Below are 60,948 nucleotides of genomic sequence, written 5' to 3' on the forward strand. Positions count from 1 at the left end.
GGGTTTCTGTGACATCAGCTGATGTAAGAAGGGCTTTATAAATACATTTGATTGATTGATTTCAAAGTTAAATTTCCAAAATTGCAATATAAGCCTTTTGGCTAATAGAGCACAAAGAGAAACAGCCTTCCCTTCCTGGTTATTCCCATCAACTGTACCAAACAACGATCAATTGGTCTGGGGCTATAACTCTATCAAAGGCTTTAGATAAGTTATCAAAAATGAGAGCCCAGTAAGCATGTAACTTAAGACATGTCCAAAATAAGTGTGTCAAAGTCTCCTCATCCTGCTTGCACCTCTCACACAGTAGTGAGTAATGTAACCTGTGTATCACCTTAAACTGTACAAGGTTGTGTCTGGTATTCACTGAACTGTGGTTTATATTCCTGAGAGCTTCTACCCAGTCCTCATCTGAGAGCTTCTACCCAGTCCTCATCTGAGAGCTTCTACCCAGTCCTCATCTGAGAGCTTCTACCCAGTCCTCATCTGAGATTTCTGAACTAAGTTCTTGTTCCAAAGCCCTTTTAATAGTGTCTGTGGATACCCTTATGTGGGCCTGTAGCACATCATACAGTCTAGAGACCGACCCTTTTGAATGGGGTTTGGATCAGGCTATCTAATGTAGGATTATTTGGCTAAATGCCATACTGTGGGATATGTGTCCTTAAGAAATTCCTGATTTGGATGTATCTGAAAAAATGTGTTGTTGGCATGTTGAACTTACCCTTAATTGTTGAAATGAAGCTAACTGACCATCATTGTATAAGTTACCAATTGTTGTGAGCCCCTTCTCCCTCCACTGTGAAAACACCACATCAATCCAATGCAGCATGAAAAGCAATATTTCAGGCAAATTGAGCTGTCAATGTATGCATTGGGTATGTTAAGAAAAGACGTAATCTGTTTCCAGATCCTAAGAGTGTGACAAATGACTGGGTTAGAGACATAAATGGCTTTTTTCACACACCTGGGCTATTAACAAGTGCAGGGAGTGAGGAGCATCGACAGGAGGCCTGCTCAATCATAAGCCATGAAGGCATATCATTCTGACGGAAACCAGGTAAACTTTCCCTCCAGAAACGCACAATGTTCAGATTGGCAGCCCAATAATACAGTTTAAAGTGAGGAAGGCCAAAACCCCCCTCTATCTTGTACTTGCATGAAAGCTTCTTTGGAATTCTGGCTGCCTTATCCCATAAAAATGAAATTACTATTCAATCTAGTTTCTTAAAATAGCTTTGTGGTATTGGAAGAGGTAATGAAACCTGGGTAGGACAACCATTTTAATAGCATTTATACGACCAACCAAGGAAATAGGCAGAGTATTCCAAAAATCGATACTTTGTTTAAGCTGATCAATTTTCATGTCCCAATTCGTTTTCAATAGCTGATCAACGCCAAGGCTTGTGAACTTGTCCATCACAGTTCTAAATGGGTAGATTGCAGAAATTGCATATCCACAGGCCGTGATATCGGCATCAGTTCGCTTTTTTGCGAGTTTATCTTGTAACCAAAGAAGGAGCCAAATGTATTTATCAAGTTAAGTAAGGGGGAAATAGAAGTTTTAGGCTTGGATGAAAACAAAAGAACATTGTCTGTATAGAGGGAGATTTTGTCTTTTATCTTAACGGGAGCTATATCAGCACGTACACAAATGAGAGTGGCTATAGCGAAGAGAGCAGGCCAAATAGGGCACCCCTGTCGACAGCCTTTGAACAGGCGGAATGACTGCGACTTCTCCTGATTGGTTACCACGGATGCCATTGGGTGTGCATAAATAATTCTTATCCAATTAATAGATTCCTTTCCAAACCCGAAATGCTTCAGAACCAACGTCATATACTTCCACTCAATCTGCCTTCTCTGCATCAAGAGCACTGCTTCAACTTTATGATCATGATACTGTGGTATCCCGGGAGGTCTACCCCGGGGGTTGGTGATAGAGGGGAGGTACGTACCGTATTTGGCCACTTAGCCGGCTGACACAACAGTTCTGTATCCTCAGCCAGTCCTGATCCCTCGACTGTAATCTTAAATCGAGCTGGGAAGAAGATTCCATATCGGGTGTTGGCCGCCCTGCATTTCTTGCGCAACTCATCATACTCTTTCCGTTGGTTCCTCACCTCCAAAGAAAGATCTGGGTAGAAAGACACCCTGGCTCCGTTGTAGTTAAGGGGGAACTTTTAACCAGCCAGCTTGAGGATGAGGTCCCTGGTCTGGGGATTGTGCAGCCGTGCAATGAATGGCCTTGGTGGCGCGCCTGTGATCTGTGTGCGCCATCGATCAGGATGGGCCGTTTTGAAGTGTTCACTCCCCAGAAAGATCGGTATCAGCTCCGATACAAATTCAGTGGGTTTCCCTTTCTCAGTGTCCTCCTGGATCCCAAATATTCGGATGTTCGGGCGTCTTGAATGCGATTCGAGCGTTTCCAGTCGGGCTTTCAGTGTTTTGTTGTCATTTTTGAACGTTGTGCACTGTTTCTCAATGTCCTGTAGCCTGGCCTCGTGATCAATTGTCGTCTGCTCGACCTCATGCACCCGTGGTTGCCTTCACAGTTTCAGACAAAGTCCCAATACTCTTTGAGATATCAGCCAACCTTGTGTCCACCTCTTTGCTTAGTGAGTTTATAGCAGCCAGTAGGTCACTTTGAGTAGGTTCTGTGGGGAGCTAGTATCTTCAGCTAACTCCTCGTGGGTCGGTGATGTTGACATTGGTTTGTTTTCTGCCTCATCCAAATTATCTTGTTTAGCGCCTCCTTTTTTGATGCCTTTTCCTTTTGCCAGACAATGTTTGAAGTTATATGTGGTGAAAGATTAAAATAAATATGATTTTGTTTCAAAATTGAGCAGATCTCTAACAAAACACATCTATTCCATAGCACGCTCTCTAGCGCCCCTCCGCGTTGCAGTTCTTGACATAAACCGGTGCGCCTGGCACCTAATACCATACTCCATTCAAAGGCACTTAAATGTTTTGTTTTGCCCATTCGCCCTCTGAATGGCACACACACACAATCCATGTCTCAATTGTCTCAAGGCTTAAAAATCATTCATTAACCCGTCTCCTCCCCTTCATCTACACTGATTGAAGTGGATTTAACAAGTGACATCAATAAACGATCATAGGTTTCACCTGGATTCACCTGGTCAGTCTATGTAAGGGAAAGTGCAGGTGTTCTTAATCTTTTGTACACTCAGTGTATCTTATCACGTGCCTTTGCATATAGAGAAGATACTTTATTGTCAGTTTTGTGGACAACACACACTCAATTTCACTGTTCTCTCGCCGCCCATCTCTCCTCGCGCACACACTCTCTCTCCCTCTCCTTTCATTTTGCTCCATTCACCCTCTAACTCTTATAACCTGCTGACGAAGTGAAGCAGTAGGATGCCCGAGAAATTGTTCGGAATCAGATGGCAACAGAATGCCGTGTAGTCAGTGATAATAATAGCTTGTGTGACTGGCAGACCACCCTGAAGTTCAAAGTATCCAGTGTTTACTTATTTCCATTTTGTTCTTTTTTAATGCCTTCCAAAAGGCATCATTGGCAGAGTTTAGTGAGAGGACATGAAAACATTATACCTCCTTTACCCCAGAGGCAGTACACAACCACTGGCATGGAGCCTCCATTCGGGCACTTCTCCATGGGTACGCACCCCAACATTACACCCCTACCCCCCTGCCCCTCTCTATCTCCGGGGCACTTTTCCAACAAGAGATCATTAAGAGGCTTGTTTTAAGCTCATCAGAATTGTTTTAATTAAATTTGTCTGTTCATGTTGCTAAAGAAGGGGGTGTATGACCATTAACACAACATTAACAAGCCCTTAAAAACCAACTCAATACATTATGCATAAAGCTCTAGCCACATAAACAAGCTAACATTACTGTTTGGCAACATTAATTTAACATGCAGTTCCAGCAACAGCAAAATACTCCCAAATCGCAGAATGTTTACCACAGGGCCTTGGCGTTTGCACTGTTGCCATCCATTCATGTATTTTGTACAATAATATGATGTTATATTTGATTGAATGATCGGTTAAATGATTTTTCTGTATTGGACTACTGAAATATTATGTGATAATCAGATGAATCAGATATATCTGTCCATAAAGAACATGCAGAGTTTGTAAAAATGGTACTAATAACAACAGAATAAGTGAGATCATTTTGACTTGTCAGCAGACCGTTCCCTTACAGGGTTTGACTCCCTTTCAAAGCTATGCTTCCCTACAAGACTATTCTTTGAAAGTATTAAAATGTAATGTTGGTGGTGTCACCCTTCAATTACCCAATTTATATGCTCTCTAAGAAGGCTTGAATCTTTGTTTGATACACATGGCACACGATAAAATATTCCAAGATGGCGTAGCAGTCGGATGTGTGTTTGTCTTTGTCTTATCCCGTGTCTTATCCTGTGTAAATAGTTGTTTTTTTTCGTATATATTTTAATCTCACTTTCTATCTACGAACTAAATATGCTTTCCTGCAACCCGCCTCACCCAATGTGGTACGGATCTGCTATTTTTATTCCTTATAACTGGAACCTTCATCAGGAGCTAGCCAGCTAACTAGCTACTAGCTATCAGTCTTTGTTAGCCACGGCTAGCGGTCTTCACCTTTAGCTCGGACACCAGCCAGCTTTAGCTCGACAATACCTGCCGGTCTGCACAGCGCGATATCAACCCAGCGCATATCGGACTACTTCTCTCTACCACATTATCGGATTCCTGACGCAAGCTCTGGACCATTACACCAGATCATCGCAATCGAGTGGCTACTGTTAACTAATGCCTCTGTCCCGAAGCAAGCACAAGTTAGCCTTGAGCTAGCCTCGAGCTAGGCCCATACACCAGCTAACTACTTGGGCTACAATACCTCTTTTGCCAATTGGCCTGGACCCTTTATTGTCGACACGGAGCCCCGCCAATCCATCACGAGTGGTCTGCCGACGTAATCGTCCGATGTGGTTTCAACAGGCTTTTCCGTTGCGATGTCGCCGAAGACCCATACGCTTGCCTCGGCCCACTAGCTTTCTGAACGCCGTTGTCTCCCGCTCGCCTAGCGTAGTAGCGACTACCGAACGGCTCCCTGACTCACCTATTGCTGCTCTTTCGACCCTATGATCACTCGGCTACACAGCTGGTGCCTGCTGGATTGTTCACTAACGCGATACTTCTTTTTGTTTATCTGTCGGCCCCAGCCTCGAACTCAGGTCATGTGCGTACCTAACTGACCCTCTCTGCCCATTCATCGCCATTTACCCATTGTTGTCTTAGCTCTCCCGACCAACCCCCCACACATGCGGAGACCTCACCTGGCTTAACTGGTGCCTCCAGAGATCACAATCTCTCTCATTGTCACTCAATGCCTAGATTTACCTCCACTGTACTCACATCCTACCATACCCTTGTCTGTACATTATGCCCTGAATCTATTCTACCACGCCCAGAAATCTGCTCCTTTTATTCTCTATTTCCAGCGCACTAGACGACCAGTTCTTATAGCCTTTAGCCGTACCCTTATCTTACTCCTCCTCTGTTCCACTGGTGATGTAGAGGTTAACCCAGGCCCTGTAGCCCCCAGTAACACACCTATTCCCCAGGCGCTCTCATTTGTTGACTTCTGTCACCGTAAAAGCCTTGGTTTCATGCATGTTAACATTAGAAGCCTCCTCCCTAAGTTTGTTTTATTCACTGCTTTAGCACACTCTGCCAACCCTGATGTCCTTGCCATGTCTGAATCCTGGCTTAGAAAGGGCACCAAAAATTCTGAAATTTCCATCCCCAACTACAACATTTTCCGTGAAGATAGAACTGCCAAAGGGGGCGGAGTTGTAATCTACTGCAGAGAGAGCCTGCAGAGTTCTGTCATGCTATCCAGGTCTGTGCCCAAACAGTTCGAGCTTCTACTTTTAAAAATCCACCTTTCCAGAAATAAGTCTCTCACTGTTGCCACTTGTTATAGAACCCCCTCAGCCCTCAGCTGTGCCCTGGACACCATTTGTGAATTGATTGCCCCTCGTTAACTTGGCTTAGAACCTTGAGCGTGGCTGAGTTCGTACTGTTAGGTGACCTAAACTGGGATATGCTTAACACCCTGGCCATCCTACAATCTAAGCTAAATGCCCTCGATCTCACACAAATTATCAAGGAACCTACCAGGTACAACCCTAAATCCGTAAACACGGGCACCCTCATAGATATCATCCTGACCAACTTGCCCTCTAAATACACCTCTGCTGTCTTCAACCAGGATCTCAGCGATCACTGCCTCATTGCCTACGTCCGTAATGGGTACGCGGTCAAACGACCAACCCTCATCACTGTCAAACGCTCCCTAAAACACTTCAGCGAGCAGGACTTTCTAATCGACCTGGCCCGGGTATCCTGGAAGGATATTGACCTCATCCCGTCAGTAGAGGATGCCTGGTCATTCTTTAAAAGTGCTTTCCTCACCATCTTAAATAAGCATGCCCCATTCCAAAATGTTTTAACTAAGAACAGATATAGCCCTTGGTTCACCCCAGACTTGACTGCCCTTGACCAGCACAAAAACATCCTGTGGCGTACTGCATTAGCATCGAATATCCCCGCGATATGCAACTTTTCAGGGAAGTTAGGAACCAATATACACAGTCAGTTAGGAAAGCAAAGGCTAGCTTTTTCAAACAGAAATTTGCTTCCTGTAGCACAAATTCCAAAATGTTTTGGGACTGTAAAGTCCATGGAGAATAAGAGCACCTCCGAGCTGCCCACTGCACTGAGGGTAGGAAACACTGTCACCACCGATAAATCTACAATAATCAAGAATTTCAATATGCATTTTTCTAGAGCTGGCCATGCTTTCCACCTGGCTACCCCTACCCCGGCCAACAGCTCTGCACCCCCCGCAGCAACTTGCCCAAGCCCCCCCCCCCTCTTCTCCTTCACCCAAATCCAGATAGCTGATGTTCTGAAAGAGCTTCAAAATCTGGATCCCTGCAAATCAGCTGGGCTAGACAATATGGACCCTCTCTTTCTAAAATTATCTGCCGCAATTGTTGCAACCCCTATTACTAGCCTGTTCAACCTCTCTTTCGTATCGTCTGAGATCTCTAAAGATGGGAAAACTGCCGCGGTCATCCCCCTCTTCAAAGGAGGAGACACTCTAGACCCAAACTGTTACTGACCCATATCTGTTCTGCCCTGCCTTTCTAAAGTCTTCGAAAGCCAAGTTAACAAACAGATCACCGACCATTTCGAATCCCACCGTACCTTCTCCGCTATGCAATCTGGTTTCAGAGCTGGCCATGGGTGCACGTGCCTCAGCCACGCTCAAGGTCCTAAAAGATATCATAACCGCCATCGATAAAAGACAGTACTGTGCAGCCGTCTTCATCGACCTGGCCAAGGCTTTCGACTAAGTCAATCACCGCATTCTAATCGGCAGACTCAACAGACTTGGTTTATCAAATGACTGCCTCGCCTGGTTCACCAACTACTTCTCAGATAGAGTTCTGTGTCTCAAATCGGAGGGCCTGTTGTCCGCACCTCTGGCAGTCTCTATGGGGGTGCCACAGGGTTAAATTCTCGGGCCGACTCTTTTCTCTGTATATATCAATGATGTCGCTCTTGCTGCGGGTGATTCTCTGATCCACCTCTAAGGAGACGACACCATTCTGTATACTTCTGGCCTTTCTTTGGACACTGTTAACAAACCTCCAAACGAGCTTCAATGCCATACAACACTCCTTCCGTGGCCTCCAACTGCTCTTAAATGCTAGTAAAACTAAATGCATGCTCTTCAACCGATCGCTGCCCGCACCTGCCCGCCCGACTAGCATCACTACTGTGGACGATTCTGACTTAGAATATGTGGACAACTACAAATACCTAGGTGTTTGGTTAGACTGTAAACTCTCCTTCCAGACTCACATTAAGAATCTCCAATCCAAACTTAAATCTAGAATCGGCTTCCTATTTCGCAACAAAGCCTCCTTCGCTCATGCTACTAAACATACCCTCGTAACACTGACTATACTACCAATCCTTGACTTCGGCGATGTCATTTACAAAATAGCCTCCAACACTCTACTCAGTAAATTGGATGTAGTCTATCATAGTGCCATCCGTTTTGTCACCAAAGCCCCATATACTACCCACCACTGCAACTTGTACGCTCTCGTTGGCTGGCCCTCGCTTCATATTCGTCGCCAAACCTACTGGCTCCAGGTCATCTGTAAGTCTTTGCTAGGTAAAAACCCATCTTAGCTCACTGGTCACCATAGCAACACCCACCAGTAGCACGCACTCCAGCATGTACATTTCACTGGTCATCCCCAAAGCCAACACCTCATTTGGCCGCCTTTCCTTCCAGTTCTCTGCTGCCAATGACTGGAACGAATTGTAACAATCACTGAAGCTGGAGACTTATATCTCCCTCACTAACTTTAAGCATCAGCTGTCAGAGCAGCTTACCGATCACTGCACCTGTACACAGCCCATCTGTAAATAGCCCATACAACTATCTCATCCCCATATAGTTATTTATTTTTGCTCTTTTGCACCCCATTGTCCCTACGTGCACATCATCATCTGCACATCTATCACTCCAGTGTTAATGCTAAATTGTAATTATTTTGCCACTATGGCCTATATATTTCCTTACCTTCCTAATCTTACTACATTTGCACACACTGTATATAGATTTTTCTATTGTGTTATTGACTGTACGTTTGTTTATCCCATGTGTAACTCTGTGTTGTTGTTTTTGTCGCACTGCTTTGCTTTGTCTTGGCCAGGTCGCAGTTGTAAATGAGAACTTGTTCTCAACTGGCCTACCTGGTTAAATAAAGGTGAAATAAAAAATACATTTAACACATTTTATTAAGTAGAAAAATGAAGATGTGAATACCTTGCAACAGATAAGACTCTGGTCTTACGATGATGATGAAACTCGGAGTCGAACTCATAATGCAGGCATTAGTCATCCAGGTTTTTGTGTGCGTGTGTGTCCGTCTGTGTGTGTGTGTGTGTGTCCCCGAGAGTGTATGACAGAGAGACTAGAGGGAGAGTGGAGTATGTAGTCTGCTGGTCTGTGTCCGCACTATGCTGCCGCTGATAGGCTTTCCTGTGATTAGAAAAGCAGCTGCAGGCGTCCGCAAGTGTTGACTCAGGGCCCTGCGGGGGCCGCCATGTTTTCTTTCGGTGTTTAGGGGGCTGGGCAGCTGGAGTACCCGAGGTGATAGAAACTCACCAAAGGAAATTTGACGTCCACTGCTTTATTTGAGCCTTTTTGGGCCATCCCTGCCAGAGAAAACCTTCCTGAAGCAGAGAGTGAGGCCAAAATGCAGGATAAACACTAAACCCTCCAATCACAATACGCCCCTCCCTGCTGGTGCTTATTTTGAAGAGGGATCACATTCATATTTTGCCCTATTAACATTTCAAAGCGTGATCAAATAATGAAATACCTCAAGTTCTCGTGCAAAATGGGTGCACCTTGTTTGAAAGTGAAACCTCGGCACCCAATAGGAGGAGGAAATCTAATTTAATTTCCTCCCTTGTTATCCATTACAGTGATTCGATTTAAGTGTTCCAAAAGACCTTTGACATCAGAAAGAGAGACACTGAAAGTCCTCTGAAGTTTATACAACTGCCTCGAGTAGGCTCCATTTTTAATAGTGGGCCCTCGTCCAACGTATATATTATTCCAACTTTCTTACTGCCACGAGACAGTGCCTGCTCTGTTCACATAGAGCCCATAGATGGCCCTCCCCATCCACAACGCTCTGCTCCACACCACTCTACCAAACCAGTCCAATCACACCGCTGCCAGTGGAGCACACACTGATTTGCAGTTCAAATACATCCCGTGTCTTACGCTGGGGTGTGGCATCGTACACTTTTCAAGCTAGCCCACTCAGGAGCACATTTCTATTTTCATTTCGTCGTTCCTTTTCATCATGCTGTTTTCCCAGGAAGTACTTAGGTTAATGTAATGTGCAAACAAACACCGTGCCCTTTCATCTTGAAACATTTCGCAGTCGTTACAGTACAGTACAGAAATGTCATGTTATTTAAAACGTGTCTACAGCCACCTGGAACTTGAACACAACGTGACTTGTAGACGTATCCAGAAATGAACCCTAAAAGTATAAGTCGTTGGAGGGGGTTCTACTAAGCTAGCATATGGAATTGTTTTAACATGATGATACCATGGATCATTTCGCTATTTAATTTAGAATTTTAGGACCCCTGTAGGTATATATTAGTTTTAGGCCAAACCGTTCGGACGCTACATCCCAATTTTCAGGATGTCTCCTGGTCTGACAAACAGTGTTGGAGCTCTGCTACTTTCCACCGCAAATGCGGAAAGCCAATGTCGGTGGATTGAGACCCATGCAAAAAAAAAAAAGATATCTTTAATTTAAACATATTTTTTTATGGGGATTTTTATATATGTTAATTAGATTGACGCGCGGGTGCTTCAGTCGACTCTATTTTATTTATTTTTTTAAGATTACGCAAGGCTCCATAATTTCAAATAATGAAACAACCAGTCTGTTTGGCTTGAGACTTGAGAAAAAAAAGACTTATGTTTTCTGACCAATCGTGTGGTGTAACAGCAGGTGACGCCAACAGCAGTAGACATTCTAGAATGCACTCCTGCAGTCTGAGACTGTCCAGTCATTGACACGCAACATTGTGCTTCGGACAGATTGTTCCTGTATTTGTCATGGGGTTTTCAGATGGCTGTCACTTGCCAGATTCAGTGCGCTGTGACATTTAGTGCCAAATTCGCAGAGGCGTTTAGGGGTGTGTTGTTTACGAGACCACTGATTGTTTTACCAGAAGATCATTTTTTATAGTTTTATTCTATTTATAGAGGAATAGTCTAAACCTGTGCAGTTGCCTCACCTCCCCAAAAATCTATTTAATGTATTTCATATGTTAAAGATGATTACCAACATCTTCTTTAATGCGGTGTAGAATGGGTGTGACTACCTCATGCAAATAAAATGGCTGTGTATGAGTATGTGTGTATGTGTGTTTGTGTTGTGTTAGTGAGTATGTTTGCAGTCACCAGTCAGATGCATCCATCAGGAGGTATAGTCCAGGTGAAAATTGCTAGTCAGCTACCTACGTTCCTCTCTGATGCTGAGACTGTGAGTGCCAGACTGCCGTTACTGGTGCGGTGGTTGTCTCATTCATAGCCGGGTTGAAGGGGAGATGTTTGGGATTCAGACCAGATATATTTGGGATCACTACCTCTGTTGGCACTCTATCCAGGGAGAGTGGGACTGCACTCTTTCATATCCACTGGTCCCTCTCATCCCAGCATGGAGAAATGGACCTCTAGCTAGCCGTTAGCCACGTGTGATCATCCCCATCACAGGTAGTCTGCAGACCGGTAACTGACCTCCTAGTAATGAGCCTGACTGCCCCCCAGCACTGCTGCCTCAGCCTGTCTCCGTCTGGACTGGTCTGACCGGGGAACAGCTGGAGAGTCCCTCTGATTTATTTCACCTCACAGGAGTCAAAATGGCCCCTGCTCGTGTTTACTCTGCTAACTATCCAGTGCTGCGAGAGACAGAGGCCCGCCTGTGAGAGGAGGATGTCTCATCACGGCAAACCAGAGCTCAATCGCTGATCTAACACGTCAGCCTTGCGGCAAGCGCACACGCACATAAACATACACGCTACCTCACTCACGGCACCACCGCCACACACAAACCATGCGCTACTACTGGGGATCAAACCGCATCACGGTGAATCACACAATGTTTGCCCTGGACTGGACATATAATTTCATTGTGCGTCTTAAAGAGCGGGCGGTAGAGAAAGTGGTGCCGTCACCAGCAGGGAGCCCCCCACCACAAGCCCCACAATGTGTGTCTGTGACGCGCCACACATGGCTTTGGCTCCAAGGACTGGCTGAGCAAGTTGACCCATATCTCTGTCATCGATGCGAGTTTACCAGGCCAGACTGTGGGTCTGTGAGAGATACCAGAAATAACCCATGACGCAGTAATATATAATTTCTAAATGTTGACAAGTGAAGATGTGAGTCGTTTTAGAAGACTTCAGACTTGTCTGTGGAACATAATGATCGTGTTACCCCTGTCCTGCCGCAGCATCAGTTTTCCCACTCTCGCCTCAGCAGGCAAGTCCCATGCTGCTCTAACGGGCCAAGACAGTTCAAGTCACCCACAGCCAGACAGAGGGAAAGGGAAGGAGGGAGTCAGACAGACAGAGGGACATAGTTGTTCCACTCGCCCTGTCATTTTCTTTGTTTCATTACCCTTTTGTCAGAAACCAAAGCCCTTCTCTTAATGCGACCATGTTGTCTTTTCCATGTTTGAGTTCAGAACTCCTTATATTAGACCCAAAAGGTCAGCAGCAGCAGGGCCAGGGCGTGTTCACCCATCTGTGTTATTTAATACCCTGTCCTTCGCTCGGGCACCATAGACACCACGGTGACAAAAAAAAAAGGGTCAAAATTATTCCGTCTGGTTTACCGAAATAGAAGTCGAAGGGAAAGAACGCCCCGAAAACGCCCCCACTCTCCCGTGGCACCCTGTTCTCACCAGAGTGGTATATAGCAGGTTGGGAGAAAGTGCCCATACCAATAGATGGGTTGGTTGTTTAGCAACTAAACCGACACGTGCGCAACTATGGGGCAAAACAGATGGGGTTGGCATACTTTGTTCACAACATGTAAACAATATTTAGTCTCCGATGTTAATTGAAAACGTAAATAAACAGACATATTTCTTCCCCATTGAAGCGTGTGCATTGTTCTCGTGACATTGTCAGCTAACCCATCTATGGCCCAGACAGACTGTGGCTAAATGGGTGGGCAGAACTGTAGTTAAGGTTCGCCACCAAGGCTTTCTTGTAGGCCAGACTCTACGCACATGGCACAAAGCACAGTATGATTAAAAACAATGATGTGTGACACACAAACAAACATCCTACTGCTGGTTATATATAGTTTGGTTGACATGCAGGGCTTTGCGTCACAGCCTCAATAACATGGCTGTGGCTTTCCGTACATCTTGGCTGCCAGGGTCCAGTTCTGCTCAGTGTCTACGGTCTACTGTCCGGTGGGCACGAGCCAGGAGAGTCAGAACTTCAACTGTGTTAAGCCAGCAAATTCAACATACTGTATCTATATTGTGTGTGTTTGTTTGTTTGTTTGTTTGTTTGTTTGTGTGTGTGTGTGTGTGTGTGTGTGTGTGTGTGTGTGTGTGTGTGTGTACTGCGTGCTGTGCTGTGCTGTGTTTGTGTGTGTGTGTGTGTATGTGGCTACAACATGGCAACATAAGACGAAACAGAAGAATACTGCTTGAGATTGTTGGTGGTCGAATGTATAGTAAAACATGATCCGCACTGAGTTAAATTTTGTGGTGGGCAGACCCCAAGGAGTCTAGAGAAGAACGAAAAAGAGTGTTTGTTTTTGATGAGAAGCTGTTGGGATGGGCTGGAAAGAAAATAGCAATGTGTGTCAGGGACTTTAATTGTAGGGCCCCTTAATCTGGAATGATTCACCCCCATGTCTGGGAGGCAGAAAGTGAGTCAGTTTTTAAATGTGGACTAGAACCTCATCTCTACCTCCCTCCCATACCGTCCTGTGGTCATGCTCTGTTTATTCTCATCTGGCCATTGTTTAAACACTGCTGACCCGTCTCACCAACTCAGGGTGGTATGCTCGCCAGGCAGTCTTGCTGGCACAGATTAAACAAACACACACACACACACATATATACATATAGCCACATACGCACAGACAGACATAGGCTGTGGACTTGATAGCGGGGTGTGCCTCTGTAGACGCCAAGTCCTACCCAAGTCCTACCCAAAACATGGCATGTCTTTCTAAACATTGGTGTTCTAATGGTATCTGTCAATGCCATTTCAAAACGTCATAACTCTCCCCACAGGAGAGGTCAAATATAATCAGATTACATGGGATCGAATGACACCTGATGAGACTAAAGCCCATGTGTCTTAGTCTAGTCTAGCGTCTAAGCTCTTACCCTAGCAGCAAACCCAGGCCAGTGGTGACCTAGCCACAATGAGCCAGGCACTGAGTAAGCCGGGATTTCCAGCGAGAAAACCCTGTATCCCATCCCACACACACACACACACACAGACACACCACAAGTGTCTGCGCCGGGGCCCCTCTGCACTGACGTCAGCCATGGAGTCAGCCGGCCCACGGCTGGAGTGGAAATCTGTCGCACACAGCTAAAAAGTGGCCCTGTCTGTGGATGTGTGTGGAAATACGCCGGAGCCCGAATAGAAGGCCACATAAACAAGAGAAAAAACCCCAACAACAAACAAGAAATTAAGGATGCAGAAGTATATGTTTTTCCTTTTCATGAACAAAACCTCCCAGGTAAACAAAACAAATCTCTTTAACTCTTTCGATATAAAAAAAAGCATAACCCTGTAATGCCTCACACAAGCATGTCCTATATAAAGCATGTCCTATACATATAAAATAGTAGGCAAAATATTTAAATGTTAATTGGCACACCGCACACACACACACACACACACACACACACACACACACACACACACACACACACACACACACACACACACACACACAAAACCCCATACAGTGCCTTCAGAATGTATTCATTCCCCATTGACTTATTTCTCATTTTGTTGTGTTACAGCCTGAATTTAAAATGTATGAAATACATTTTTTTTGGTGGCTTATTAGCCACAACAAATTGGAATTCATAACAATAATGTTTAGAAAATTAGTAAATTATTGTACAAATTGATGAAAATACAGGCCCTACCTGGCCCTAACCCAACGTATAATGTTGGGGCCGTCCGGCTCGGGTCAGGTAGCAGAGCTCTAGTTTGAACCCAGAAGTCGCCCCCTCCTGGTAGCCTATGCAGCCCAGAAGCCTAACCTTTCATAGCCACATCACAGCAGCATACCGCACAGCAGTGGAGAGGCCAGGCCAGCTGCCTTTGACTCAAACCTCCTGTCTACTCATCTCCATCTCTCAGCCCTATCTTGGATGGGAGAGGAGGAATTCCTCATTATCGTATGGTCCTCTCTATAGATATAAAACGTCTTATATGAATGATATACGACCACTCTTCAGGTCTTTTCATCCATTATTGGGAACCGACAAAGAGCGAGGAACCACTTTGAACAAAATGTGTAACATACCTTTGTACAGTACCATACATGGTACAAGAAATAGGCTGTGTCTACATGCATGTGTGTGTAGGCTATTTCATGTTTGACTTTAATTCTGTGTGTTTGTAAGAGTGAGTGTAATTGTGTGGCATAGAACTGGGACAGTGTAGTGTGCTTATGTCTCTTTCTGTGTGTGTTTGCAGTGTGGCGAGTGAATGTGTCTTTGAGTGCACTGTATGTGTGGCTGTGTATTTGAGGTGAGTACAGCATATGGGGGATGGAGTGACTATGTGCTTGGGGATTGAGTGACTGTGTGCTTGGGGATTGAGTGACTGTGTGTGTGTATGGGAGATGCTGTAGTCTAGCAGTGTGATTGTATGAGGTGGAGGGGTAGCCAGAGTGGCACCAGGTACAGTGCTTTATCAGAGATGGAACACATTAAAGAGTATTATTGCTTCAGCATGTTTCGGTCCACACATTACTTCACTCCCACTCACTCCTATCACAACCAGTTTGAATTGGAAGGGTTAGGGGTTAGCTTTAAATTCCACAGATAAAATATACATTTATATTAATTTGCGCTCAACCCTGTCTCTTTGTGAGTGTGTGAGTGTGTGTGTGTGTGTGTGTGTGTGTGTGTGTGTGTGTGTGTGTGTGTGTGTGTGTGTGTGTGTGTGTGTGTGGGGGTCTCTTTTATATCTCAGTTGTTTGCCGTGCTGATAGAGGCAAAGGCAGGTATAATGTTTGCCCTGCTTGTCTGTTTCACATTATTACTTAACTGTACTACATTTAAGACTTTATTTTATGTGTTTTAGACCCCGGGAAACCTTTTCATCTGGGAGAATGTGTTTTTTTCCCTCCCTAATTTGAAATGCTTGATCTTCAACACACCTGAAGCAGCAACAGGAGAGGCCTGCCTTTATAGTGGAAACATGCATGTTTTATGATTTCTATCTCACACCTTTGAAATCCATTTAAAGGGCCGCTCTCTGATACCATAACTGTATCCAACTGGGTGAGTTTGAAGTGTTTTTTACACTAGACGCGAAGAGAAATGCAAAGAAGATCAATGTTTCCCTGTAATTCGACATGACAGTATCTGAACCAGTGGTCCAACACAGCCTGGTCTCATAGACTAGACGTAACATAGTAAATGTAAATGCGGGACACTCAAATTAGTATGGTTACATAAGTACATAAGGCAAAAACAAAAGTAGGATGGTTGGTCAGGGTGGATGGGTAGGCATACAATGCAAACGTTCAAATCTCATCACGGACAACTTTAGCATTTTAGCAACTTTACAACTACTTTCTAGTTTTTAGCTACTTTGCAACTACTTAGCATGTTAGCTAACCCTTCCCCTAACCCTTTAACGTAACTCCTAACCCTAACCTTAAACCCTAACCCCTAGCCTAGCTAATGTTAGCCACCTAGCTAATGTTAGCATTAGCCACATAGCTAACATTAGCCACACCAAATTGGAATTCGTAACTAATCATATATTTTGCAAATTTGTAAAATATTGTACGAATTGCAATTTGTAATATATTGAACAAATTGCAATTTGTAACATTTCAAACTAATTGTAACTCGTAACATCATATGAAATGGATAATGAACATCCACAAATTAAAACATACCATACGAATCATATATACCATATGAACATATCATACTAATTGGAGTGTACCGCGTTTACATTTACTATGCTACGTCCTACCCCTGAGTCCATGTTGTCCCACAAGGTTTGATCCATGAACTCACATATCCATTCATGAAAACAATAGTGTTTTAGTAGTCTCATTTGAACAGGAGTCCCCAATGCTCTGTGGCCAGCCAACAAAACCCATCCACTGAGACACATGACCCTGGTCTGCATTATTACTGTATTATCAAAGGTACGCCAAAACAATCACCACGATGGGACAGATAATCATGGTCACTGGCTTAGTCACCACTATGGAGAAAGACAAACTTCCCCCTCGCTGTCTAGCCATTTTGCCCCATGCCACCAGTCAATTCCTCAGACAAATTGAAACCATTTTACTGGTCTGGCAAGTTTAAGCCAACGGACCCACGGGGTATGTGCGTTGTCGGGAGGACAGGAGGTGAAAAAAAGAGAACGAGATGGTGTTTGTTCCTCTTCATGGAGTTTGAGACACTGGCCTGTCTGGGGAATTCATTTCCTGCTGGGCTGGGCTGCGATGTAGGTGAGAGGTGGGAGTTGGGTTTCCTGCCTTGTGCTGATGTAGGGGTGAGCCGTGGGGTGGAGGAGGCTGGCTGGAGGGCGGGCGGGCGGGGGTGTATTTGGGGAAATGTCTGAATCGGCTTCACAATTTGGTGAGAAGAATGACGTTTCGGAGGGGCGAGTGGGTTGCGCAAACATGGCTGCTGACCTTTTAGGGCGTCATTTTGTCTCACTGATGGAGCTCAGGATTTTCAGCACAATGATGACTGAAACTTGCCCCTTCGCTCTCTCATATAGACAAATAAACCAGGGATGGCTGGCTGGACAGACAGCATTTAGAGAGCTTCACAATGAAACACATACTGCCATTGTGAAGTGGCCTTGGACTTTACTGGAGAAACCATAGACCTCTGAGTCTGAGAGGTCTGAGACTTTCCCCCCTATCTGTGATAACTGGCTTGGATGTGTGGGAAGGTTGTGCTGCTTCAACTGAATCAGAATGTAGGTTAGATCAACAACATGGGGACTTCCACCACTATACAGCAAGAATTTGCCAGACAAACAGTGCCACCTGTTGGCCAAACACACTGTGAGTGAGTGGAGTGCACACATTTGTTTTCAGTGAAAGCCTTAAAGACATGTTCCGGTACTTTAGCGACTAAGGAAGTAATCTTTAAACGTCCCTCTTTGGGCTGGATGTGTCAATGTCTAGTTCATACTGCTGGAGCTGCAGGCGCTAGGAACACAAGCATTTCGCTACACACGCAATAATATCTGCTGAATATATGTATGCAACAAATACAATTGGATTTGATTGGGTGTAGTTCATACATGTGTAACAGCTGTCCAGGGAAGACAAGATGACTGGTCTCGGCACCAGTAGTGTAACAGATGCGATCATACTTCGTGACTCTCTTGCGTTGTGTTTTTAAAGAAAAGGATGTCCAGCCAGCGAGCCCAGTTGATTTGTGTTTATTCTGACAATAGACACAGGGAAGCGCATTAGATGTGCAGGACAACAGTATGTTGATGGCTGTAGATTTGTGATTTGCATGGAAATAACTGTGAATTAGCAGGGAGCTAATGTGACCATTACAATTAGAGCATGCTAATTGTGTACGAGACAGCAATAACATACAAAAGCAGATCATAGGATGTCCCCAATATCTAACAGGTACCATACACATATATACTGCATATACACATCAGGACATGTGCATAGTGAACTCGTACACATATATGAAAATACAATACAGTATTTCAGAACGTGACCTACCACTTGAATGTCAATATCAAGAGTGGGAAGAATTTACATTTGCAATCTCCCCCTATCTGCAACCATGACCAATTGCATAACACCTCATTGATATGTAAATTCAACCAACCAAAATGAACACTGTATACAGACTTTCTTTTTTTATATTGTGTTATTGACTGTGCGCTTGTTTATTCCATGTGTAACTCTGTGTTGTTGTTTGTGTTGCACTGCTTTGCTTTATCTTGGCCAGGTCGCAGTTGTAAATTAGAACTTGTTCTCAACTAGCTTACCTGGATTAAATAAAGGTGAAATAAAAAATAAGATATTTTTTTAAATACATAAACATCCAATACATATTTATGCAGTGTCAAGTGGAAACATAACCAACCTTGGTAAACATTCATAATCAATTAGCAGAATGACTGTCTTACCTCAATTAGCCACGAAACTGTTTACTTGAAGTTGTCCCGTGTCATTTTCCCTACATTTCCCCCATATGGGACAGCCCCCTAGCAATTTGTGTTCTAGCCAATGAGCTTCAGCCCCTCGCATTTGAGTGACAGCTAGCAGGAGGCCTGCCCAGCATTATCAAATGAGGTTGCAGGAAGGGCCCAACGACTCAGTGTACATTAGAGAGAGCGAGAGCAATGAGGTGGTGCACATATCTGCACATAGTACACATTTTTCGGGGACTACTTTTAGAACTACTGGCTGAAAAGTATACAAAAGTACCAGAGAATCTCTTTAAAGGCCCAGTGCAATCAAAAATGTGATATTCCTGTGTTTTATACTGTATATACAATAATATTGTGAAAATTATAATACCCTTTTTTATTTAACTAGACAAGTCAGTTATGAACAAATGCTTATTTACAATGACAGCCTAGGAACAGTGGGTTAACTGCCTTGTTCAGGGGCAGAATGACAGATTTTTACCTTGTCAGCTCGGGGATATGATCTAGCAACCTTTCGATACTGGCCCAACGCTCTAACCACTAGGCCACCTGTAAGAGCTGTTTGAAAAGACTGCCTAGAATTTCTGACTGTTTTGGTGGGATGGAGTTTTGCCCTGCTTGGTTAATATAACAATAAGAAAGAGTTCCAAACCTTTCTGCCAAGAACAGCTAGATTTCAGTTTCCCCCTCCCCACTCAGACCACTCCCAGACAGTCCTAACAAAATTCTTGCTTAAGAAATTGCTCTTTGCTAAGAAGCGATTTTTGTTTATTTTTGATCATTTTAATTGAAAACAATCCCTGTAAGGTACTTAATTAATTAATTGTTACCCAGAAATGATTTGATATTGAAATAAAACCGGCTGCATTCGACCTTTAAAGGGTATATTCTGCCTGTTTGTTTTTAGGAGTGTACAAATGACACACTGCTGCTGTAACAGAAATTGAAGAGGTAGAGAGCCCACACTCCTTGAAGTTCTACCCATCAGAGGCCTTGTTGAGGGAGGAAAATTGGCAAGTCAATTCTGATCAAACAAATTGTAGTCCAACTGCTGGCTGGTTTAAGGCTAAAACCCCATCCAGTGTGTTGTGTATGCCAAAGCCAAACAATATTGCGGCCAACATGCCAGCAAAGCAAGCCTCTCAAGGTTTCCTGCTCCCTGAAGAAGTGTCTTTGTTGCTGGCAAAGCACCTATAAAGGTTATGATGTGAACTGGTGGGACCAAACATTTAAAATGTCCCAGATTGCAAAGTTCACGGTAGATAATGTCAATTCTATATCTCTAATTTGTATATCCAATGTTTTCAACCTTGTGCCCTACTATTATGCCCCTGGGTCGTGTTCAAGAAGGGTAATCATTTTTTTAAAGTTTTGCAATGGGAAACTAAAATTTGAATTTCTTATTGGATAAGTCCATGTAGACCCTCCCTGTTTTAGTCCGTCGTCTTCCAATTTGGTGCTTAATGAACGTCCCAGTGTATCACAGCAACCTTTCCATCTCTGCAACAACGCAAGTGCTTAGGCCAGGCATGTAGAGGAATGGTGGTGAGACTAGGGGCCAGAACCAAGCTGTTACATAGTCAGGTACCCAGACGGGCTGGTGGCATTATTTTAAAGAGTGTGAAGAAAGCGGAAGAGAAAGTCATTAAAGCTCTTTAGTTGAAGGCCATTAAGTCTCAACAAAAGAGATTCCAATAAAGTGTTTAATTGCTTGAAACAAACACAGATGAACTACACAGCTTCTCGATAGTGTTAGTCAGCCATTTGAAACAAACCAAGCACTTCTCCATGGTGCTTTGGTCTAGATCGTGCAGAATCTTGAATTCCATGCTACAAAAGACCATACAATGCTGATATACAGTATGTAGACTCTGCAAGACACAGAAAACCATCACATACACTGGATCATAGCCTGCCTCATCTTTTATTTAGGGATCGTTATCACCTTCTTTTATCTTAGCTAAGTAGTGTTTAAAATGTCACGTGAGTGACTAGAGCATTAACACGAATCAGTCGGTCCAGCTCTGACGAATCAGAGCAAGCCCTGGGCCCAGACTGAATGGTTGTGCAGAAAAAGACCACCCTTCCATCTGTCAATCTGGTTTAATGCCGGAATAGGCCTGAAAGGAGACGATTAGAGATACTATACAGGTGCCTTCAGAGCAGAACTCAAATTGCCAGGTCTTTCAACATTGGAAATGGAGCTACAGGGGAGTCCACCAACGCAATTGATTTCGTTTTTCTGAAGGTCATGATGCCCTGTTGCCTGGCCTGCTTCCCAGTCGGGGATGAACAACATTAGATAGACATTTGGTCTATGCTGCTAACTAGTGGACAAAGCGGGAAAAACAGGCCTCACTGGAAACTGGTACAGAAAATCCATACGCAGAAATGTTATCCAACCAACTTGCTAAAATTACAAGTGTGTGTTTATGTATGCACAGGACAGATGGAGACTGACAGAAGAGCAATGATTTAAGTATATTTATAATTGTACACGATTTCTTAAATACCTACAATAAAAAAGGCCTGACCCCTTGCACATTCATGATGATGTAGATCTGAAGCTGAGCCCTTAACTCCCCACCATGGTATAAAAGCAAAAAGAAGATTGATAAAATTAAATTCTTGTGTCTCACAGAATTGTGGGTGGAAGGAGCACAGATGATGGGGGGGGGGGGGGGGGGTAGTCCTGAATCAGGGCAAGGGGTGACAGGGAAGGAGGGGGGGATACAAATATTGGTTAAGGGTATAGTAACTGATGCAGGGGATCTTATTGGGTTAAGAGTGAGTAAATGGCTCTAGTAGATGTAGTCCAGGGTTGGGCAAGTGTGGTTAAAATGTTCCACGGTTTGGTTAAGTGTGGTACGATGGCTGTAGGAGATCGATGCGTGTTCCAGGATTGAGTGGTGTCATGGGGGGTTCCTCAGAGGTTGTTGTTGAAGATTGTAGGGCTAGTAGTGGTTGTAGGGCAGTCTGATTATTTCCTTCTCCCTCTCAATGTCTAAATGAATCCTGGGAAGAGGTGCTGCAGGAGCAGGACAGCTCCCACCACCATGAGGCCACAGAAGAACAGCACCAGCCAGATAGGGAAGGATCCTGGGATGGTGGAGATGCAGAGAGAGAGAGAGAGAGAACGAAGGAGGGTGAGGGAAAAGACAATACTACTCACGATGCTCAATCAATGCTACCAATTCAAACCACATACTTCGGTTGCGTACAGTGTGCATCTGACAGCGGCAGTCCACAGCCACACTCAACATGGCTGCCTCGTTGTTCCCTTTGAGGCTCTGGCCTTTGGGAGTGTCAGGCAGGAAGGCCAGATCGGTCACCACAATGCCGTGGGACTCCTGCACATAGTACAACTTCTACAGAGACAATGAGACAAGATAATTAGGGAGTTACACAGGGATACGCTAAGGCAGCTAATTATTTGTGTGTGTATGTGTCTACCTGTAGTGAAAAGGCGATATAGATTGCTACTGATCCCGTCACTGTCCCAAGGCCGAGAAAGGTTCCAGAGTCACTGTGGAACACAGCGAGAACAAAAAAGAGCTGGTTAACAGGGAAGAACAAATATCTAATACGAACACATTTATTCAGGGATAGGTGGTATTTTAATATATATACACGCCACTTCGTTTTTATAGTTTACTCCGCTACTTGAGTCGTCTCTCTCCCCAAGCTCTGCCCCGTCACTGAAGGAGCGCAGTTGTTGTTAGACCACGAGATCATTTCCCGATAGTTTTTTTTGTACCTTTATTTAACTAGGCAAGTCAGTTAAGAACAAATTCTTATTTTCAATGACAGTCTAGGAACAGTGGGTTAACTGCCTTGTTCAGGGGCAGAACGACAGAGTTTTACCTCGTCAGCTTGGGGATTCGATCTTGCAACCTTTTGGTTACTAGTCCAACGCTCTAACCACTAGGCTACCTGCCGCCCCGTTCACTCTTCAGTCTGCATGGTCAATGCAGCAGATGCAACAATATGTTGATGACAGCAACCCTGCTATCCACATTGCTTCTTAATATAAGCGTTCTATAAATACACAAACTAACAGTGTATCTTACTGTCTGCAAACAGCTAGGTTTCTTTTCTTAGAAAGTTGTGGATAAAAATGGTGTTAGCCACTAATGCTAATCACTAGTTAGCTGGATAGCTAATAAATGTACTGAGTTAGAGCAAATGTAGCTAGCTAATACAGCCTGACACCAGTGATGGTGTAGGCCTAAATCAGCATGTTGTTATCAAGGGACCTAATGTTTGACAAAAAAACTCCCCACACCAGTACACCACCACCAAGAGCCTGTGCCGTTGATACCAGGCAGGATGAGTCCATGGATTACGCTTTCATCAAATCCTGACTCTACCATCAGCATGACGCAACAACATTCATCAGAACAGGCTGTTTTTCCACTCCTCAATTGTCCCATGTTGGTGATCGTGTGGCCACTGGAGCCGCTTCTTCTTGTTCTTAGCTGATAAGAGTGGAACCCGGTGTTGTCGTCTGGTGCAATAGCCCATCCATGAGAAGGCTTGACGAGTTGTGCGTTCCCGAGATGCCATTGCACACCACTGTTGTACTACGCCGTTTTTTGTTAGAGTGCAAGATTCTTGCCATTTTCCTTCGACCTTTCTCATCAACGAGCTGTTTCACAGGACTGTTGCTGACTGGCGCAACAAACAAACATCCATTCTCGGTAAACCCTAGACAATATCGTGCGTGAAAAGCCCAGGAGGGTAGACGTTTGAGATACTGGATCCGGTGTACCTGGCACCGACGATCATACCAAAGCTAAAAGTCACTTACAGTTGAAGTCGGAAGTTTACATACACCTTAGCCAAATACATTTAAACACAGTTTTTTCACAATTCCTGACATTAAATCCTAGTAACAATTCCCTGTTTTAGGTCAGTTAGGATCACCACTTTATTTTAAGAATGTGAAATGTCAGAATAATAGTACAGAGAATTATTTATTGCAGCTTTTTTCTTTCATCACATTCCCAGTGGGCCAGAATTTTACATACACTCAATTAATGTTTGGTAGCATTGTATTTAAATGGTTTAACTTGGGTCAAACATTTCAGGTAGCCTTCCACAAGCTTCCCACAATAAGTTGGCTGAATTGTGGCCCATTCCTCCTGACAGAGCTGGTGTAACTGAGTCAGGTTTGTAGGACTCCTTGCTCGCACACGCTTTTTCAGTTCTGCCCACATATTTTCTATAAGGTTGAGGTCAGGGCTTTGTAATGGCCACTCCAATACCTTGACTTTGTTGTCCTTAAGCCATTTTGCCACAACTTTGAAAGTATGCTTGAGGTCATTGTCCATTTGGAAGACCCATTTGCGACCAAGCTTTAACCTCCTGACTGATGTCTTGAAATGTTGCTTCAATACATCCACATCATTGTCCTTCCTCATGATGCCATCTATTTTGTGAAGTGCACCAGCCCCTGCTGCAGCAAAGTACCCCCACAACATGATGCTGCCACCCCCATGCTTCACGGTTGGGATGGTGTTCTTCGGCTTGCAAGCCTCCCCCCTTTTCCTCCGAACATGATGATGGTCATTATGGCAAAACAGTTCTATTTTTCTTTCATCAGACCAGAGGTAATTTCTCCAAAAAGTACGATTTTTGTCCCCATGTGCAGTTGCAATCCATAGTCTGGCTTTTTTAATGGCGGTTTTGGAGCAGTGTCTTCTTCCTTACTGAGCGGCCTTTCGGGTTATGTCGATATAGGACTCGTTTTACTGTGGATATAGATACTTTTGTACCTGTTTCCTCCAGCATCTTCACAAGATCCTTTGCTGTTGTTCTGGGGTTTGATTTGCACTTTTCGCACCAAAGTACGTTAATCTCTAGGAGACAGAACGCGTCTCCTCCCTGAGCAGTATGACGGCTGCGTGGTCCCATGGTGTTTATACTTGCATACTGTTGTTTGTACAGATGAACGTGGTACCTTCAGGCATTTGTAAATCGCTCCCAAGGATGAACCAGACTTGTGGAGGTCTACAATTTTTTTTCTGAGGTCTTGGCTGATTTCTTTTGATTTTCCTATGATGTCAATCAAAGAGGCACTGAGTATGAAGGTAGGCCTTGAAATACATCCACAGGTACACCTCCAATTGACTCAAATGATGTCAATTAGGCTATCAGAAGCTTCTAAAGCCATGACATAATTTTCTGGAATTGTCAAAGCTGTTTAAAAGCACAGCCAACTTAGTGTATGTTAACTTCTGACCCACTGGAATTGTGATACAGTGAATTTTAAGTGAATTAATCTGTATGTAAACAATTGTTGGAAAAATGACTTGTGTCATGCAAAGTATATGTCCTAACCGACTTGCCAAAACTATAGTTTGTTAACAAGAAATTTGTGGAGTAGTTGAAAAAAATAATTTTAATGACTCCAAACTGAGTGTATGTAAACTTCCGACTTCAACTGTAGGTCACTCGTTTTGCCCATTCTAACGTTCAATCGAACAGTAACTGGAAGCCTTGATGCCGGTCTGCCTGCTTTCATATAGCAAGCCACGGCCGCGTATCTCACTGTCTGGCATTGTGGAAATGATGTAAAAATAGATCAACTTTTGGTTTATGTTTGATTGTAGAGAAAGCCCCTTTGAAAATAACTTAGAATGTATGTGTAGCCACCCGAGGATCATGCACAACTCATAAAACAAATTTAGAAATATTAATATTCAAAAACATAAAATAACAAAAATGTGAAAAATATTGTGATATGATATTTTGGCCATATCGCCCAGCCCTACATTTATGATACAGTAACGTCAGAGAAATACCTTCAATGAGCAGTTAAGCGACCTTAGAGATGAACAAATAAGGCTCTTTCTCAATTCATCTTTGCTCAATTCCTCGCATCCTTTCTGATTTTCCTCCTCGCCTTCTCAAAATGCATTGGAAAAGAAGGTCTGAGGGGATGAACATTCTCCAATACGCTTCAGAAGGGGGCAAGGAAATAGGATGCAGGTAATCAAGAAAAGATTAATTGAATCCTAGGTATCCTCTCCATCCTTCCTCACCTGACAGCCAGGGTGGAGATGACCTCAGTGCCGCAGGGGTTCGTCAGCATGGGTAGGAAGTTCTGGCCGTCCCATTTAGAGAGGTAGCATTGTGGAGGTTTTCTGTCTCGTTTGTGGGGGATCTGGACGGTGTAGAGCCTCAGGGTGTCTTTCTGGTCCTCGACCTTTCCAAACCTAAACGGGAGAGCGAAAAAACAAACTCAGCAAAAAAAGAAACGTCCCTTTTTCAGGACCCTGTCTTTCAAAGATAATTCGTAAAAATCCAAATAACTTCACAGATCTTCATTGTAAAGGGTTTAAACACGGTTTCCCATGCTTGTTCAATGAACCATAAATAATTAATGAACATGCACCTGTGGAACGGTCGTTAAGACACTAACAGCTTACAGACGGTAGGTCACAGTTATCAAAACTTAGGACACTAAAGAAGCCTTTCTACTGACTCTGAAAAACACCAAAAGAAAGATGCCCAGGGTCCCTGCTCATCTGCATGAATGTGCCTTAGGCATGCTGCAAGGACCTCAGATGTGGCCAGGGCAATAAATTGCAATATCTCTACTGTGAGAGGCCTAAGACAGCACTACAGGGAGACAGGACGGACAGCTGATCGTCCTCGCAGTGGCAGACCACGTTTAACAACAGCTGCACAGGATCGGAATATCCAAACATCACACCTGATACAGATACAGATACAGGATGGCAACAACTGCCCGAGTTACACCAGGAACGCACAATCCCTCCATCAGTGCTCAAACTGTCCGCAATTTTATTTATTTTACCTTTATTTAACTAGGCAAGTCAGTTAAGAACAAATTCAGTGGGTTAACTGCCAGTGGGTTAACAGGGGCAGAACGACAGATTTTGTACCTTGTCAGCTCGGGGATTTGAACTTGCAACCTTGCGGTTACTAGTCCAACGCTCTAACCACTAGGCTACCCTGCCGCCCCAGCAATAGGCTGAGAGAGGCTGGACTGAGGGCTTGTAGGCCTGTTGTCAGGCAGGTCCTCACCAAACATCGCCGGCAACAACGTCGCTGGACCAGACAGGACTAGCAAAAAGTGCTCTTCACTGACGAGTCACGGTTTGTCTCACCAGGGGTGATGGTCGGATTCGCGTTTATCGTCGAAGGAACTAGTGGCACACCGAGGCCTGTACTCTGGGGTGGGATCGATTTGGAGGGTGGAGGGAGGGTCCGTCATTGTCTGGGGCGGTGTGTCACAGCATCATCAAACTGAGCTTGTTGTCATTGCAGGCAATCTCAACGCTGTTCGTTGCAGGGAACACATCCTCCTCCCTCATGTGGTACACTTCCTGCAGGCTCATCCTGACATGACCGTCCAGCATGACAAAGCCACCAGCCATACTGCTCGTTCTGTGTGTGATTTCCTGCAAGACAGGAATGTCAGTGTTCTGCCATGGTGCAGTCCATGAGGAGGAGATGCACTGCAGTACTTAATGCAGCTGGTGACCACACCAGATATTGACTGTTACTTTTGATTTTGACCCCCCCTTTGTTCAGGGACACATTATTCCATTTCTGTTAGTCACATGTCTGTGGAACTTGTTCAGTTTATGTTTCAGTTGTTGAATCTTGTTATGGTCATACAAATATTTACACATTGTTATGTTTGCTGAAAATAAACGCAGTTGACAGTGAGAGGACGTTTCTTTTTTTGCTGAGTTTATGTGGTATGCTAGTGGGACCAGAGCCATAGGTCAGTGATGTTACAGGGTATGTGAATATTCGTAGGAGAAAGAGGTATGTGCTTGCCTGCAAGACATATAGCGGTATGACTTTGCTGCTATCTGAGGCATCTTCTCATGCCAACAGAGGCTCATGGCCAGCTGGTTGCCACACCATATACTGCAGGCAAAGTCCCGGCCCACCGTCACAAGGTGCTACACAGAAACACAAAATAACACACACAGGTCAGAAAACACTTACCAGTTTAGCTTGCACATGATGTTTATAACCTCTTTATTACTGTGATTCCAACACAGACAGACATCGAGGTCATATACTTATTAGCTGGTCAGTACCTTGTTATTCGGACTGATGTCCAAGTCTTCAATTTCCCCCTCATGGGCTTTGAAGTCCAACTTCTCTTTTAAGGAGGGGTACTGGTGAGAGAGCAGAGGCATTACAGTCAAGCTCAAAACCTGCACAGTAACAATTGGGGAGAAGTCTCAACATGGCGGCCATTTTGGCATAACTTAAACTCACCTCCCACACTCTGATGTGTCCGTCTGTTCCGCCAGTCAGTAGGAGGCTGAGATCGGGACTGAACCTCACACACTTCTGGAGGGGGTCCTGGGGGTTGAAGTCCGACTGCACCTCCCCAAACGTGTCAACAGAGATCTGGGTGGTGTTATCCTTCATCTCGGACACATTGCCCCTAGCAGCAGCAGCTCCCTCACTACCCTTACCCCCTTTCCCAGCTCGTCTCCTAGCTGCGCCCTGCTCACTGCCACCCCCTGCTGGAAAATAAGGGGCATAGTGATGTGTTCAAGTAAGGCAGTGTTGCCCAATCATTCTCTTTGGGACCCAAAGGGGTTGCACATTTGAGTTCTCTCCCTACCACAAACAGACGTGATTTAAATAATCAAAGGCTTGATGATGAGTTGATTAGATGAATTAAGTGTGTTAGTGCTAGGGCAAAAATAATAATATGCAGCCTTTTGGGTCACCAGGACCAGGATTGAGAAACACAGATGTAATAGATGAAATGTAAGATAGGAATGACGTTAGAGTAAATGTATCTGTAAAGATAATTTGAACTTTGTATATAAAGAGGTTTATAAAAGTGAATGGCAGGTTTTTGGGGGTGTCCCTTCCTTACCGTCTTTGGCTGAGGCCTTGCCCCTGGTCTGGCGTTGTCTGAAGCGCATGAGGCTGCATTTGCCGTCCTGCCCTGCGGCGATCACATCCCCGCCTATTGCCAGGTTCATGGTGGCACGCGTGTCTGTGTCATGAGAGTGCACCAGGGTGGCACAGTGCTGGTCTCCTACCAACTCCAAACCCAGGAAGTGCTGAAAAAGACAGTCCCAACTTAACTTAGCAAATACTGTACAACATTACTCAGATTTAATTAGATCAAAATAAATGCTGAATCACACGTCTACAATGTTTCTGCATTTTCACACTTACAGAATACATGCAAGGTAAAAAGGTGTGAAAAGACTAGAAATTGTGCCCATAGAGCAGAACCATTACATGATCACCTAAACATTCAGTAGCTTACCACTGCATTCTTTATGCCCGTCTTGGAAGCGCCTCCCCCTCCTGCAGTGATCACCCATCCTGTTTTGGGGTCGACTTTGATTGTGTAGAGGGGGAAGGGGGCCCTATACAGGTCTGGCATCCTCCATTTGCCCATGGCCCTTGAAGGAATCAATCCACCTCACGGCAAATTCCTTGTCTGTAGAAACAGATGCATGAGAACTCAAAATACAAGTCAAAAAACAATATTTACACAATAGTAGCTAAATCCTTGCTTTTAGCAAATGCTGGTGTACTTACATACACTAGCGTTGCTTTCAATTGTATTTGGTTGCACAAAACAGTCCATGGGAAGCCAGAAGTTAAATACAAATTTCAGACAGCCTAGGCTGTTGCACACCCTTGGCTGAACGCAGTTTGCAACGTCCCAAGTTGTCCGAAAATGGTGGTGGACAATTGTGTATTAAGACAGTACACATATTTTTCCTGTTTTAGAGGATACTGACCCTACCATTACACTGAGCTGCACTGAGGGTGGAACACAATAATGGTTACATTAAGACACTATGGAGCCGGGGTGAGATATGGGTCGGAAAACACCTCAATGCAGGAATGGGATACGCCACTGTACTCCAGATTGTACCTCTATCCATACTGCACCATTGAAAAGATTGAAATACCGCTAGTTTTCCTGGGAAACTGCCATTTTCGGCTTCATGTTAGCTGAAGATGAAAAGTGAAGTTTTCTGGAAACTGGCAGTATTTCAATCTTCTCGGTGAACAGTGGCATATCCCATTCCTGCAATGAGGTACGTTTCCCGACCCATATCTCGCGCTGACTCCAATGTGTGTTAATGTAACCATGATTGCGTTATGATCTCAGGTGTAAACAAGAGTAACGGTAGGTATGGTATCTTCTGCCTGGCAAGCCTAGCGCGCTTGCTACATCGTTTACTAACTAACTAGAACAGGTTTTTTTATTTTAATGTTAGCTCGCTAAACATCCCATCGCGAAAGTATTGTTAGCTAGCTAGCTACATAACTTGAAATCGTAGCAATTGTCACTGCACAATACATCTGAACAAGACCGTTTATCTAGCTAGCTAACTCGCCATCTAAGCTTTTAGCATGCCAGCCTACCATTAGCTACTTGAGCATGAATGGTGTAGTTGATACCCAATATATTTGAGGTCTTGCAAACTCCACCTGTGTAATCTGCTCCAATTTCTCTTCTGATGCCAACTATTTCATTTCGTTGGCTATTATTCCCATTATGAGCTGTCACTGGCTGCACACATCTAATGAAAATAACGCTCAAGTTGCTAGCTAGGTAGCCAGCTTGCTACTTCCCTACAAACACGTCAGCAGCGTGCAACCTGAGCAATCACCTCATTAAAGACGCCCCTGTACGTACACTGTCAAATATTTTTTTAGAACTATCGCTAGATAGACCACACCCTGTCGTTTCCAATAAAATAAAAGTAATCACAGTGGGCAGAGCCAAGCACGACCTAGCGAGATCCTATTGGTGCGTTCTAGCATTATTTGCATATTACCGTTAGGGAACGCCTACTCTGTGAAGTGCGCGAGCGCAATAACTCAATTCGCCATTGCTCTACTAAACAGCGCATTTTTATACATTTATTTTTTTAACTTTGGCAAAGGGTAAGGTCTACAAAACTTGGTCCACTCTGTTCGTAACAGATTCTAGTTTGGGGAACAGAAAACTGTATTAAGATTAAATGTTTAATCGATGAGAAGATTTGCAGAATGTTGGCCAAAATCCATCTCACTCCATCTTCTCCCACTGCCAGCCACTGGGCTTCCTCTAATAACCATATTTGGTGGTGAGTGGAAATACTAACCGGATGCTTCAGATTTATATATCCGGTGAAACATCTGTCTCATTGTTCTGTGACACTGTATTGATTGAACTGTATTGTTGTTTTTTCTAAATACAATAAACATTTTAATAGCATTGCAAAACAAGAACCAAATATTTGCAACACATGTTTTACATAGATGTATTCTATTCTACATAGATCTAAAAACTTCTGCAGATCATGGACAGCAGAAAATATTTGCACAGGCCTATATTGGCCAAACAATGTATTGATAATAACACTTTCCTTGTGCAAATAATCGGTTTCTTCTTTGTCCTCTGTGGCCAATGCCATGGGAAACAATATGCACATCTGATGTCCTATTCTGATTCTGCCCAACAGGGTCATTCAAAGAGTTACAGTGTACCGGCTTAATCACATGAGAGGGATGATGAAAAATATGGTCTCTCTAAAACAATCATACATTCATAGTGATACTGAGAGAATAATTGTGATATTGTTATAGGACAATGTTTATTTATGAATCTAGAGAAAACATGATGAGAGACATGGTTAAACACAATAAACAGGCTAAATTTGTCACTCCCTTCCCTTGCCCATTTGTTACTTGGAAGAGATCATTCTGAAAAATCCGCTTTAGCAAAGCAATCAATTGTTATGCCTCTGAATAAAATCATGACATTACATAATCATCTGTCAACTGTTAAAGGATGTACCCTAATCCATTGCCTCCCGTAACCTGTGTCTATCTTTGCACACCATCGCCATCTGTCAGCCTTTGCTGGTGCTAAAGAGCACCCGTTTAATAATTATTGTTGGCTGTTCTCTGGGGAAATCTGTCTCTCCAAGGCAACATCAGTCTTGGGATCCAGCAATTAATGAATCACTTTTACAGAAAGGTTACCTACAAGCCTCATCTAATTCTCAATTGGCTGCATCACTCTAGGCACATAACGGTAGCAATAGGTTCATTCTCGATGATTAGCACAGCTTCAAAAATATGTTCGCACGTGTTCTCGTGGCCTCTAACCTCTGCTTCCTTGACAAAATCCAAATTGATACATCATGTACTTTTTTTTAAAAATGAGGCAAAGGAAAGATTAAAGGGGTGTGTTTATGGGGGGGGGGGGCATAGTAACAAGGGAGAGGACAGATGACCCTGTGATATTGGGTATCACACACCCCAAGCTATTGAGGGATGAATACAGGGGGAAGTATGATTGTTCAATTTGGGCCTGAGAGGCAGGGAGATGTTGATGAGTTTGTTCCCAGTAAAAAAAGGTCAATGGTCTAGGTATTGATCACACGTTCAATACAGGGTTTCAGTGGAATAGTCAATACAGGTCTGATGGCGGTGTCAACGAAAAGAAGCCGGTCTCGGGCAGGTTCTGCACAGCCAGTAGCGTTTCTGGGACACAAACAAATGACCAAACACAACAACCTGAACACATCTCATAGTCCAAAAATAATAAAAAAGAACGATGCCATATGGTGCATGAACAGCCCTGGAGCGCCTAGACTCAGTTCCTGCTCCACACACACATTGTTTGGCATTTTACTGCATCGTTAGGAGCTAATAACAAGCGTTTCACTTCACCCGCTGTAAGATTTGCTAAATTGTGTAAGCAACCTTTGATTTGAAACAGGGTGGGCGTTGTGTGTGAGCAAAATAAACTGATGTTGTGTCGTCTGCTGCTGCTCTTGTTTGGATTGTTCAAGCCGATGGGGGAACAGCTGTCGATAAGTAGCTATCAATTGTTCCCTCCCAAAGACCGGTTCAAGTGACATGCATATTTATTTCATGGTGCTTGTTGGATCTAGGGGTAGGCCCAAGGCTTCCAACCTTTTTTTCTAATTTAACTATAGAAGTAGATCATTTGATGTGATAATGGTCAGAGTCAATTAGTGTACTCAGACATTGTGGTGTTACGGCCAGGAGGCATAAAAACACTATGCGAACTTTAGTGGCAATTAATCAATAAAATCAAGTGTCATATTAGAGCATGCTCGTCCAGTCATAATGAATAACCATAGGCTATTTACATTTAGTTATCCTATTTGGAATTGTCTGTCCCTATTTCTGACTTTGTACATGGGAAGCAAAGGGAGTGAGTGATCTAAAGAGGGGGACGGGCTTATCCGGGGTAGAAAGTGAAGACCGAGGGCGAAAAAGCAGAGCTGATCCGTGTTTTCTGCAGAAGGCGAGAGTCCATTGTAGTCTATTACTCGTCGAGAGGGACATGTTCAGGTTATTCTTATAACAAACACCCAAAATGCACTGTTTTGATTACAAGTGACATCTAATCCTTACAAGAGCGAGCACCACCTATAGGAGATCGAAAGTGTCCTTTTTTCTTCTTCCATGGCTCGGTAAACGGATGCAACAATATGCGGATGGTTTTTACATCATCTGGTACAAAATCTCTGTTCACAGGCGGCATCTTAAGAAGGATAGATAGACAGGCGATGCCAAACGTCGAGTCACTGGAGAATGAAAACCTACATTGAAAGATCATGTTCGTCTTTGGCCATCGCCACATGTTAAATGGATACAGAATGGGTAAATAATGACGCTTATTGTTTTCAGTCATTCGATCATTTATATGGGTATGACAATAGCGGTCCTCTATATGGCACCTTTTCAAAATAGAAATGTAGCCACACGATTTAACCCTGAAATCACAGGAAACAAACTCATCAATATGTGTAATGAGGGCAAGAAATATGATGTCCCTATACTGTAGGCTGGAAAACCGCGTTGCTTAATAATACGGCAGAAAAAAAATACTGTGTTAAGTATTTTAAATGGATAGTCACGATGGTGTCATTTTGGACATCCATTTTACAAGTTCTATTTTTTTTCTCTCTTTCATAGAGCGCAACATGTAGCCTATTTCCTGCGTGCGCTGTAAAATCAGAAGTCACGCATAGTTCTCCGAGGTTATTCTCAACTGAGGACAGAGGCGCAGTTCTCAAGATAAATATTGGTAGGGAACGACAGACATTGCTCTCAGTATCAGTCTGTCAACTACAAAGAAGAAACGAACCTGGGCCTCTTTTGCACAGGCTGTCCATATTTCCCAAGAACTTTCTTAAAAATCCCAATTTTTCCCAACGTGGATTGCTAGTCAGGTGACTTCTCAGGTGGGGGGGGGCACAATTCATGATCAAACAGCATCCCATATTATTCACTTCTTTTGAGTTTTCACCATGGAAACCCCATGTGAACAATGGTGATGACCTTGATACAATGAATATGGAGAGAAGGGTGGCAATGTAAACAAAGTTTTGCATTCGAAAAGAAGCAAAGCTATATTATCGCTCTCACTTCATTCTTAGTTAGTTTTCCATGGGCTCACTTAAGGGAAATGAACATGGTCCAGGAGAACCTTTAAATCTCCTTTTGTCTTAAGTCTACATTTGGAGGAGGACATTGGATTGGGGAATCAACTGACAGAATGAACTGACACTGTCAGAGACGTGTAACTAACAAATATGTGAGCAAAGCTATTCCAAAGTGCAGGGTCTGACAATCAAGACACTACGTGTGATTTTAAAGGACATTTGTGACACCTCAGGGCAAAGGGTTCAGATTACACACAGGAGAATAAAAGGGAACCCGATGAGAGAGCACGATGTAGGCCTACGTTTGAACCTTACAACAGTACCTTGAGGAATTTTACACCTGCAGAACTACAAACAGATTTCCACTTTTTTTACGACGAGGTCACAGGAAGGATACAAAACTTAGTCAGCATTCACGATGCCTCGCAACCGGGCCTTCTCGGAGCCTGAGTACTCAGCAGAGTATTCGGCGGACTGCTCTGTGACCCTACCATCGGACCCGGGCCAGGCCGTGGGGCGCACGCACGAGGTAATGGTTCGCAGCCAAGGGTGCTGCCTCTGCCTCCCACGCTTCATGCGTCTCACTTTTGCACCCGAGTCTCTGGAGAACCTCTATCAGACCTATTTCCGCCGGCAGCGACACGAAACCCTGCTGGTTTTGGTTGTGTTTGCTGCCCTGTTTGACAGCTACATCATTGTCATGTGCGCTGTGGTCTACACAGATGAAAAGCTGGCCTCTGTGGTGGTGGCATCAGTAGGCCTGGCATCCGACATCCTACTCTATGTGTTGTGCTGCTACGGCCTGCTACCCGACCGCATCTCGCGACGTGTGGTGCCCTACGCCCTGTGGGTGCTCATAGCGGCCCAGATCTTCTGCTACCTGGGCCTGAACTATGCCCGCTTCCACCAGGCCAGTGACACAGTGGGCTGGCAGGCCTTCTTTAGCTTCTCCTTCTTCCTGACACTGCCCTTGCGGCTCACGCCCATTGTGCTGATCACATCCGTGTCGTGCGGGGTCCACACCCTGGTGCTGGGGGTCACCATTGCACAGCAGCAGCAGGAGGATATCCAGGGGGCTGCCCTCGGGAGACAGGTGAGAGTGGGGATGGGGCTGAGGACACACCTCGGGTGGGGGATGAGTTGCAGCGGGAGTGGGTGAGGGGTGATGGGGATTGAAGTTGCAGGTAGAGTGGGAGATGGGTAAGAGTGGGGGCTGAGGACACTTGCAGGAGGGGAAGGAAGTTGCAGGTGGAGAGTGAGACGTGTGAGAGTGGTTCAGGAAACACCTGGGGTGGGTGGACACGAGTTGGATGAAGTTGCAGGTGGAGTTGGAGACAGGCAGGTGTGAGGGGGGGAGTAAGGTAGATAGTAGGGTGGCAGGTAGAGAGAGGTGAACAGATCTTGTGAAGTAGCTCATAAAAGAAAATAACTAGGAACAGTGCAACATGCCATACTTGCAACACAAGGAATGATGAGCAATTACTAGGGTATATACGGTAGATTTAATAAGAAACCTGACAGTGCAGGTAAGTCATGGTAGCTTTCCTGATCACATCAAATGGTGTGTTGAAATAATTTCATCATGCAGAAGATTAGCCTCCAGTCTATGTACTATTTATGTCACGTTTTGCCCTGTAATTGTCTTACAGCATCTACAATGAATAGGCATTACTGGTGAGTCTACAAACAGGCTGAATGTATCAAATGTTTCGGTGACAGAGCAGAGGCTGAGAATAGACTGAGGTTTGAGTGTCTCCTAACAATTAAAAGAGGTCTGAGGTAGAAGTATGAATGGCAAAAAAAAAAGCCTCTGTGGTTTCGTCATTTGTCTGTATTTGATATTTTAGAGGTCGTTCTCTTGTTTGACATCATCACGGTTCTCAAAAGGTCCACCGTTTTTGGTTCTCAGTATGCTCGTGTCTTTGTCATAGTCTCACGGTAATCCAATGAGAGGCAGGCGGCCCAATAAAAGGCCAACCACCCTATCGGAGCTTCAATCTCGGCGAATCAAAAATGTTATTCAATGACAAAACAGTGCAGTATCCACACTTTGTTTGAAATGTAACTCATCAGCAGCCACCTCACTGCAATCTATACGAGTTTGGTAATAGTTTAGAGTGCTGGTTTCTTTTTGCCTGTCTGCCACATTCATGGCTGCAGAAAGTCTGTAAGATACCACTAGCCTAGGTCATGATAAGTCTACACAAGGGTCCCCCCTACAGGGTTCAGAGTGTGTGTGCATGTGTCCGTATGTCAAATCAAATTTGTATTTGTCACATGCTTCGTAAACAACAGGTGTAGACTAACAGTTAAGAGATTACTGTGCGTGCCTGTTTGTGTTTTTTTTTTTTTATAGTGCCTGTGTTGTGTGTAAATGTGTGTGTGTCTAATGACTCTGTTGCGTTCTCCAGCTGCTGGCCAACGTAGTGATCTATGTGTGTGCCATCACTGTGGGCGTCATGTCCTACTACATGGCAGACCGGAAACACCGCAAGGCCTTCCTGGAAGCACGGCAGTCCCTGGAGGTCAAACTCAATCTGGAGGAACAGAGCCAGCAACAGGTGAGACTGGCAGACTGAGACGTAGGAAGTTTTGGTAAAAGCATATGGCGGGAGGACAGAGGGGCATATACAATATAGGGCAGGAGACACATATTCAGAGAGAGAGAAAAGTGACAGAGGTTAGTAGGTTTGAATGGTAGGTTAGAGAGTGGGGGGGGGCAATAAGGAGTGTGTGGCAGTGCCAGAGTAGTGCCCTGGTTTGAATGTATGTGATTCTGATTCAGACCTGTTTTATTTATGTTGAAGCCAAAGGGAATTTAAACACAATACTTAGTATCTACAATTCCATTTGATCTACTGTTACACTACACTAAGCTAGTTAAATGTGTGTGAGCGTGCATGTATGTGTGTGTGTGTGTGTGTGTGTGTGTGTGTGTGTGTGTGTGTGTGTGTGTGTGCACTTTGTCTGTTTGTTAGCTCTGTGTCAGCAGTCATTTCCCCTCCCTCCCCTGTCTCACAGCTGTGGCCATTGGGCATTCTTGATTGCTACTATTTATGGACCAGAGGGTCACTGCTATAGAGAGCTGAGAGGAAAGGGGTGATTATGGAGGGAAGGAGGGAGGAAAGGAAAGGAGGGAGCAAATGTGTGTGTGTGTGTGTGTGTGTATGAGAGAGAGAAGGGCTGATAAGACCATGAGAGGAGAAACTCCCAGAATACTAATGGAGAAGCATGGGCTGCTGGGAGACAAGGACCGCCAGCCAATCAAGGAGCATCCGGTCGCTGCAGGTTACCATGGCGACCGGCCTCCTGAGACGATGTCCGCAGTAATCACTCTGCTGACTCTCTTGCCCATTTTTTTTGTCTCCGTCAGGTTTTGATAAGAACGTAGAAAACCCCTGCCACGTTATTTGTTTTCCTCCCTCTCTGTGTGTGTGTGTGTGTGTGTGTGTGTGTGTGTGTGTGTGTGTGTGTGTGTGTGTGTGTGTGTGTGTGTGTGTGTGTGTGTGTGTGTGTGTGTGTGTGTGTGTGTGTGTGTGTGTGTGTGTGTGTGTGTGTGTGTGTGTGTGTGTGTGTGTGTGTACTCAAGGTTTTTGTTTCCCTGATGCGTTTGGGTTTTCCAATGTTTATGTTTCTAGTCTTGGATCATCAAGGGTGGAATCTGTTCAGATGGACTTATGTGATGATGAGTGATAGTTTTAGGCCAATCAGATTTGTGTACAGGTACAGTGCTTTTAACAGGGAGAAAAGTTATAGGCCTATTTTTTGGCCTGACAATTGTACCATGTCATACTGAGACCAAGGTCTCTTTTACAGATGAGCCTTAAATGACAGAAAATACACACATCAAAATGCAAGCAGAAAGAAAAACATGGTCATAAAAAACAAACACATTCATCAGTAATAAGCATTTGTAAGGTAAAAAATATAAATCATTCTCAATCAGCTTAATGAATTCCCCTAGAGGCACCCAAATATCAAATCTAAGAACATTTTGAAGATTATTCCACAGATAAAGTGCAAGGAAACTAAAAGCTGATTTACCCAACTCGGTAGCAACCAAAGGAATTTCCTGAGTTAGTCATCCCTGAGACCGGGTGTGGTAACTCGTATGTCTAAAGTTTAGTAAAGAAGTTAGGTACAGTGGGACTTTTTGTAAAAGGGCTTTCTAAATAAAAACATAGGAATGTATCAACCTACGTGACTTCATAGGGCCAACCAACTGTCTGTCGGACCCCAGTAAGACTAGCTGTCGCTAATGGGGATCCTAATTAATCAAATGAATGCATTGACGAGTACAAACATTTTAGCCTGTAATAAAGCCAGTGCGCTATGATAAACTGCATCTAACAGCTTTACTGAAGTGGCAGCTGACTTCATATAGATGATGTTGCTGTAGTCTAGGACCGAAAGGAACGTCAACTGAATAATCTGCGTTCTACTATTTGGCGAGAGGCAGGACCCATTTCTATAGAAGAAGGCCATTTTTATTCTCAGGTTCTTAAGTCATCAATATGCTTTTTAAAAGACAGCTTTAAATCTATCCAGATATTTGTAAGCAGGGACACAATCAATATGGACACCATCCAAATGACATGCTAAAATCATCAGAGTTATTTTGTTGTGCTCTAGAGAACAACATATACTTGGTTTTACCTGAATGCAATACTAATTCCAGGTCAATACATATTTTCTGTAATACAATGAAAGCAGACTGTAGTTTAGATAGAGCCTGGTCAACCGTGGGGGAAATAGCATACACAACAGTATCATCGGCATACAAAAGTGCATTTTTTTTTTAAGAAGTCGATATTGTTCATGTAAAAAGCACAGGACCAGAATCGACCCCTGTAGGACACCTTTCGTAATATCTAGGAAATCATATTTAACATCATCAGTAGAGATACACATTGAGTTTTAAACCAGTTACATGCAATCTGGTCTAGGTCAATTGAGGAAAGCCTCTGAATTAGCCATGAGTGATCAAAAGTATTGAAAGCCTTTGACAGGTCAATGAAGAGGGCAGCACAATGTTGCCTTTTATCCATACAGTTAACCACATCATTTATAACTAAGGAGGCAGCAGAGATAGTGCTATGACCTGGTCTAAAACCCAGCTGATGTACATTTAGAATACATTTCAAAGATAAGAAAGATCTTAGCTGAGAATGAATCAAGGATTCTAATATTTTTAGCTAGGCAAGAAAGTTTAGAAATAGGGTGATTTTAAATTATTTAGATCACAAGGGTCCGCACGTTTGTGAAGGGCGAGTACATGGGCCGCCATCCAAACCTTGGGGATAGTACCAGATATAATCATCAGGTAAAAAATATGGGTTAATGATTCAGTAATCAGGGGGGCAGAGAGCTGCAGCAAAAATGGATCAAGCATTTCAGCCCATATCAGATTTTTTTTTTACCCGTCTTAATCAATGCATATCACATATAGTAAATTGTTGAAATGAAAACAAAGATTCACTAGAAGTTGATTGATTAACCATCAAGTCAGCTAGAGGCTGGCAGAGGGAAGAGCAGTTGATTGACTTACCAAGGTCAATTAAACCACCATTTCTCGCAAATAAACAGCCTGCCAAGATAAAATTATGATTAAAAGCATCACTTATCCCATTCGCAGAGTCAGACTAAACTTGCTTAGGACGGGAAGAGGAATTTGAATGCTACAGTGCAGTTAGTGTTTTCCAAAATTTTGAAGGATCAACAGCTGTCGGATATAGAGCTTAAAGGGTAGCTTGATTTAGCTTTCTTAATCGAGATAGTACATCTGTTTCGCAAGTTTACATACACTCAATTAGTATTTGGTAGCATTGCCTTTAAATTGTTTGACTTGGGTCAAACGTTTCAGGTAGCCTTCCACAAGCTTCCCAAAATAAGTTGGGTGAATTTTGGCCCATTCATCCTGACAGAGCTGGTGTAATGGAGTCAGGTTTGTAGGCCTCCTTGCTCGCACACGCTTTTTCAGTTCTGCCCACAAAATTTCTATAGGGTTGAGGTCAGTGCTTTGTGATGGCCACTCCAATACCTTGACTTGACTTTATTGTCCTTAAGCCATTTTGCCACAACTTTGGAAGTATGCTTGGGGTCATTGTCCACTTGAAAGACGCATTTGCGACCAAGCTTTAACTTCCTGACTGATGTCTTGAGATGTTGCTTCAATATATCCACATAGCTTTCCTTCTTCATAATGCCATCTATTTTGTGAAGTGCACCCGTCCCTCCTGCAGCAAAGCACCCCCACAACATGATGCTGCTACTCCTGTGCTTCACGGTTGGGGTGGTGTTCTTCGGCTTGCAAGCTTCCCCCTATTTCCTCCAAACATAACGATGGTCGTTATGGCCAAACAGTTCTATTTTTGTTTCATCAGACTAGATTACATTTCCCCAAAAAGTACGATCGCATGTGCAGTTGCAAACCATAGTCTGGCTTTTTTATGGTGGTTTTGGAGCAGTGGCTTCTTCCTTGCTGAGCGGCCTTATAGGTTATGTCGATATAGGACTCGTTTTACTGTGGATATAGATACTTTGTACCTGTTTCCTCCAGCATCTTCACAAGGTCCTTTGCTGTTGTTCTGGGATTGATTTGCACTTTTCGTACCAAAGTACGTTCATCTATAGGAGACAGAATGCGTCTCCTTCCCGAGCGGTATGATGGCTGTGTGGTCCCATGGTGTTTATAAATACATCCACAAGTACGCCTCCAATTGACTCAAATTATGTCAATTAGCCTATCAGAAGCTTCTAAAGCCATGACATCATTTTCTGGAATTTTACAAGCTGTGTAAGGGCACAGTCAACTTGGTGTATGTAAACTTCTGACCCACTAGAATTGTCATACAGTGAATTATAAGTTAAATAATCTGTCTGTCAACAATTGTTGGAAAAATTACTTGTGTCATGCACAAAGTAGATGTCCTAACCGATTTGCCAAAACTAGTTTTATAACAAAACATTTGTGGAGTGGTTGAAAAACAAGTTTTATGACTCTAATCTAAGTGTATGTAAACTTCCGACTTAACTGTATATACAGCATCCTTCACTATCTATTCTTTCTATCTATTGCATCTTAGCCACTCTGTCACTGCTCATCCATATATTTTATACTTATATATTCTCATCCCATTCCTTTACTAGATTGTGTGTATTAGGTTTTGTTGTGGAATTGTTATATATTACCTGTTAGGTTCTGCTGCTCTGTCGGATCTAGAAGCATAAGCATTTCGCTACACTCACAATAACATCTGCTAACCATGTGTATGTGACCAATAAAATTAGATTTGAGGTTGGATGGGGAGTGTTGCTGCACAGCTATTTTCAGGTCTCTCCTAGGGCTTTTGCAGTGACTGTATTACCGCCACACCGGCGGAGCATACTCGGACCAAAGCGCAGCGTGATCTGGGTTCCACATATTTATTGAAGTGGAACTTAGAACAATACAAAATAAAGAAACAACGAAACGTGATGTAAATGAAGTGCTCAAAGGCAACAACACAAAACAAGATCCCACAAAACACAGTGGGGAAATGGCTGCCTAAATATGATCCCCAATCAGAGACAACGATAAACAGCTGCCTCTGATTGGGAACCATACCAGGCCAACATAGAACTAAACAACCTAGATAGGAACCCCCCCCCCCCCCCCCCCTAGTCACACCCCGACCTAACCAAAATAGAGAATAAAACAGGCTCTCTATGGTCAGGGCGTGACAACCTGGCTGGCATGAAAATAAACCACGGGGTAAAGCGTCTCTCCATTCGCTATTTAAGTGCGTAGATGACATGTAATTTTTACTGCTGCCCCTGTTTTGAAACAGGTGCACGATAATGGTCCATTCTAAAAAAAATAAAAAAAATAAAAATAAAATTCACACATGTATTATTTAGTATATATAAAGACCAGATTAAATTAAAGAATAGTCTGATGGGTGACAATATTAGCTTATCACTTGTGAATTATGTATTATCATTTCTGAATGAGCTCTACGGACATAAGAAATAAAGCCTTATTTTTTATTTATTTTTTGGCGACCCTTTCAAATCATAGTCGCACACCTCATGTAGCCTAGCCCATGGGCCTATATGTTTTAATAATGTTTGTATCACAACTAAAGTGGCCAAATAACTTCTTAAAATGAAGCACATTAATCCGCTTTACAAGGGTTGTAGAGCCTAACTGGCATACATAAGCAGCATGTGAGTTTCAAGTTTGGGGAAGATCATTTTCACCTTAAAAATGCACCTTGATAATAAATGCATTACATGCATAATTGCATTTGTGGTCGCTTTTGATAATGGTGTTTTCCGCTAATGGAATGTTCACACTTATAGCCTACTACCATGTGCATATTTTTGCACTTATAATGTGAAGAAATACTCTATCAGAATTTTAAGCTAAACGTTCTGATCGGTTGCGTCAGTCACATTGCGTCGACTTTTGTACAATGGGGGATAGTAGATTGACATAGGCTAGTGCTTTTGCTGTTCATTATGCCAACTCATCTTGTTGGCTGACTAAAAGTAATTGTGGACAGTTCTTCCAATATCTTCAATATGCACCTCGGAATTGGATAAGGATAAGTTGCGTCCCTGGTGTGTATGTCTTCACTTGTAGCCTGTGAGAAAGTCCCGATCATGTGATGGAGCGCGCAGCACTCAGGGAGAAGCGCAAAATGGCCACTGTCCGCAAAAGGCATGGATTGTTTTAGGGTGCATTACAGCCACACAAAGTGGATGCCGCTGTGAAATTCTAGGCATTATCAAGTGCTTGTCAAATTGTGAATGAGTGACTGATGTAGTGTGTACAGCCTGCGCAAAAAACAAAGCAGAGCTCATGCCTTTCAAGCAACCTTTTTCAAATCATCATTAGAGTCGCATCATGCAGCCTTACAATGTATTAAAAATCAAAACATATAGCCCAACGTTTGTAGAAGAACTACAGTTACAATAATAACTCAAAATTAAACATATAGGAATACCTATTTCTTTGTTAAGGATCTGCCCCTTTTTTCCAATTTTCGCCTAAAATGACAGATTTGTGTATAACTGCCTGTAGCTCAGGACCTGAAGCAAGGATATGCGTATTCTTGATACCATTTGAAAGGGAACACTGGGAGAATATAACACATTAGATCTGGTAAAAGATAATACAAAGAAAAAAAAACATGCATTTTTTTTGTGTTTTTTTGGTACCATCTTTGAAATGCAAGAGAAAGGCCATAATGTATTATTCCAGCCCAGGCGCAATTTAGATTTTGGCCACTCGATGGCAGCAGTGTGTGTGCAAAGTTGTAAACTGATCCAATGACCCATTGCATTTCTGTTCAAAATGTTGCATCAACACTTCCCAAATGTGCCTAATTGGTTTATTTATACATTTTCAAGTTCATAACTGTGCACTCTCCTCAAACAATAGCATGGTATTATTTCACTGTAATAACTACTGTAAATTGGACAGTGCAGTTAGATAAACAAGAATTTAATATTTCTGCCAATATCAGATATGTTTATGTCCTGGGAAATGTTCTTGTTTCTTACAACTTCATGCTAATCGCATTAGCCTACGTTAGCTCAACCGTCCCGAGATCGGGACACCGATCATGTATTTGTTAACCACTCATCACAGAATAGCCGCGTCCACACTCCCTCAAATCGTTTGGAGAAAATATCCTTTCAATTTTATTCAGCTTTGTTCAATTGTATTCTTCATACTATAAAATAATGCCATGGAATTCTAAGCAAATCTTGTCTGCTAAATGAACTAGTGTAGCCCACAGCCATTTGGCATAGCCAAATCAGGACCTAGCATAAGGTCAACTCAGAGTATGCGATTCTGTTCTTCTGAAATTGAGTACATTTTCTTTATATCATGCTTCTGTCTAAAATAGATAATGGATTTATTGTGACGTGTAGGCTATATTACATGGGTTTATTAAACTTTTTAAAATGTAGATGTTTAGAAGGTCAGTATCAGTGGCTTGTAGGCTATATGTGGAAGCCAGGAGATGCTAAATGTGTTTGTTAATTAGCGGTCAATTACCATGAAACTGACAGTTATTTGCTTGACAATCAGCGGCTGACGAAATTTTGTGACTGCCACAGCCCTAGTCTCTCCAGAGATGTTCGATCGGGTTCAAGTCCGGGCTCTGGCAGGTGCAGGCCCACTTAAGGACATTCAGAGACTTGTCCCTAAGCCACTCCTGCGTTGTCTTGGCTGTGTGCTTAGGGTCGTTGTCCTGTTGGAAGTGAACCTTCGCCCCAGTCTGAGGTCCTGAGTGCTCTGGTGCAGGTTTTCATCAAGGGTCTCTCTGTACATTGCTCCGTTCATCTTTCCCTGGATCCTGACTAGTCTCCTAGTCCCTGCCGCTTTTAAACATCCCCACAGCATGATGCTGCCACTACCATGCTTCACCGTAGAGAGGGTGCCAGGTTTCCTCCAGACGTAACGATTGGTGGCAGCACCAAATAGTTAAATCTTGGTTTCATCAGACCAGATAATCTTGTTTCTCATGGTTTGCGAGTCCTTTAGGTGCCTTTTGGCAAACTCCAAGTGGGCTGTCATGTCCCTTTTACTGAGGAGTGACTTCCGTCTGTCCACTCTACCATAAAGGCCTGATTGGTGGAGTGCTGCAGAGATGGTTGTCCTTCTGGAAGGTTCTCCCATCTCCACAGAGGAGCTCTGTCAGAGTGACAATCGGGTTCTTGGTTACCTCCCTGACCAAGGCCCTTCTACCCTGATTGTTCAGTTTGGCTGGAGGGCCAGCTCAAGGAAGTCTTGGTGGTTCCAAACTTCTTCCATTTAAGAATGATGGAGAAAGAAGAATGATGCAGAAATGTTTTGGTACTCTTCCCCAGATCTGTGCTTCGAGACAATCCTGTCTCGGAGCTCTACGGACAATTCCTTCGACCTCATGGCTTGGTTTTTGCTCTGACATGCATTGTCAACCGTGGGACCTTTTTATATAGACAGGTTTGTGCCTTTCCAACTCATGTCCAATCAATTGAATTTACCACAGGTGGACTCCAATCAAGTTGTAGAAACATCTCAAAGGTGATCAATGGAAACAGGATGCACCTGATCTCAATTTCGAGTCTCATAGCGAAGGGTCTGAGTACCTATGTAAATAAGGTATTTCTGTTATTTATTTTGTATACATTTGCAAAAATGTCTAAAAACCTGTTTCGCTTTGTCATTGTGGGGTATTGTGTGTAAATTGATGAGGGGGGAAAAAATATTTGATCTCTTTTAGAGTAAGGCTGTAATTTAACAAAATGTTGAAAGTCAAGGTGTCTGAATACTTTCCAAATGCACTGTATGTACTGTTTTGAGCACATGGTAGTCAGTCATCCATGTTTATTTCGTTATGGTATTTCTTTTTCCAAGATCTATTGGTTGAAGGGTGATCGAAGTAGATATATTTGGAAGTGGATGCTTTGGGATGGCAACGGACAGCTTCCTTTTGTTATAGAAAGTGGTTTGATTAGGTCACTGAATCTTTTTATTGATTCTGATTGAGCATTGATTGATTCTGCTGCCAATCACACACAATGAAGTGCCTTTTATTGTAAGCTGTGCGTGTGTCTAAGGCTCTTTAGAGTCTCCTCGTATCCACTGAAACCTCGCCACTCTCCCCGTCCTCCACAGGAGCGTCTCTTGCTGTCCATCCTGCCCAAGCATATAGCAGACGAGATGTTACAGGACATGAAGAAGAAAGAAGCCAGTCAAACAGGACAGAAGGAGAAGCAGCAGTTCAACACCATGTACATGTATCGCCATGAAAACGTCAGGTAAGACACAGTAGCCTCAGACTCTCTATGTACAATCTATAGACCTATGGCTAGGAGAACGTAACTTATAGAGTATACTATGTTATATATAATAAAGAGGCAGGATATCTAGTAGGATGATGTGATGACAGCATGTATCCCCTTTCTCCTGCAGTATTTTGTTTGCAGACATTGTGGGATTCACTCAGCTGTCATCATCATGCAGTGCCCATGAGCTGGTCAAGCTCCTCAATGAACTGTTTGCCCGCTTTGACAAGCTGGCTGCCGTGAGTCACACACACACCCACAGACAAATATATTACTTACTGACAAAAAAATGTATATTGGTCGGCATGTATTTACACTAATCTTTTAAACAGATTTATTGATAGATTAAAGTACATTTACATGAGTAGTCACATCTTTTCACATATAGATGAAATCACTTTGAATGTTCCAGCCCCTCAACTAACTACCTCACTGTGTGTGTGTGTGTGTGTGTGTGTTTCTGTGTAGAAATACCACCAGTTGAGAATAAAGATCCTGGGCGACTGTTACTACTGCATCTGTGGCCTGCCAGACTACAGAGAGGACCACGCTGCCTGCTCCATCATGATGGGCCTGGCCATGGTGGAGGCCATTTCGTGAGTACCACCCAATGGAAATGTAGACTGTAGAAACTGTCGAGTGGTTTGTGGTATAGGCTGCATGTCAAAGGACATTCACCTACGTAGGGTCAAAGATGGCATACTACTGTAGAACCTCTTACTTGCATGTGCTAAAAACAGGTCCGACATCTACAGTATCTGGATAAATGGTGAGAAAATCATACGCAATTCATATTGTCTACCAAGGTTTGATGAGCTTTTAAGTCCAGACCTTTCAGTTTTCCGAATGAATGGCAGGGGAAAGAATGGCTAGGGTGGTTCTTCTTGGCTCTGTGTCACGGTGACTGTGTTGTCCTGTAGGTATGTTCGTGAGAAGACCGGGACAGATGTGGACATGCGTGTGGGGGTACACACTGGCACTGTCCTGGGGGGCGTCCTGGGACAGAAGCGGTGGCAGTATGACGTCTGGTCCACTGACGTCACCGTGGCCAATAAGATGGAGGCGGGAGGAATACCGGGGTAAGAAGGAACTGGTTTAAACCCCTCTAAGTTACATTTCCCTAACTCTATTTACAGATCTTTACTACATCTTTAGATGATGCGCAGGCAAGATTGACCTGCCTCATGCACTCATATTTGTCAGATGTGTTTGTGCTCAATACAAACTCTATATACCTATTGGTAGCAATAAGTCATGAATTATGAAGTCGGTAAGGAAATGTTGATGTACTGAATATCAAATAAGTGACAGCAGGAATTATTCAAAGTTTGCAATAGGGAGGGCATAGGGTCAGCCCCCACCCGTTCTCCCATTGATAGACCAGGCTCTCTGACCTCTAGCCTATAACCCCTGACCTTTGCGGCAGGCGTGTGCACATCTCCCAGGCCACCATGGAGTGTCTGCACGGGGAGTTTGATATGGAGCCGGGAAACGGCGGCGACCGCTGTGAGTACCTGAAGGAGAGGGGCATCGACTCCTACCTGGTGGTGGTGCCCAAGGGCCCCCTGGGAAAGAGCGGCATCAACGGGGTGGTGAGTATTGCCTCAGCACCTAGTTTTATTCAACCTTTTACTCTTACAGGTTCGTCTCACTGAGATAAAACCTCGGTAAAACTTTATTTTACAACCAGGTAGTACTTACTAAGGAATAACTTTTGTCTTTAACTTTGATACCAGTCTCCAATTTTGTTGAATTCTTTGAGGTGATTACCAGCGTAGTTTCCTAGTTAATCCCATGGAAATGCCAGGTTAGTAACAGCTTACAACAGGCGTAAGAAAGCGTAACAAATTGACAATATTTTTTTTCTTCTCCAGATTCCTCCTTGTCAACCCACCACACCACAGTCACTGTAACACACCTCACATTCTCTCTTCTCTCTCTCTCTCTCTCTCTCTCTCTCTCTCCTCCTGCCTGTCTCTTCGTTTTCTATCAGAAGTTGTCTGTGATGTCGTCCAATGGGAACTCTCCATTGTTGATCAACACCACTGAGTGTAATGGGAGTGTCCACACAGCCTGCACCACACCAGACGAGCCAGAGGAGCTGGACACACGGGTAACACATGACCTTTACTGTAACCCCTAACACACAGGATTGCAACTCTGTGTCCTGCAAGTGCACAGTGTGTGCAGGCCTTTGTTCCAGTTTAGGATTAGTACACCTATTCAAATGATTAACTAATCATTGTCTTATATTCAGACCTCGATTTGTTTATTCAGGGGTGTTAGCGCTGGGCTAGTACAAAAACCTCCAAATGCTTTGGATGTCTCCAAGACAGGAGTTGCCCAAAGTGTACTACCTTCCCTACTTCAAACATGAATGAAGAGTGGCTCCACCCAGATTCTCCACCCTTCTCATTAAGTGTGCACTTGCACACTCCCCATCATGGATCTAAAAGCATTGAATTGGTGTAAGTATTGGCTGGAGAGAGTTTCGACACTTGTTAAATCCATGAGAGGGAGTGTGCAAGTGCACACTTTAGAAGGAGTGTGGAGAATCGGGGTGCATCCAGTGAGTGGTGTAATGACAGACCCGGAATGCCACCTTCTTGTGACCCCAGGTGGTGAACCCTTCGTTCCCCAACCCTCGGCGGAGGCTAAGACTGCGGGACCTGGCCGAGAGGGTGATTGATGCCCAAGAGAACGAACAGGAGCTCAACAAACTGCTCAATGAGGCACTGCTGGAGAGAGAGACCGTACAAGCGTGAGTAGACAGAGAGGGAGGGTGTGTGTGGGGTTGCAAAATTCCAGGAACTTTAAATAAATTCCCTGGTTTTCCTGAAATCCTGGTTGGAGGATTCTGGATTTCATGCTTATTCCCTCCTGATTTCGGGAATCCCCCAACCGGGCATTTTGGGAAAACCAGGGAATTTATTTAAAATTCCCAGAATTTTCCCAGCCTGTGTATATCTATGTATGAATGTGTGTGTGTGATAGTCATAGAGAAACACCCAGTAGCAGAGGGTGTGTGAGTGAGCCATGTGCAGCCAGGTATGAATCCTCTGTTATGTGAGCAGACAGACCGTGTGAACCCTCCATCTACCCTGTCAGTCTGAAGGGGAAACGCACCAACCGTCTGTCCCTGCGCTTTGTGGACCCTGAGCTGGAGACCCGCTACTCCGTAGAAAAGGAGAAGCAGAGCGGAGCTGCCTTCAGCTGCTCCTGTGTTGTGCTCCTGTTCACTGCAGCCATGGAGGTCCTCGTAGACCCTCGGTGAGTTCACCTAAACTCTCGTTCTCTCTCTCGCTCTCTCTCTTTCGTTCCTTATGTTCTGTGTGTTCCTGCGGTTGACAGGATGATAGCAAACTACGTGACCCTAGCTGTGGGAGAGGTCCTGCTGCTCATCCTAACTGTCTGCTCTCTGGCGGCCATCTTCCCTCGAGTGAGTGCCCCTCCCCCCCCCCCCGCTCCACTATCGCACCTTGCTCAACATCCAACCAGAGAGCAGCTAGCCTTTCAGAGCGAGCAACAGTTAACCCACAGCCAAATCATAATTTATCATTGAACATTTTCCACAACATAAGAAATCTGTAGATATGAAGATATTTGTTGTGGTATACTCTTGAGTAAAAAAATAACGTAGTTGTGATTAGTGGATCGGCATACCGTAGTTAAATAACTTAAATGTGCTAAGCATCTCATGATGCTGTGCATTTGATGTTTTCAGACACTCCCAATGTTAGGTAAGCTGAATGTGGTAAAGAATGTGTCTAATCAGCACCCCATACGTTCGTTCTTTTGTCACGCATCAGCACTTTTGATCTAACCTCATGAGCCAGGTCATGGAAAGTCAAATGTATTGACTGCTACAGGCAGTTATGTAGCTACCACTATCGACTGCTCCTGTCACCCTAACAGCAACACTCCTCCCCCATCCCCACACTGCCCACAAGGGTTTTGAACCCCATGCACTGTATCTGTGCACCGTGTGCAATGCAGACACACAGTCACACACAGACACACATACAGTGCATTCGGAAAGTATTCAGACTTTTTCCACATTTTCTTACGTTACAGCCTTATTCTAAAATTGATTAAATTGTTTTTTTTTCACTCATCAATCTACACACAATACCCCATAATGACAAAGCAAAAACAGGTCTTTAGAAATGTTTGTAAACTTATTCAAAATAAAAAAAACTGCTATCACATTTACACAAGTATTCAGATCCTTTAAGCAGTACTTTGTTAAAGCACCTTTGGCAGCGATTACAGCCTTGAGTATTCTTTTTCTGCAGATCCTCAAGCTGTCTCAGGTTGGATGGGGAGCGTCACTGCACAGCTATTTTCAGGTCTCTCCAGAGATGTTCGATCAGGTTCAAGTACGGGCTCTGGCTGGGCCACCCATGGACATTCAGAGACTTGTCCCGAAGCCACTCCGGCATTGCCTTGGCTGTGTGCTTAGGGTCCTTGTCCAGTTGAAAGGGGAACTTTCGCCCCAGTCTAAGGTCCTGAACACTCTGGAACATGTTTTCATCAAGGATCTCTCTCTACTTTGCTCCGTTCATCTTTCCCTCGATGCTGACTTGTCTCCCAGTTCCTGCCACTGAAAAACATCCCCACAGCATGATGCTGCCACCACCATGCTTCACCGTAGGGATGGTGCCAAGTTTCTTCCAGATGTGATGCTTGGCATTCAGGCCAAAGAGTTCATTTTGGTTTCATCAGACCAGAGAATCTTGTTTCTCATGATCTGAGGGTCCTTTAGTTACCTTTTTAGAAAACTACAAGAGGGTTGTCATGTGCCTTTTTACTAAGGAGTGGCTTCCGTCTGGCCACTTTACCATAAAGGCCTGATTGGTGGAGTGCTGCAGAGATGATTGTCCTTCTGGAAGAACTCTGGAGCTCTGTCAGAGTGACAATCAGGTTCTTGGTCATCTCCCTGACCAAGGCCCTTCTCCCCAAATTGCTCAGTTTGGCCGGGGGGCCAGCTCAAGGCAGAGTCTTGGGGGTTCCAAATTTCTTCCATTTAAGAATGCTGGATGCCACTGTGTTCTTGGACCTTCAATGCTGCAGACATTTTTTGGTACCTTTCCCCAGATCTGTGCCTCGAAACAATCCTGTTATCCTACGGACAATTACTTCGACCTCACGGCTTGCTTTTTGTTCTGACATACACTGTCAACTTTGGGACCTTATATAGACAGGTGTTTGCCTTTCAAAATCATGTCCAATCAATAGAATTTACCACAGGTGGAATTCAATCAAGTTGTAGAAACATCTCAAGGATGATCAATGGAAACAGGATGCACCTGAGCTCAATTTTGTGTCTCATAGCAAAAGGTCTGAATATTTATGTGAATTAGCTCCTGAGTGACGCAGCGGTCTAAGGCACTGCATCTCAGTGCTAGAGGTGTCACTACAGACCCTGGTTCAATCCCGGGCTGTATCACAACCGGCCATGATCGAGAGTCCCATAGGGCGACGCACAATTGGCCCAGCATCATCTGGCCTAGGGGAGGGTTTGGCCAAGGTAGGCCGTCATTGTAAATAAGAATTTGTTGTTAACTGGCATGCCTAGTAAAATAATTTTTTATTTTTAATACATTTGCAAACATTTCTAAAAAACAGTTTTTGCTTTGTCATTATGGGGTATTGTGTGTAGTAGATTGATGAGGTAAAAATATAATTTTATCAATTTTAGAATAATGCTGTAAGGTAACAATGTGTAAAAAGGGAAGGGGTCTGAATACTTTCCGAATGCACTGTACACACATAAACAAACAGATTAACAACTATTATATCAAGGGTGAAATGCATGTCAACATGTCTGTGCCTGTCCCAGTACAATGTCAACCACACGAACACCAGAAACCCCACACACTCTCACACACACATACACTTTACCCCAGAGCGTATAAGCAAGAGCTTTTAGTGCTACATAATGAAATGCTTTTACTTGAAGCTGTATGGACCAGATTATTGTTCAGCTGCTGAGAGAATGTACTGTACCCAATGAGATGAGATTTAACCATTGGAGATCTGAATCCCCTCGGGCGACGGTAGTTCCACTCCAGTGACAATTCTTTATCTATGGAAAATCAATCCCTCTTCATCATATAGATGTTCATAGAGAAGCCCTCTGGTTGGACTGATGCGTGACTCCCCATGGCATGATTGGATGGTTCAATGAGGAAAACCAATATGTCTCGTCCTCAGTTTGTCCCAGCTCATCTGAAATGACCGTTGACATATACAGCACTATGTCGTAGTATACTGTACTGTCACTAACATGAAAGTCACTATAGTACAGATGTAGGATCTTCATTTGAACACCCAGTTTTTTTATTTATTTAACTAGGCAAGTCAATTAAGAACAAATTCTGATTTTACAATGACGGCCTACTGTTGCAGGACAACTTTCCTGCAATGCAGGAAATGTACAACTCGTAGTATATTTGCGGTTTAGAAAGGCTTCTGACGTTTACTACTTTGACATTTCAGACTTGATTTTCCGTTATGAGAAGTGTATCAACCCCTACAAAAAATTTCCAGTAATCAAAATCCACATCATTCACATGTCCTGTTGCTGCAGGATTATTTTCCTGCTGTAGCAAACTGGTGCAAATTAATATCCTTCATCTGGACAAACTCACTAGGAGAAATACCCTGACCGCTACTATGGTTTCCATCTGATGATGCGTTTGAAAACTGAGCATCATTACGATGATGATTACAATTGAATTACTTCGTTGGTTACGGCGAGCAAAGACGACCGGCGCCTTCAATCATAGTTAAAACGTTTTTAATGTTCCGCCATTGCCCCACATATACCACAGGTGTCGTAAAAGAGTGTTGTGAAACATGACTCAAAACCACATCAATACAACGATGATAGGTAGATAGATATTACTGGTAAGTTCACGTGACTGGTTAATGATATTACTGTTGATGACCAACATGTTATTTTTCCTCCTAGGTTTTCCCTAAGAGGCTGGTGTCTTTCTCCACATGGATCGACCACACCCGCTGGGCACGGAACACATGGGCCATGGCAGCAATCTTCATCCTCACCATGGCCGACATTGTGGACATGGTGAGAAACGCTCATCGTTAGTCCAGCAGAAAAAATCACAACACTGGCTTTCTGGTGTGGAATTATGCAGTAGCATGCCAATACACAAGCCTTCTCATGAAGCTGGGTTTGACTTAAGGGTCTGTTTTTGGTGTTGACTTGCATACTGTCCATATGCAACAGCGCGCATTGCAGTTAAATGTTTTAAATTCGTAATAAAGCAACAAGATGGGAGTGAAACCAGGGATTTTTTTAAAGGGGTCCATGTAAGCTTGGAGGAAGCACTAGAAATCGATTGAGTGGTCTTGCGTTAACATTTGGCCTCTATCCCCTCTGTCCACGCCCTGTAGCTGAGCTGTCCCCGTCCCTCTGGAAACGCCACAATGGCTCCTACTTCCTCTGTTGTCCAATCCGGGCCAGAGGGCTGTCTGGACAACCCCAAGTACTACAGCTACATCGCCGTGCTGGCACTCATGGCGACCACCATGCTGGTACAGGTCAGCCACATGGTCAAGGTCACACTCATGCTCCTCATCACCATAGCGACGGGCATCGTCAACATCTACAGCTGGAGGGACATATTTGACCGCTACGATATGGCCCGCTTCCAGGACTACAGGTGGATGTGGTTGTGGTGTTATAGGCTGTAGAACAGGTGTGGGTGGTGGTCATCAGTTTATGGATGTGTGGTCATCATTTATTTTCAATTAGTAAAACTGCAATTGGAATTTCAGTTGACTGAATTTAAATGAAATTGACCGCAACTCTGATTGTCATGTTTAGTGTGATTATTGTTGTTCTAGAAACAATGTGAGCATGCTTGTGATTTCTGACTATCTCTGTGCTCTGTTTTTAGGTCTTATCTGGTTCCCTCCAAATATGCCATGACTATCATGATCTTCGTCATGATGATCAGCTTCTACTACTTTTCTCGACATGTAAGTTACTATGGCCGAAGTCTACTAGTTATATACCTTCCAAGTCGTCACCACCTTCTCTAGTCTCCACATGTTCTGCTTCTCCTCCATTCTTGTTAACCTCTCCACCTCTATTTGAACCTCTTTCCTGTCTCCCGCCACCATGTCCCTGACTTTAGGTGGAGAAGCTAGCCCGTACTCTGTTCTTGTGGAAGATTGAGGTCCACGAGCAGAAGGAGAAGGTGTATGAGATGAGGCGCTGGAACGAGGCGCTGGTCACGAACATGCTGCCAGAGCACGTAGCACGTCACTTCCTAGGCTCCAAGAAAAGGGACGAGGTGAGACAGCTTCACCACTGTAGATACAGTACCTGGTTCGCCCTTCGTGTCGTCTGAGAAGTTATACTTTTCAGTCATCTGTCCAGAGAACATTCTTCCAAGAGTCTTGATGATCTTCCAGGTATGTTTTTGGCAAACTTTAGTCAACTTTTTGGATGACATGGGTCCCGTTATGCCTGGCGAAAGCCAAACACTGCATTCCACAGTAAGAACCTCATACCAACGGTCAAGCATGGTGATGGTAGTGTGATGGTTTGGGGACATATCCAATTTTTAAAGTTGTTTTGTAATCTCAGGTTTCCTTAATCTAATATTAGGTTTTGGTTGAAGATCTGATAACATTCAGTATAAAGAATATGCAAAAATATAGAAAAACCAAGGGCTCTTAATTCAAATCTTTCATTGGTAGCACTGAAAATAAATAAAAATATCGATTGAGATATAGCCTACTGTATGCTGGGCCTTGAAGTATGCTAGCTACTTCTGAAGCACACGTTATGCCCTTGAAACTAATATGGAAACCTGTAAATGCATTTAGGAGTATATGCGACCAACATTGTCACACTTTATAGCCCTGACCGTAACTACCATGTAGCTACAATGTAAATACTAGGGCTGTGACGGTAATGGGATTTTGGATGAAAGTTATTAGTCAGCCAAATAAACAAGTTCACTGTTATAACCGTTCTAATAGCAAAACAATTATAATACATGTACAAAACATGAGTGTACACTGAGTGTACAAAACATTAGGAACCCATTCCTATTATTGAGTTGCACCCCCTTTTGCCTCAGAACAGCCTGGACTCTACAAGGTGTCGAAAGTGTTCCACAGATGCTGGCCCATGTTGACTCCAATGCTTCCCACAGTTGTGTGATGTTGGCTGGATGTCCTTTGGGTTGTGCACTATTCTTGATTTCACACTGTTGAGTGTGAAAAGACCCAGCAGTGTTGCAGTTCTTGACATACTCAAACCGGTGAGCCTGGCACCTACTACAAATACCCTGTTCAAAGGCACTTTAAATATTTTGTCTTGCCCGTTCACCCTCCTGAATGGCACACATACACAATCCATGTCTCAAGGCTTAAAAATCCTTCTTTAACCTGTCTCCTACCCTTCATCTAAACTGATTTGAAGTGGATTTAACTGGTGATATCAATAATGGATCGTAGCTTTCACCTGGATTCACCTGGTCAGTCTGTCATGGAAAGAGCAGGTGTCCCTAATGTTTTGTACACTCAGTGAATATATTTAAGATGCACATTTTCTCCTCTCCTCTGCTCCTGACTGCATGTGCTGCTGCTGCAGGGAGTGGGGTGTTGCCTAGGCAACCAAATCCTCGTTTGCTACAACACCTTGCATGTTTCAGCAAGGAGAAACAAAGTTTGTGTTACAGCGGAAACTGACTCAACTGCGCTAATGGCCTGCCATCCCGTCTTCAGTCAGCTGGTCGTTCATATACAGTACCAGTCAAAAGTTTGGATACACCTACTCATTCAAGGGTTTTTCTTTATTTTCACTATTTTCTACATTGTAGAATACTAGTGAAGACATCAAAACTATGAAATAACACTTATGGAATCATGTAGTAAGGAAAAATTTATATAATTTATATTTGAGATTCTTCAAAGTAGCCACCCTTTGCCTTAATGACAGCTTTGCACACTCTTGGAATTCTCTCAACCTGCTTCACCTGGAATGCTTTTCCAACAGTCTTGAAAGAGTTCACCACAAACCATCTCAATTGGGTTGAGGTCGGGTGATTGTGGAGGCCAGGTCATCTGATGCAGCACACCATCACTCTCCTTCTTGGTCAAATAGCCCTTACATAGCCTGGAGGTGTGTTGGGTCATTGTCCTGTTGAAAAACAAGTGATAGTACCACTAAGCGCAACCCAGATAGGATGACGTATCGCTGCAGAATGCTGGGGTAGCCATGCTGGTTAAGTGTGCCTTGAATTCTAAATGAATCACTGACAGTGTGACCAGCAAAGCACCCCCACACCACCTCCTCCATGCCTCAAGGTGGGAACCACACATGCGGAGATCATCCGTTCACCTACTCTGCGTCTCACAAAGACACGGTAATTGGAGTCAAAAATCTAATTTGGAATCATCAGACCAAAGGACAGATTTCCACCGGTCTAATGTCCATTTCTCGTGTTTCTTGGGCCAAGCAAGTCTCTTCTTATTATTGTTGTCTTTTAGTAGTGGTTTCTTTGTAGCAATTTGACCATGAAGGCCTGATTCACGCAGTCTCCTCTGAACAGTTGATGTGTCTGTTACATTTATTTGGGCTAGTTTGAGAAACCGATGCCTCAGAAGTCCTCAACTGGCAGCTTCATTAAATAGTACCAGCAAAACACCAGTCTCAACGTCAACAGTAAAGAGGCGACTCCGGGATGCTGGCCTTCTAGGCAGAGTTCCTCTGTCCAGTGTCTGTGTTCTTTTGCCCATCTTAATCTTTTCTTTTTATTGGCCAGTCTGAGCATCCCGGAGTCGCCTCTTCACTGTTGACATTGAGGCTGGTGTTTTGCGGGTACTATTTAATGAAGCTGCCAGTTGAGGACTTGTGATGCGTCTGTTTCTCAAACTAGACACTAATGTACTTGTCCTCTTGCTCAGTTGTAAACCGGGGCCTCCAACTCCTCTTTCTATTCTGGTTAGAGACAGTTTGCGCTGTTCTGTGAAGGGAGTAGTACACAGCGTTGTACGAGATCTTTAGTTTCTTGATAATTTCTCGCATGGAATATCCTTCATTTCTCAGAACAAGAATAGACTGACGAGTTTCAGAAGAAAGTTCTTTGTTTCTGGCCCTTTTGAGCCTGTAATCGAACCCACAAATGCTGATGCTCCAGATACTCAACTAGTCTAAAGAAGGCAAGTTTTATTGCTTCTTTAATCAGGACAACAGTTTTCAGCTGTGCTAACATAATTGCAAAAGGGTTTTCTAATGATCAATTAGCCTTTTAAAATGATAAACTTGGATTAGCTAACACAACGTGCCATTGGAACACAGGAGTGATGGTTGCTGATAATGGGCCTCTGTACGTCTATGTAGATTAAAAAATCTGCCGTTTCCAGCTACAATAGTCATTTACAACATTAACAATGTCTACATTGTATTTCTGATCAATTTGATGTTATTTTAGTGGACAAAAATGTTGCTTTTCTTTCAAAAAACAAGGACATTTCTAAGTGACCCCAAACTTTTGAATGGTAGTGTATATATATATATTTACGGATATGACAGTTATTTAATTGTCATGGCGGTCTTCATCCATAACCATCGTTTATATGGTAATTGTGCCAGCCCTAATAAATGCATGGGTTTTAAGGCAGTCGATGTGAAGTGGGACCAATACATGCATAGTTCCTGAAGTTGAGAAAGAGGTATCAGCCACGGTCACTGTGTGCGGTGATCAGCCACCATGTTATCACAGTGGTAAGGTTTGTTCAGCTATTGCAAAGGTTACAGCTGGACTTATACTCTTGACTTATCTATGTCTGTACATCTGTTAATCTGAAAAAAATATATATATATACCCACCCCTTCCAGGAGCTGTACAGCCAGTCATATGATGAGATTGGTGTGATGTTCGCCTCCATCCCCAACTTCTCGGACTTCTACACAGAGGAGAGCATCAACAATGGGGGGATTGAGTGCCTCAGGTTCCTCAACGAAATCATCTCCGATTTTGACAGCGTAAGAAGCTCGTGAATGCATAATTTCGACTTGTAACAGTCATGCAAATGTTGAAACTAGCTTGCTATGACAATGGAAGTACTGTATGTTATTACTCCCTATTCCCGAGGCATGTATAGGAATTAAAAATGCAGCCTAACACTTTGAGACTTGACCTTTCAACCCGTGACCTTTTAACCTCTGACAGCTTCTGGACGAGTCTCAGTTCCGCTGCATCACCAAAATCAAAACCATTGGCAGCACCTACATGGCAGCGTCAGGGGTCACTCCCGACGTCAGCAACGGCTACGCCTGTCTGAAGGTCAGCTCATTACCATGGTCATCAGCCACTGGGTCTGGGTCAGAGGAGGCTTAAACTACCCGTGTAAACTATATCATGTAAACTCCTATAGTATGACATAATCCTGTGAACTCCTATAGCTAAACAGCAGAACTCCTGATGAACTCAGTCTAGAGCATTTTATACTGTTTGTGGTAGCAGGTCAGAAATGTGATCAAGAGCTGCAGGACTGATCTTTTACAGAGGATATGTTCATTTTATGGGTGATGATGAACGTAGTGGTGGCGATGATCAAATGAATTCACTCGGAAACTTGACGATGAAGATGGTTAAGGTAGAGGGCTCTGTTGTGCAGAAAGAGGAGCTGACCGACAGGGAGCGCTGGCAGCATTTGGCAGATCTGGCTGACTTTGCTCTGGCCATGAAGGTCACGCTCATGAACATCAACTACCAGTCCTTCAACAACTTCATGCTACGCATAGGTCAGTGCTAACCTTTCAGCCATATATTTTAAGGTGAGAGAAAAATGGAGAGCGTGTCCTAATTTTGTACAGCATGCATATCACGTATCCCATACTTCCTCCTCTCCCCAGGTTTGAATAAAGGGGGGGTGCTGGCAGGAGTGATTGGTGCCCGGAAGCCTCACTATGACATCTGGGGCAACACTGTGAATGTGGCCAGTCGCATGGAGTCCACAGGGGTCATGGGTAACATCCAGGTAAGGCCTCTCCGTACAGGGTGCGACGAGATGCAGGATGGGATAAGTCTTGAGGTGACAACCAAACAATCAGTTATGGCTGTAGCGCATTGGCCCGTTAAGGTCGTTGATGTACCTGATTTCTGGTGAGGACCGAGCAGGAGCACTTGATAGCCTACAATGAGTGATACATTGCAATCACCTGCAAGATCTCAAAACCACATACAGCAATCTGATACCCGACTGCGCAGTCGATGATGTGGCATGCAACCATTGGTTGACTGCAATGTAGTCGGCCTGGAATTGTTGTTTCCCAGATGGCTATAATAACACAAGAATAATCCTACTTTGTTTGATTACTATTTAGATCTTGGGGTTTGACATCAGGGAATAGTTTTAAGTGGATTACCAAATCTGGGTAGGAAACACATGTTGGATGGATCTGTATGCATGCGGAGATTCATCACCTACAATTTGATGTGATTCTACTGCCCCCAGGTGGTGGAAGATTGCTACCACATCTTGAAGGAGTACGGATTCCGTTTTGTGAGGAGGGGACCTATCTTTGTGAAGGGGAAAGGAGAGCTGCTTACCTACTTTCTGAAGGGTAGAGAAAAACAGGGCTCCTTCATCAACGGCTCCTCGGTCACCCTGCCACACCAAGTGGTGGACAACTCCTGACCTGCGTGTCAATGCTCACAGAAACACACACGCATAATCAGAAACATACATTCTAATGTATAAGTGAGATCTGAATTCATGCTTATACCAACCACTCTTTCAGAATTGCAAAGTATGTAAGAGGATATGTACATCTTGCAAAGAAAGAAGGTTTGTCCCGCCTCCCCCACCCTGCCTGTTCAAATACATTCTTTGGCAAACTACAAAGCTTTTCAAAATAGTGCTCAGCTATTTGCACTACAGACCTATGAACACATATCACGCTACTGTATAGTCACCCATATTTACACACAGGCTTAGACAAACACTCTTATTCAGAAACACAGTCTGACAAACACACAGTCGTGTATTCACTACAATGCCATCCTTACCACGCACTCAAGCCAGATGCATCATGGCTGTTGGACTAAATGCCTCATTTTGAATACTCTCCCCCTTTTACAAAATACTTTTTATATTTGGGAAAATAATGGATTTCATTGTGTTTGTTACAGTATCTCCAAACTGCTTGGAGATGGAGATGACCTGAGATAAGATGGTAGAGTGTTTGAAGGTTAATGTGTGTGTGTGTGTGTGTGTGTGTGTGTGTGTGTGTGTGTGTGTGTGTGTGTGTGTGTGTGTGTGTGTGTGTGTGTGTGTGTGTGTGTGTGTGTGTGTGTGTGTGTGTGTGTGTGTGTGTGTGTGTGCTGAACAAGCCTGCAGTGAAAGTATTCTTTCTCACTTTTTTCTGATCCGGAATCAAGTAACATGCCATGCCCTGTCTCTGTTTGCTATGAATTTGGAACACATGACTTCTATGTTCTTCCCCCCTTTGTTTACATTGGCACACATCACTTCTTTACGGCATCTGAGTCTATGCTGACAGTGGGCACAGAACCCAGGTGTGAAATTGGAGACAGGTTGAATGTTTTTGT

General features: G+C 43.7%; 2 protein-coding genes across 5 annotated transcripts; one reads left to right on the top strand and one right to left on the bottom strand.

Annotated features, from left to right (window-relative positions):
- Positions 1 to 21,523: 21,523 nt before the first annotated feature.
- Positions 21,524 to 30,763, bottom strand: LOC120031222 (prolactin regulatory element-binding protein-like). Of its 4 annotated transcripts, none has more exons than XM_038976872.1 (10): positions 30,716 to 30,763; positions 29,350 to 29,526; positions 28,948 to 29,137; positions 28,332 to 28,585; positions 28,148 to 28,228; positions 27,879 to 28,006; positions 26,108 to 26,281; positions 22,515 to 22,587; positions 22,270 to 22,429; positions 21,524 to 22,160 (listed from the first exon to the last, which is right to left on the bottom strand). In XM_038976872.1, exons 2-10 carry the CDS (start codon positions 29,482 to 29,484, stop codon positions 22,066 to 22,068), a joined length of 1,290 nt encoding a protein of 429 aa, XP_038832800.1. In that variant the 5' UTR covers positions 29,485 to 29,526; positions 30,716 to 30,763; the 3' UTR covers positions 21,524 to 22,065. The 4 variants fall into 4 exon arrangements, with proteins under 4 accessions (XP_038832800.1, XP_038832801.1, XP_038832798.1 ...); XM_038976873.1 differs by lacking the exon at positions 30,716 to 30,763 and adding an exon at positions 30,534 to 30,709 and having other exon boundaries at positions 28,332 to 28,582; XM_038976870.1 differs by lacking the exon at positions 30,716 to 30,763 and adding an exon at positions 30,534 to 30,709.
- A 4,171-nt stretch (positions 30,764 to 34,934) lies between these two features.
- LOC120031336 (adenylate cyclase type 3-like) lies at positions 34,935 to 60,630 on the top strand. The gene is made up of 21 exons (XM_038977043.1): positions 34,935 to 35,609; positions 36,928 to 37,077; positions 46,173 to 46,315; positions 46,470 to 46,581; positions 46,811 to 46,938; positions 47,263 to 47,421; positions 47,769 to 47,934; positions 48,336 to 48,455; positions 48,961 to 49,103; positions 49,451 to 49,612; positions 49,694 to 49,781; positions 53,319 to 53,435; positions 53,765 to 54,033; positions 54,198 to 54,224; positions 54,271 to 54,352; positions 54,511 to 54,669; positions 58,230 to 58,376; positions 58,564 to 58,677; positions 59,012 to 59,138; positions 59,250 to 59,374; positions 59,852 to 60,630. Exons 1-21 carry the CDS (start codon positions 34,935 to 34,937, stop codon positions 60,032 to 60,034), a joined length of 3,396 nt encoding a protein of 1,131 aa, XP_038832971.1. The 3' UTR covers positions 60,035 to 60,630.
- Positions 60,631 to 60,948: the final 318 nt, after the last annotated feature.

Source organism: Salvelinus namaycush, chromosome 37 (genome assembly GCF_016432855.1).
Source record: "Salvelinus namaycush isolate Seneca chromosome 37, SaNama_1.0, whole genome shotgun sequence".
NCBI lineage: Eukaryota > Metazoa > Chordata > Actinopteri > Salmoniformes > Salmonidae > Salvelinus > Salvelinus namaycush.

Bases quoted from the DNA above. Each gene is read 5' to 3' on its own strand.
- LOC120031222 (XM_038976872.1), bottom strand. From the start codon at position 29,484: ATGGGCAAATGGAGGATGCCAGACCTGTATAGGGCCCCCTTCCCCCTC. The intron at 28,007-28,147 runs GTACTGACCAGC...GTTTCTGTGTAG, and splicing joins ACATCAGTCCGAATAACAAG to CACCTTGTGACGGTGGGCCG. The intron at 22,588-26,107 runs GTGAGGAAGGAT...TGTGTTCCACAG, and splicing joins ATCTCCACCCTGGCTGTCAG to TGACTCTGGAACCTTTCTCG.
- LOC120031336 (XM_038977043.1), top strand. From the start codon at position 34,935: ATGCCTCGCAACCGGGCCTTCTCGGAGCCTGAGTACTCAGCAGAGTAT. The intron at 47,935-48,335 runs GTGAGTATTGCC...GTTTTCTATCAG, and splicing joins AGAGCGGCATCAACGGGGTG to AAGTTGTCTGTGATGTCGTC. The intron at 58,377-58,563 runs GTAAGAAGCTCG...AACCTCTGACAG, and splicing joins TCATCTCCGATTTTGACAGC to CTTCTGGACGAGTCTCAGTT.